This window comes from Argopecten irradians, chromosome 4, assembly GCF_041381155.1.
Source record: "Argopecten irradians isolate NY chromosome 4, Ai_NY, whole genome shotgun sequence".
In the NCBI taxonomy this organism is placed as follows: domain Eukaryota; kingdom Metazoa; phylum Mollusca; class Bivalvia; order Pectinida; family Pectinidae; genus Argopecten; species Argopecten irradians.
The window spans coordinates 19,510,120-19,582,208 of NC_091137.1; the positions used below are offsets into that span (position 1 = coordinate 19,510,120).

At 34.7% G+C, this 72,089-nt stretch overlaps 6 protein-coding genes across 11 annotated transcripts in view; 3 read left to right on the top strand and 3 right to left on the bottom strand.

The window, feature by feature from the left end:
• Positions 1 to 5,403: 5,403 nt before the first annotated feature.
• LOC138320860 (uncharacterized) lies at positions 5,404 to 17,749 on the top strand. 4 transcript variants are annotated; one of them, XM_069264131.1, is made up of 15 exons: positions 5,411 to 5,474; positions 7,442 to 7,497; positions 8,045 to 8,145; positions 8,509 to 8,735; positions 9,329 to 9,437; positions 9,699 to 9,794; positions 10,307 to 10,524; positions 11,125 to 11,317; positions 11,691 to 11,746; positions 12,136 to 12,346; positions 12,611 to 12,967; positions 13,995 to 14,102; positions 14,473 to 14,696; positions 15,487 to 15,679; positions 16,200 to 17,749. In XM_069264131.1, exons 3-15 carry the CDS (start codon positions 8,052 to 8,054, stop codon positions 16,340 to 16,342), a joined length of 2,229 nt encoding a protein of 742 aa, XP_069120232.1. In that variant the 5' UTR covers positions 5,411 to 5,474; positions 7,442 to 7,497; positions 8,045 to 8,051; the 3' UTR covers positions 16,343 to 17,749. The 4 variants fall into 4 exon arrangements, with proteins under 4 accessions (XP_069120231.1, XP_069120232.1, XP_069120235.1 ...); XM_069264132.1 differs by lacking the exon at positions 5,411 to 5,474 and adding an exon at positions 5,750 to 6,135; XM_069264130.1 differs by lacking the exon at positions 7,442 to 7,497 and having other exon boundaries at positions 5,404 to 5,474.
• On the top strand, positions 17,314 to 27,198 carry LOC138320862 (failed axon connections homolog). Of its 2 annotated transcripts, none has more exons than XM_069264136.1 (7): positions 17,314 to 17,451; positions 18,305 to 18,448; positions 20,561 to 20,684; positions 21,006 to 21,202; positions 23,090 to 23,286; positions 24,007 to 24,123; positions 26,692 to 27,198. In XM_069264136.1, the coding sequence occupies exons 2-7, from the start codon at positions 18,399 to 18,401 to the stop codon at positions 26,793 to 26,795; spliced, it is 789 nt and encodes a 262-aa protein (XP_069120237.1). In that variant the 5' UTR covers positions 17,314 to 17,451; positions 18,305 to 18,398; the 3' UTR covers positions 26,796 to 27,198. The 2 variants fall into 2 exon arrangements, with proteins under 2 accessions (XP_069120237.1, XP_069120238.1); XM_069264137.1 differs by lacking the exon at positions 17,314 to 17,451 and adding an exon at positions 19,568 to 19,768 and having other exon boundaries at positions 18,318 to 18,448.
• A 586-nt stretch (positions 27,199 to 27,784) lies between these two features.
• LOC138320861 (L-proline trans-4-hydroxylase-like) lies at positions 27,785 to 35,952 on the bottom strand. The gene is made up of 10 exons (XM_069264135.1): positions 35,744 to 35,952; positions 34,258 to 34,302; positions 33,351 to 33,432; positions 32,328 to 32,409; positions 32,080 to 32,190; positions 31,133 to 31,227; positions 30,828 to 30,918; positions 30,175 to 30,304; positions 29,480 to 29,631; positions 27,785 to 28,773 (listed from the first exon to the last, which is right to left on the bottom strand). The coding sequence occupies exons 2-10, from the start codon at positions 34,274 to 34,276 to the stop codon at positions 28,663 to 28,665; spliced, it is 873 nt and encodes a 290-aa protein (XP_069120236.1). The 5' UTR covers positions 34,277 to 34,302; positions 35,744 to 35,952; the 3' UTR covers positions 27,785 to 28,662.
• A 925-nt stretch (positions 35,953 to 36,877) lies between these two features.
• Positions 36,878 to 45,162, bottom strand: LOC138320863 (uncharacterized). Of its 2 annotated transcripts, none has more exons than XM_069264139.1 (10): positions 45,109 to 45,162; positions 43,472 to 43,519; positions 43,025 to 43,110; positions 42,694 to 42,801; positions 42,363 to 42,489; positions 41,897 to 41,994; positions 41,174 to 41,236; positions 40,814 to 40,934; positions 37,463 to 38,518; positions 36,878 to 37,026 (listed from the first exon to the last, which is right to left on the bottom strand). In XM_069264139.1, exons 1-10 carry the CDS (start codon positions 45,134 to 45,136, stop codon positions 36,896 to 36,898), a joined length of 1,866 nt encoding a protein of 621 aa, XP_069120240.1. In that variant the 5' UTR covers positions 45,137 to 45,162; the 3' UTR covers positions 36,878 to 36,895. The 2 variants fall into 2 exon arrangements, with proteins under 2 accessions (XP_069120240.1, XP_069120239.1); XM_069264138.1 differs by having other exon boundaries at positions 37,463 to 38,536.
• A 2,658-nt stretch (positions 45,163 to 47,820) lies between these two features.
• Positions 47,821 to 53,604, top strand: LOC138322426 (uncharacterized). The gene is made up of 7 exons (XM_069266455.1): positions 47,821 to 47,945; positions 48,067 to 48,109; positions 48,539 to 48,731; positions 49,887 to 50,040; positions 50,292 to 50,500; positions 51,541 to 51,689; positions 53,402 to 53,604. The coding sequence occupies exons 1-7, from the start codon at positions 47,891 to 47,893 to the stop codon at positions 53,544 to 53,546; spliced, it is 948 nt and encodes a 315-aa protein (XP_069122556.1). The 5' UTR covers positions 47,821 to 47,890; the 3' UTR covers positions 53,547 to 53,604.
• A 10,487-nt stretch (positions 53,605 to 64,091) lies between these two features.
• LOC138320864 (uridine-cytidine kinase 2-like) overlaps positions 64,092 to 72,089 on the bottom strand; it is a 9,062-nt gene continuing 1,064 nt past the window's right edge. Inside the window, exons 2-7 of the mRNA XM_069264140.1 lie at positions 70,291 to 70,450; positions 69,317 to 69,413; positions 68,268 to 68,410; positions 67,421 to 67,518; positions 67,083 to 67,131; positions 64,092 to 65,103 (exon numbers count right to left, since the gene is read on the bottom strand). Coding sequence (XP_069120241.1) covers positions 64,994 to 65,103; positions 67,083 to 67,131; positions 67,421 to 67,518; positions 68,268 to 68,410; positions 69,317 to 69,413; positions 70,291 to 70,450 — 657 coding nt within the window. The 3' untranslated portion in view covers positions 64,092 to 64,993. The remainder of the gene's footprint in view (positions 65,104 to 67,082; positions 67,132 to 67,420; positions 67,519 to 68,267; positions 68,411 to 69,316; positions 69,414 to 70,290; positions 70,451 to 72,089) is intronic.

A 72,089-nucleotide genomic window follows, 5' to 3' on the forward strand; every position in this document is an offset into this window, starting at 1 on the left:
GTAACAAGGAAGTTTACTGTACACAGACATTACCAACAGTTCAGTATTGGTGTACTTGTCTGTATGAAATGATATATGACATGTTTTCCATACTACCCTGACATCTCATCTGATTAGAGTGACGAACGATTTCTATCTTGATTGTATTATTTCCCTCTGACTCGAAAACCTATAATTGCCTGCTGAAGTGTATGCTCCCATTAAATGTTAAACTTTTCACGATTTATGCGAAATAATAGTAGTCATTTAATTATTTAGTTAAGCATTTGTCGCACGATAGAATGTGTTAGACAATGTTTAAAAATGCACCATATAAGCTTCAAATAAGTTTTGGATACGTATCATATCATTTGTCTTAATAAAACCTAATAATAATACAATGTATACATGTTGTATTTATTTCTACCACCATACGTCATGTCTAGCTACCTCGGTATAAATGTGCTGGATAAATATTTTAATTGAACGAACATGGTTACAGTGGTTTGATGATTATTTGGGCGGGGAGTGAAGTGTAAACGCTTGTCCATAGTTCTTCTTAGAGTAATAAATATAATACTGTTCAACAAAACAACTAGATAAAAAAGACGACCTGCAAGTGTTCATATATCGTTGATTTATTCATGATAAAAATATTTTATCAAAACTTTTGTTAATACATAACCGACTTGTCCATAAAGATTGAAAGACAAACGTGAAAAATATCGTGAGACAACAGGTAATAATGAGTTCATGATCAAAATATGATAATTATCTCGGTTGACAAAAACGTGCATTTAGACATGAAATTGATGATTTCATCTATATTGCCATAAATACAAGTTATGCGTTACACTCGTGGCTACGTATTATGATATATATTTAACTCGTTAATGTGATATGCCGATCGTTGGAACTCTTTTAATACATTTTGCACAGTATTGCATTACCACTCATATAAGATCCTCTTTTGCGATTAAGTGTTTTTTTAGTACAAATTGGTGTTTTTCTTTACTTATGGAGATACCCAGTACTTGTGTAAATAGGCTGTACAGTTTGTGTTTTTAATGCTATGCGCAACCGGAAGTGAAGTGACAGTTGAAACTGTAACCAGTAATTAAATGACCACGATGGATCTTCACAAGCTAGAACTAGCTTACAGCGATCCGACCACAGCGATTCAGCGATACCACAACACTTATCTTTATATCACTTATCTTCACGAACCTGCTGTTAGATACTTGAGTATCGATGTTAGTGGCATCCTCGATACCCCAGGGGTTCCGATCACCTACGATCTCTACACCCTTGGACTATCTCATTGTAAGACTGATGGCAGTTCAGAGGAGAAAGATCTTAATCTAGCACAGGCCTGCAAACATTTCCTTTGAAGACTACAGTGATAGCTGACGCCCAACTTCAAAGCCACATAGTCAACAACAGTTTACGGTTTTTTGGTGTACATCAAATAGGCCATGGGCTAGGAGGGTCCCACATGCAACCCCCACCGCCAAACCTTCGAACCAACATTTTTCTGAACCCTTATGGCCCACTGATCACAAATCAATGCGTTAACATTGCATAAGTTGGGATGAACTTCCGGTTATGACGTCATCAAGATAGCCGCAATCTCGAATATCACTAAAAATTGAAAAATGTCGATGTTATGACTATATTTTCACTTTTCAGTGAAATTCGAGATGGCGAGATGAGGTAAAATAATAGATTAGAAATCATAATTTACTGCTTGGAAACATTTGTGCTGCTTAAAGCAAAATATGAAAAATTTGCTAAAACATTACCATTTTTGAGCTTAAAAACCTATTTTTTTCATTTCCTGCGTCGAAACCACTAAATATATTGGATTATTTGGTCCTGATATGTATTTGCTGTTCTACTGTGGTCATTTTAATACCTCATTTGTCTACTTCGGTTGAAAAATGTCAATGTTATGACTCAATTTTTAGTAAAATTTGAGATGGCGGCCATCTTAACGACGTAATAACCGGAATTTCATCCCATCTTATGCAATGTTAACATATTGATTTATGATCAGTGGGTCATAAGGGTTCAGAAAAAGATTGGTTCGGAGGTTGGGGGGGAGGGGGCGGTGCATGTGGGACCCTCCTAGCCCATGGCCTAAAAGGCCTAATTTACCTGGTCTGTTCTGTTGCTTTCAGTTTTGCTATAAGATGGTCCAGGGTTGTAGAGATCGTAAATTATCGGAACCCCTGGAGTATCGAGGATATGTTAGTGGACATGGAATTGATAACTCGTAAGTTAATTGTAACAAGACAAGATTTTGTAAGTAAAAAAATATATAAAAAATTAACACAATCATTTGAAAAAAAATCAAATAACCAACAACTACTCGTTGTGTGACCTCTTTCCATTCTACTACAGTAACTACGATGACACATTTGAGCCTGTCAAATTATAAGTACTTTATTGATATTGAATAAGTTTTACTGTAACATTTATAAATTGACAAAATTTACATGACCATTTACTCTTAAGTAATTTGATATAGAGACAATTATACTTGCTGAAGTCATGCTCTTAAGACAACATGTAAGTTTAATTTGTGTGTTTGGAAATACAATTTGAATACCACATACTATATGAATGATTGCATTTACATGGAATGTCGAACTGATGATAGCCTGCGTTCAATTGTTTGTCACATTATCGCTTCAATATCAATCAAAGCTGAACCAAATGTCACGATTGGAATCTAACATTCCTCATTCAACAGTCTCCCAATATTAACTAACGTCGATACCTTGCCCTGACGACCGTAAATGGTCATGCATGCATTGTTAATTTATAAATGTACATCTTGGTAGTCTTGTACACTTTGTCAATTGATAAATGTGCAACTTATTCAATCAGGTAGTTGTTATTTGAAATGCTCAAAGGGGCCATCGTAAATAACAAATTGTTGGATATTTTCTCAAGCTAGTCCAAACACCTTTTAAATATATATAGAGAAAATATACCATAAATACTAAGCAAAAGAAAGAACATATGAAAAGATGTTCAATGAATTAAAATAAGATCTTTGCTCTGGAATATGACATATGTGGATACAATGATGTGAAGGACGTGTATCTACAGCCTACTTATTATCAGATAATGGCCAATGATAAATAACGTTATACATCTATATTCCAAGTTGTAAATAAGGCATCTGGGCAAGATCCATTATAATGCAAAAACATTTACAATGTTTATTTCAATCTATTAACATATTCCGTGTATTATATACCAAAATGTATTTCGATGTATGTAAGTGAGCATGTATTAAAACATACTCAGATCATCACAGAAGCTGTAATAAATCACAGTTATTGCGTTCAGTTGGTGTATTACAGTCAAATTAGTTCATCTCCAGGTTTCTGATCAGTCAATGTTTTCGAAATGAAAGGACCACGTTGTATGTGTGGTTTAGGCCCTTTTTGCCCCAAAATCCGTTCAATTTTAGATCTGAAGTTTTTGAATGGTTGGATTTAATCCATTTAGTACTAATCTAATTGTAATGAAAGTTTTATCATTTTGCATATTCAATTGCCATGATAACCATTCAAAATATGTATAAATTATGAAAATGTGGAATGACAATTTTGGCCTAAGCTAACGTAAAGCATATTCTTGAACAAACTTTACATTATATTGAGTTTGTTCAAGGATACGCTCTAGGTGTCATGGACAAAAACTTATTAAAAAATAGTCAAAATTGTCCAAATTTGCACATTTTCATAATTTATGCATAGTTTAGGTGGTAACTACAGCTACACAATTAGACAACAACCATTACAGTTGAATCAGGAATGTACAAAATATGTAAATATAACAATTTAATCACTAAAAAAGAGTTTTGAAAGTGATGGATTAGATAAAAAAAGGGCTCAAACCATACAGAGTCTTTTAAAGGTATAGTTCACAGTTGGCAGTTCAGTTTAACAAATTGATATCTAGGGTACATTAACGAGTTATGTCCCTTACCGTTTAGACGGTTGTTAATGTTTACAATCAATGTAAGAGTTAGTTTTCTTGACATACCGTAGTAAATGTGGTCATACACGGTATAGTCTGCACTAACACTAACCATTTAACTACCATCAAAACCGTTATCATTTGTTTGGTATGCAAGGTTATCCGAATCCTTTAACCACGCTTTAAACAATAGTACAAGGCTGTGATTTTTCAAAACAAATGTGCAGACTTCAGTCAAATTTGAAGTTTTCTCCTTAAGTAACTTAAGTGAAAAATATGACTTAAGTCAGTTCTTCACTTGAGTTTGTTTCGAGAAATCGGAGCCTAGCATTACAGCTGCCAACCCTTTACGGGATATGGCTACATGTTGCTGCAGTTAAAGATTCATTTAAATTTCTGTATAATTTATACATGGAGTTCTGCTATACACTGTTTGAATTATTTCAGAGAAGCCATTCTCATAATCGCATTGAACCGAAATACATTGTTCAACATAAGGGCACTACTAACCCAAGAAATGTTATGGATGTTTTGTTAAACCTACCTCAACTATATTCCAGCTCCATGGTTGTCGTTAGGGAGAGCTACCGTTACAGCCAATAGGCATTTATATACTTTCAAAGTACATGTACATGTATAAGCAAATGATGTTTGCTGAAACTAAACTCGGCACCAAGGCTGACATATTATCAATTGTAAATGGGAGTTTTCGTGAGCAGGAAATTACAAGAAGTGGCTACAAAAGTGATGCTGTTGTACACTACCAGACATATAGAGAAGTCTCAGAAAACAGGGAAATCGGAATCGGCTCAAGCAACAAAAGCTCATGAAAATGTTTCACCATCGGAAGATGATGATGCTATGAAAGTGAGACGTAATATTCTGTAAAGAAAAGGAAATAAAAAATCACAGTTACTGTGTAAAGCAGTTTAATGTATGCCATGAACTTGTTCTATTTGTTGACGTCGTGGAATCTATTGTTATTAGAAGATTATGATGCCAATGCACTCTTATTGTTTTGCTACAGATGTACCACACTTTTCTGTACTCCTCTGTCCTCATTGGCCATTGGAGGATAAGGTGCGCAGTGGCCTGTGGTAGCAAGTTATTTATTTCCCAAGGTTTTTCCTGAGAGAGGTTATAAGTACGAGTAGTTTTAAACGCTCTAGTTCACAGACTGTATGCTTTATACAATGTACATATACAATTATCAAAAATCGACAATTATTTCAAAATTTTGATTTAACACATCATGCATCTAATAACGAATAAAGTATGCAAACATTACAAATGTAACATTTTAATTACTTAAAACTGGGCAATCTGATATGTAAATACACTAATACCGGGTGCCCTATTTTCGGAAATGCTAATTATAACTGGTAGTTCCCGGAAGTCCGCTGTGTACTAAAAAATACACATTACAATGATTTAAAAATAGACATGGATAGGCCGGTAGCTGTACACGGTTTGCTGTGCAAACGGAAAAGGTCAATTTGGTAAGTATTTATGCAATTCTTTTACTCTACAAAAGAAGTTTATTTCGCAGTCTCAATCTGCGCTTAGTTTTCTATCTCTGCTATACAAATACATGTCCATAGTACGACACGAAGACAAGATATGTAATGAAACAGACCGCATAAATCTGCAAGTTGATAAGAAATTGATAAAACACATGCAGACAAATACTCCACAGCACTTATCTCAAAGTTGTGATTTTTATTATTATTTAGCATAGGCACTGATAGCATTGTTAGATAACGACTGTTACTGTGTCTAGTTTGATATTATGCATGTAAAATATATAGTTGGTGATCTATAGGTCTCTGTGTTGAGTGTTTGGGATTAAGTTCACTCATCCAGGGTAAACTCCAGATCAACCTGACCTTCATTTGTATATGTGTGTACTGAGTGTGGTCAGAGACGATGTAAATCGATAAGTACAAAGATTGATGCAAACATTAGGCTCAAAAAGCAATGCAACACTTATTGTCTGGTCCTGACAGTGAATCTGGCATTGTTTAGCCAATTCTGATATGTTCTATTTTCGGAAATGCTGCTCAGTTCATGGAAATTCCATCTGCTAAAAATAACGTATTGCGCATGCGTTTTATTTATAAAAGACTGGCTCAATGGGATTTAGACCGTTTTGGAATACTGGTAAGTAACCTTTTCTACTCGTATATCGCGTCTACGTACCTATTCATATGTGGTGTATCGTCTTTCATAACTCCCCAATCCATTCGGTTTGTACAGTCGAGCTGTGTTTATGTTATAGTTTAAAGGTAGGTATCATATCCGTGTCTTTTGTACAATGTTCTGGTTGACATTTTGCATAGTTAATATATCAGCAATCTAGGATATCCATTTATATTTACATGCACAACAGGGACGACGTACTTCCGTTACAGCAAGATAAAGATACACTAAGCAGCACGTTGGGCGCAGACCTAGCCTCTGTCATTGCACCCAGATTAACGCAGCACCTTTATAGCATCGCACCAAAAACAAAACAAAATAACCACGATTAAATATTACTAAATCACTATTCAAAATACGCCTAGCCAAGCAAATACTTAGGCATCACACTTCAACTTAATCTCTGCTGGACAAACACATAAAAATAACACTTGCAATGCAAACAAATCACTAGATGTTCTCAAACTCAATTCAAAATTAACTCACAACATATAAAAAAGCATGCATACAAAGTACTTACACGACCTTAACTGGAATACTGCTCTTCTGTATGCGACCCCTAACACGTAAACCAAATCACATAGAATGTAAAATTACAACGCAGAACAGCATGATACATTTATAACCAGGTACCACAACACAAGGTCAGTCACAGACATGATACAAGATCTCAAACTACCATCACTACATATATGCAGAATACAGTCCAGACTAACACTTTTTTACAAACCAAACACAAACAAGTCCTAGTCAAAACCCCAATACTCATCAGAACAGAGTGAAGAGCTAGACACACACGCCCACATACATACAGACACTGAAGCTGATACCAAAGACACATACAAATACTCTTTAATTCGCACACACGATCACCCAATGGAACCTCATGCCAGTAGCAGCAGTACAAAGTACAACCCTCGAAGACTTCAAAGCACACATCCCATACATTATCCTTAAATGTATATAAGCTATATGTTTTACAAGAATAATAAAACGGCATAGTATATACAATACCGTACCAATTGCACGTCACGTGCAATGCCCAGGTAGTCGCCTGAATTATTAAATAATGTTTTACGCTTACTTTTATTTAGAGTTCCCGTAAATGTAGTATTAGGTTCATTCATCCGCGAATAAATTCACGGTTAGATCACGCCACGTTGACATTGTGTAAGAATGTCAGATGTCCTATTTTTGGAAAATTTAATGTTGTTTAGTTCCTGGAATTTCCGTATGTTAAATATAAGATGTTGCAATGTATTTGTAGTTGTCTGAGTATCGGAAAGGAACGGGATGCAATGTAAAGAGTTGATAGAAAAATTGGTAAGTTTTGATATTGAAACGTGCAATTAACTACAGATTTTAGATGTTTGTGATATGCTCCTTGTTTGACCATATATAGACTGGGCACTGGCTTGATTTTTTAGCCTCTGAGACATGAGACAATCTAGTATAAGAATTCTGCTGAGGAAATCAATAACTTACTAGTAGGGTGTGGTAACTAGTCAAACCATATACTGTAAACCAACGTACTAAATTTGCGATTTTAGTATCAAATCAAGTACCTTTCAATAAGATCGCAATTTATTTTAATTCGCAGAGACCAACTTCCGCAAATTAAAATAGATTGATTTGCGAATGTAAATAGCATGCGAAACAAAGTTGGTATATAGTAAGAGCAACTTTTGTACCAATGTGACTAAAGCTTTCTATAGTTAAAATGGTATGTGTTGGTAAGTCAAAGGCATATACCATGATGTTAAAACAAAACTTGTTTTTATTACAAATTCATTAGAGGTGTGAATATTTGTTTTTGTCTGCGTTTGCTGCTCATCTCTTTCCATAACGCAATCGATATTTCTATTTACAGCTTTAAAATGTTTGAGCCAGAAAATGATAAAGTCTTCATTTCATACAGCAGTGAAGATATAGACTTGGTCCGAACAATACGAGCAGGATTCAAGAATCACGGTAGTTGTCAAAGCTAAGTAACTTCTTTAGAAATAAATATAGTTTTTATCTATGATAATTTCATACAATGTCTCGTAAATTGTCTATAAAATACATTATTGCTTGCTGCCATTTAACCATGGCCGTTTAGTTATGGACTTTATATATGAGTATTAGGTAGAAATCTTTAGAATGGTATCATTAGATATGTTCTAAGAATTCATTAAAACGTCCTTAGAATATGCATGTGTATAACATATAATGAGATTTCCATATTGTAATGATATTTTACTCTGGGAGTGTTTTTACAATTACGAGACTGAAAATGTCCTCCTTACAGTGGAAAATCTGTATAATTACTTCTGTCTCCACATTTTTTTTCAGCGAATCTGGACTGTTTTGTTGCACATGATGCAATCCAACCTGGTACTCACCCACTAGACGCCATAACATACGCCCTGGCAAACAGTCGGGCATGTCTGTTTCTGGTCACCCCCGACGCCTTGGACAGTTCCTGGTTCGCCTTCGAGACCATCCTCACCTTGGAGAGATCTCAACAGAGGGGCCTGCTCAACTGTGTGATGTTACTACACGGCGTGAGTGAGGAACAGGTATATAGTACTCACTTATATCATAAACAGGTGTAGCTAACAATGAAGAATGTTGGTAGCATTGTCACAAAATATTACAAATTAAAACAAAATTACATTGAGATAACATCTTTTTTAAACATTTGGATTTGAATTATATCATAATAAAAGACACTGCTCATGGAATCAATAATCCTTATTTTCCTATATTCTTTGTTTAATGTCTTATATCTAAGATAGTCAATTATTATGATCGTTAACGAAACACGAATATCCATCAATGTCTTTACTTTAGAAAGTGAATAATGGCAATGATTTAGTAAATTACAGTTATTTTTGTGACAAATGATAGACTTCAACGTATATCTTTGCATAAGACAGTGTATACTGAGAACATCATCAATGCTTATCTTAAAACGGAAACAAAACACACTATACCAAACGTAGAGCATTAGCAATATCAAATCAATGAACAAATCAATTAATAGTTGTGGAGCCAAGAGAACACTGCTATATAACATACTTTGTATACACATTTAAATATGAAAACATTTTACCGATCATTCGATGAAATTAAAATAGAAATGACATTCTCCTTAAATGATTCCTTTCAGCTTCCTAAATTTGCACTGTTCCACGTGATCGATAAATACGTACTGTGCTTAGATGAATCAGGAATGTGGCAGCGAGAGCAGATAGACCTGGTGTTGAAAACTATCCAAGGTAACATAAATTATAATACTGTCATATCTGGATTTTACAACAACTTTAATCTCGACACTTTTATTTTAAGTAATACTGAAGTAAAAATATTCTCCATTTCCACAAAAAGTGCAACAAAAGATAAAATATAAATGCCGAGCATTATTCATTCCTGCTGGTCAAAATATAAGTTATAAATATATAAAATACCTAATGTCCTAATTGCCACGAGTTTGATAAAATAAATTTAAAGTGATTTATGGATTTGATTTGTACTTTCAGATTCAAAGAGAATCGACAATATGCTACCGGTGGGAAATGTTGCGCATGCCCAGGCTTGGTCCCATTATTTTGGATATCACCATGTGATACATCCATGTATGTATACCGATGTATATGTTCAATCTAATCTACCAGAATGTACAGGTGAAGTGAAACAAAGGGAAGTAACTCTGACTGTTACAGTCTTTTGATATAATCTTTGACTTCTTAAGTTATCGCTCAATTATTATAAAGAATTTTATTTGTTCGAATTTGTTTGAAGGATTACAGATTTCAGACTACAGAAACTAAACAAATAAGTGTTAACATACCACAAGGGAAAATATAAGGTTGGCAAGATTATGATGCTTTTGACTTTAAATAGTTTTTTCTTTTGATTTATTAAAAATACAAATATTCGGTCACGCAAAGAAAAAACAAAACATAAATAGATAAAGATGTAAACTAAACATTTTTTGAAACTGAAAAATAATAACGAAAGAGAGAGGGGATCAAATTTTATTGTATACTTATTGCATCCTATCTTCTCTAAACCTTTTTTTCTAAATATGAAAATTTATAGTGCATATAAATTCCTTCAATCAGTCATTTGGTTTTTCTATTTATAGATCTCGCTGAGAAAATAAGAAAATGTTGCTGGTATAAGGATAGTCGAATGCCTATAGCAGTCTATGAAATTGTTCCAAAAAACTGCGTCATACCTTCAGTTATCAAAGGAGATAAAATAAGGAAAGTTGGGGCGCTTGAACCGTTCGAAGTAAAGATGGCCGGCAATATCAGGCGAAAATTTGAATTAAATGTATACTGTATTGAAGATAACGGGGAGGTATGAAATATCAAATATATTTATTCTTAATATTATCTTAATTAACACTTAAAGATGTTCCACCGCCGACAGAGCATACATGATTTTCATCATTTGAAAAATAATTGGTGTTTCATCGTGTATATATATGCTTAAAAACACAAAAAAATAATATGAAATAATTTATTTGGCCTTTGGTGCATGTTTAATCAGTACTTCATTCCGTATAGGATATAGTGCCACGGATGTTTTTCGGGATGCATATTTTTAACTTGAAGTATAATAAGAAGGTCGACCTTTTCAATGGTGATACTGGTGTAAAGTAAGTAACTTTTGTAACTGATGAACAAATTCTAAATCGCCTGCTCCTGTTTCTGATAGTGAAAAAATACCATTTGTCGGCGGTGGAGCTTCTTTAAGATAGCATGTGGGGTTACACCTGAGGTACGGCAATATGTTTTTGACCGAAAACGGTAGTCTAATATAATTAAAAATTGAAAAACTCTATTAGCTCTTATATAATGTAAGTATCAGTGAATATTCGCCAATTTATCATCAATATCTAAAATTTGATTGAATACCGTTTATTTATTTGTATTGTTTTATTTTCTATCGTTATAGAAATACTACTGCGTTGTACAGTATCCAAACGTATTAAGCGCCATTCAGAAGATGGCGGCGTCTACAAGTATAGACATGGATGAGGCTCATAAGCGCCTACAGGTGGCGAGGCTATATTACACTCTCCATGCCATACTCCAACATTCCAACGTTACGGGGTGTCGTCAGCAGGCGAGGCTACTGTGGTGCGATGGTAACTACACTAACACTACACAACAAAATTATAATGTGAAGTTACGGTCAAAAAAAACTTAATTTGATTTTTGAAACACTTATTTTTATCACCCTAAGCACGCATTTACTTGAACGGTATCCAAATAGTTCAATAATTTTAAGCCTGATTTATGTATAGCCGATGGCTTCATATCTCATAACCTTTAGCAAACCGCGTTACTTAACAGAAATATCGGGCTTTCCATTTCAAGATCATTATGTTATAGACCGCAAATCATACATGTTCATCTACATGTAATTGGGCAAAAAGAAACATATAGATAAAATCAAACATTAAAACAACCGAGATTATTTTAAGATGTTTGTTTATAACAAGATATTAATCTTTTCAGACTCTGTTGAAGATGCGACCGATGTGTTATTGAAGGCAGTAAAGAGGGACATCGAGGTTTGATTTGTTCATTCTGACGTTTACTTGTGAATCAAAGTTGGTACATCTATAAATATTATTGTTCCAGATTGCCTTTCATGGCCCAACCATAAAGTATTGTAATTAAAACAATGACCATGACACAAACTGTATAAAATACATTGAAAAACTTATCCAAAATTCAAAATTATTAAAAAATGAATTAAAATGTTTTTATCTTATCATGATAGTATCACGCTCTTATATAACTTCATGATAAACGTACCGCTACCAAATAATTTACGATAAACATTTTTTTCCCGTTTGAATTATGAAAGCCGTGTGTTTGAGTGTGAGATGCATCATTTGTAATTTGATATAGTAACAAACCTACCGTGTTAGTTTATCAACTTTCCATCTTGTTTCAGTTTTCATCTTTCGACACTACTGCCGACGAAATGGGAAAAGTTTTAAGATCTCTAGAAGCAGACAACTTTCAAGAGAAGCAGTACGATGCCAGTATCGTCCACGACAGCGGGGATACAGAATCTAACGCCATATATTTACAGATAGAAAATTACCTTGAGAGCAGAGATGTCCACCTTTACTCAAATACGGCTGGAGCAAAAGAATTAGGCGGTATGATGATTTTTTTTTATAGTCCTGTATATATTTAAACCTGCCTTAGCCGTCACTTTATATAAAGACCACCTGCTTAATAAGATTGTTTTGTCGGGGTCCGAAATGGTCGAATTCAACACAATTTTGGCCTGTGTAGAAAGACAATCTGGCTATAAAGACCATTTCGTCTTTGTTCCTTGGTGATCTTTATACTTAATTAATGACTTATGCATGTCATGTATAACAATTACCTGATTTAGATATATACGTTTCTGTTTATAGCGATAGACGAGACATTAAAGGTGGTGCGGTGGCTGATCCTGATAATCAATCAAGATAGATCGTCTAAAAGCTCACCTTTCAAGATGCAGACATTGAGCATTCTAGCGAATTGTGTCAACAACAGACAGGTTAGAATCATCCCGGTTATCCAAAATTCTGCGAAAAACTGCAACAACGTAAATGATGATGGCCACGGTAACAGCAATTCAGATGAGGTAACCAATGACAACGGGGAATGTTCTATGATTAGCGGAAGCATGCATGATGATGGCATTATACCCTATTTGTTTAAATGGGTAACATACATAGAGACTCGCACAGCAGGCTACGAACAGCGAGTTTATCAAGCTTTAAAAGGCAGGTAATCCTGTGATTCTAATTTGTCTACGGTAAAAGCGAAGCTGTACTATAGTATTAGCACCGCCGATACACAGAGGCTAATATTACTCTCTTGCAGATGTACCATTAATATATTGCCAACATAGATAGTCATTATACTCACTTAGTAGGACATTATACGAAAGTGTCAATATATACATTAAACGTAGTCAAAAACAATGAAATATCTAAATTAAATTATCAATGAATAAAATTTTCTTCTACTTATATTGCACTCGATGAAACCATTTTTGTTAATGATTTATATCATGATTCAGAACACTGAACAATCTGTATCAACACACGGTTAAAGGGGGATAACTCCAGCACAATTATTTATTTCGATGTGAACAGATTAACTAATTCAATAGATTTTAAACTGAAAACTTGAATGAGTCCTTAATTATTATATTTTGTTATAAACGCGATACATACTATGTTTAAAGCCCTCAAATGAATTCATTAACATGCTTCAAAAACAACTCAATGCGTCACTGATATCGACCAAACGCAAGAATAAATCATCAAGTAAACAACGCAAATGTGTAACAACAAAAGTGAAAAAATAGGAAAAGTCATACACATGAAATATTTGGCTAATGTCGAAAATAATCTGCTTCAATTAAGGATTAACTTGAATAGATTGTTTATATCATGGAGATATAACACAAAAATCTGAGTGTACTCTAAATAAACCGCGAAGCGCTTTATGATGAGAGTACACTCATATTTTTGTGTTATATCTCCATGACATAAAAATTCTATTCAAATTAATCCTTATAATTTAATGTACAAAGATAATCTTCTCAATACTCAAAATTCATTTTGGGACTCTTTTGTCTATGAAATCATTACACCGTCATCTCAGCCAATCAGAAGCAACATCACAAACGGCGACGCCGTTTTTTCCTTTATGGGCTGATAAAGTAAATTTTTAAGCCAATGAAAATGCTCGTAACAAGCAAAATTGAATTATATTACCATAACGCTGATGTTTTGTTATCAGGTGGCGGCATCCCTCTGACATTGGAGGCGGGACATATTCCAGCTGGAAACATTGGTTATGGCTTCGCCTGGGGCTACGTCGTTAATTACCTAACGACTGTTCTACGGCGTAGGTTATTGAAAAAAGTCCGTTTAAGGACATTCCTAGACGAAAAACATAACGAAGATTACTGTAAACAATTTATTTTTGCGTACTAATAAATTCCATGTGTTTTGCGGACAAGCAAAACTCACGAACATTTACGAAAAGTTGAAAATGTAAAATGGACCCATACTACTTTAAATCGCGAAATTAAATATCCCAAAAAAAGAAGCTGGGCATTAAAACTCAAAGTAAAATATCAGCGAAAATAAGTTGGTCTAAAATATCTCACATTTGTTATGAATGAAAAAAGATTTTTTTTTTTTTTTTGTAAATTCACTAGACATACACCCAAAATAGGTTACAAAGGTAATTTTGTGAATGTATTTGTTACCAGTGATCGGAGAACCCTTTCAAACATTCCTGAGGGCGAACAATGTATCATGTCCTGCCAAACTGTATCTGTTGATACCGCAGACATGTGACTGCCCAGGAAAAATTACAAATACGCATGTCAGCCATGTCAAGTCAACGGAAGCGAAAGACGACCAGTGCGGTGGCGCCAATATCCCAAAAGGTCTGGATATGTACTGTCTCGCCGATGTTGCTGATGAATCAAAGGTTGGTTTGTACCTTAATCCGAAGGGTTAAGTAATAAGGGCGCAGCCCCTTCGGGCACCAAGTTCGAAGCACTTCTAAGGTAACACATACACGAAAATATAGGAAAAATTCAATCTTCAAAATTTATTCCTACACACTGACAGCTTCAGTTTGCGGCCGCCCTTTTTTTACCCACTGTAAAAAATCCCATCAGCGTGAATGCGATGCTTTGAAGTCAGCTCATTATGTAATCAAGCGGTTCAAACGCTTTTATAATCCGAAGTACGTAATCTTCATCCGGCAGAAGCTCAGTGATATTGCTCTTTATTTGCAAGCGTTCAGACAGACCACCTTCCAATATAATCAGTTTACCAAAAACGGAATATCTGTTACGGAAATAAAAATTTCTTCCTTCTCTCATGTGGATTTCCTTTTCCATGTAGGTTTTGGGACAAGAATAGAGTGTGAATATATGAATAAAAACTAAACAGAACATTCTCAAGAACAGAGTGTGAATATATGAATAAAAACTAAACAGCAAATTCGGCTCCGTTATTTCCATTAATTGAACTTTTCAACAGTGCATGATTAATTGTTACTGAAACATCTGGCTGCGCCCTTTAAGACCTTGCCTTCAGTCATATTATTTTCTGATACATGCCGATCTCAAGGAATGTGTTATTTGACAACTTGAAGAATGTCAAACATTGTTGTTACTATAGAAACTATAGCTTATAAATTATCCTGAACACAAGGTTACGTATCACTATATACCGAAACGCCATTTTATTGTGTTTTTATTTGATAACAGGTGCACAATTTCATAGGACAATACCCTGCCCCATTACGGACCCTTCATCTGATGAATGAGTGTAGAATAGCCGGTATCAACCCAGAGTCAATGAAAAGGGAACAACAGAGGTTATGTGACACTCTCCAGGATATCCTGTGGTCTCCAGTTGGAGAAGGACTTCACACTAAATGTGAACTTGTCTTCTATGATGGTATGTAAGATTTTCGGGCTTCAGGTTTGGTTTTCAAAATGAGAATAGCAACTGTCATTATTGCCAATAAATTTCGACATCTAAACGAAATTTCATGTCATATACTATTTGAATGATCAAAACCATTGTGGTGCATGGACTACCTCGCCATTTTCAACAGCTGACATTTAAACAGATGAAATCATTATGAACAAAAAATGTCCTAGGGCGATCTGGATTTTTCCAATATTCTTAATGGCATTAGATATTTCTATTTGTCCACAATTATTTATTTTAGACGACTAACGTCTTTAATCATCCAAGGGAGTTTTAAGAGTCCTGAATAGAACTCCGTGTCATTTATTCATTCTTAATAAATGATACATTGTATCACCGTTATTCCATCAGTGACTAGGCATTCTATTCAAATTTTCGAGTACGCATCTGTATCCACAGTATGGATGTTGTAAATTTGCTAATTTTACTATCTATCTTTTTATAATTTGATCAAGCAATGTTATGATTACTCTTTTCCGTTTAGACACAGATAATGGCGACCTCCAACGACAGCTACTGCCTAAAATACAAAGTGAATTGAGACTGGAGAATTCATATAAAAAACGTCCTCTAGGGACAGCAGTCCAGAGTGACGTGACTTCCGTAAAGCAACCACGATTTCAATGAAGCACTTATTACACTCAAAGATGCCTTATAAGATATTCCGACATTTTTTCTGACTAAATCAAAATGCACCTTTAAAGTATTTTTCAATATGCATTCCTATTTTTTCATCTTAATTAATAAGAAATATTGTTTGCTAAAACTATGTGCCTAAAACTTTGTCAAACATAGTTTTGTCACTGATGTCCATTGTGTTACATAGTTTTGTCACTGATGCCCATTGTGTTATACAGTTTTGTCACTGATGTCCATTGTGTTACACATAGTTTTGTCACTGATGTCCATTGTGTTACATAGTTTTGTCACTGATGCCCATTGTGTTATACAGTTTTGTCACTGATGCCCATTGTGTTACACAGTTTTGTCACTGATGTCCATTGTGTTACATAGTTTTGTCACTGATGTCCGTTGTGTTACGACTTTGTCACTGATGTCCGTTGTGTTACTATTTCTAAATATTGATTTGGTGCTGTGTTACATACTTTTGTATTGTTTTGATACTTTAGCGTCTATTTATTAGGTACACACTTTGTTAGTGATATTCGTTTTGTCAGATATTTTGTTATTAATATCCATTGTGCTGCATTATGTCATCAGGGTGTCATCAATAACACTCAATGTCGTTTCTTTATTGATCATGATTAAAGAAGATCATAATGCTCACCGTATATTTAATTCATTATCCTCATAGTTGCATTTCTGTGTTTTGAAATCTTAAAAGTTGATATTTTTTACAATATTTTGTGTTTGCTGAAACCATGACAATGCACTATTTTTGCAGATATACATGTATATCATGACATGTTTCCATGTTTTTATCCTGGCCCTGCTGGTATACACCGTCGCAAGTTTGTCATCACTTTCGTTATGTTGTCAAGTTTTAATACTCAGCAAAACATTGATCTATGTTCAGTTCTTGTTATGCTTCGTTAGAGAAAAAAATCCTCGGATTGGAAGTCTTGATTAAAGAATGTCAGACATATCTAACACTGGACCACAACAGCCTCCACATTAAATAACAGGATCGCGATGTCTTATGTGGATGTGAAAAGCCTTCATGGTTATTATCGAGGTTTTCAACAATTTTATATTGTTGTGACAGTTCATAACAGGTAATCTATTCTTTTTCCGCCTTTTAAGATTTTAATATCTTTATTTGCTATTTGCCATATTTGATATTGATATTTATTATTTCAAAGTATTTCTGTGATAAGCATAATTGAAATATTGAAAGCCTTATTTAAGTGATCTTCCAGTAACGATACATTTTTCTTTACTTCTGTTAATGTATATGATTATGAGCTTGTTTTTTAAACCCGTGTGTTTCTAAAGTAGAAACTCACCCTAATCACTATCTTTATCTATTCATGTTACTAGGACGTTTATAAATAAAACACAAAATCCATTCAACTTTTTGTTGTTGTTTTTATCACAGTGTATTGCATCCTTGAAAATTTAAATAAATGTCATTGCAAAATTGACTCAGTAATTAGTTCTTAAAATAAGTACATAGTTTTAGGAATGGAGAAAAGTCGTCGGTGTAAAGATACAACTTGAAGTTTAAAAGTTGAGGAAAACGAAAAATCCCGGAAAGTGCCTTGAAAACACTAGATTTAGATATGACCTTGCGACGTCGTAGATTTGTAGGAGAGTAGTAGAATACAAACAAAGCATTCGTTGTCTGCAGATGTTTTATACTATTATTATATATCTCTTCGCTACATCATAAGATTCTTAAAGATCAGATTAAAATGTTAGAAGATATGAAAATATTATACATCGTTTAGAATATAAGAAAATGATTGAGACATGACTAACAGGTGTTGATTTTATTGAACATCGTAACACATATTGACTGTGGCCATGATTTGAATTTTTTCCTAAATCTTATCCCAAATACCAGTATTATATATTTTTCTTTGTTAATTTTCGACACAGATTTTTCTTTGTTAATTTTCGACACAGATCCTGAGTGAAGTGTCTGCATGACACATGCTCCCAGGGAGGATCCGACTGAGTGTTCGTGTGATCATCGGGGTGAGATTTCTTATCCTGTCAAATGGTTTGGAATACGATACTACACTTGTCGTCTGCTTCTCACAAGCCTTTGTAAGTTCAAATATACCATCTGATTCTTATTGGAAATATGACCTACCTAATACGACCTCAATGGATATCGCGGATCTTTATCAATGAGGGGTATAATACGTGTTAATTTCTGTCAAACGATTACCCTAGTGTATTCCTTGTTGTAGGATCAATAGAGGTGACTTACTGGGTCTGAAGTATACCGCGGTAAGGTGACACAACACATTCGGCTATAGTCACCTCTACAGGAAGGCAAATACAATAATTTCACCTTCTCCTAAAATACTAATGTTTCACATTTTACAACATCATTTATTTGAACAAACTATCCATAAAATATTATATAAAGAACCTAAAGAATTCACAATGCATTCCAATGCCTTACAATTCTATATAGAATTCCACTGATTGTTAGTCCACGCTGAATTAAATACTCCACGCTGAATTAAATACTCTGTTTTATGACACGTATTTGTGTCTCTGTGTACTCACAATATCCATTAACGAAGTCACGATTCCTTTGTTTTCAGAATCTTCAAACGGTTTCATGTATTAAAACCTAAAGACTTGTTGTGATATTGTTTTCAGAAGTACTGAAACGTGTTTTTTTCAAATTGAATATTGCCTGAAGAACCCTCAGAAGGGTAAACGCTCTTCAACGATTTTGCATGTTTTTGCTTCATCTACTAACATATACATATTTTGTGTAGTAGATTTACTGACTGTAGTACGGGTGAAAATACATGCTATTCTAAGGAATGAATTATCCAGTTTGTATACGACTCACATAGTAACATCACGATTATAACCAAATAATTATTATAATTTGCATGGACCTTATATTTACTTCGACCGTGTTTTATGACCTGGAAAACGTCATGCAATATAATAACATAAAAACGTCATTCGAGCAAATTTTGATATGATTAAAATCCATGGGAAAAAAGTGTGCATTACAAATTATCGAAATATCATATACACGGATAGATATAACATCTCTTCCGCACGTATTTAAAAAAAAATAATAAGATCCGACCCGGTGACATTGCTGTTCTTTAAAAATGTACCCGGTACAGAAAGAGATTATAAAGTTAAACACTAAAGAATATAATTACAGATTTAATCATCGTCCTATTAAAGGCTCTGCCTTACGTAAAAAGCCCGTTAAAGGTATAGTTAACTATGTCGGACGCAGCACAGATTTTCACCCCACATACATCAGAGGGAGCTAGTATTGCCAGATAGCAGAACAAAACACGAACATCGATCGTTGTATAAAATTCACAACATTTTTCACGAGCTATGTAAATCATCCACGATGGTCGGACGTTTACAAGTAGGGTAAGCATTGTCTTGATGATAGAATTGCTTTATCTGGATAATGCTTAGTGTATTATGTAGTCATACAATTCTGTTATGGATATTTTAAAAAATGCATGTATTTATTAACGCAATTATTAATGTACCAATGCTGCACGTGATTTGCACGTGGCAAACAAAATATTTATATTTTAGGTATACACGTGGCAAACAAAATATTTATATTTTAGGTATATTGGTTTCTCTTTTTAATGTGATATCTGATTTGTTCAATACACCTTAATATACGTTTGATTGTGACCGTTTCATTCTCATTTGAGGTAGTTGGTTGGATTTCCATAGTGGATGCTGTCGGTAAAATAATACACTGGGGACAGATCAGACTATTGTGTTATTTTGCTTTGTCTGAAATAAAACGCGATTATTAGGTTTTCATATAGGAAAGATAATGCACAAGCTAGAGTGTATTGACATGAAATATTACACAGAACTAAGTTGGTACGCTCTTCAAATATTCTTGTCCTGGTCGAAATGAAACACAGGGAAATTTTAATTTAAGAAGTAAGTACATCAATAAATAGACACGAGATAATCTTTATTAAAACCATATCTCTTGATGACAAGTAACTCTTACTCTACTTGGAAGTTTCTGTACTATTCAATAGCACACTATGGGATTATTCTATCCCCTGCCAAGGACAAGTTGGTGACCATACATGTGCTTCCCGCACAGATAGAACAGTGAAATCAAGATCATACTAAACTTAATTCCAATCATGAATGTTCTAATTTTCTTTTGTATGTTGTTACTAGTGAAGGCAACGAAGAGGCTTTGGTCACCCTGTACCAGATAGGCCGGGCGCCTAACTCGCCTAGTCTGACGCCATTTGCAATCAAACTCGAGACCTACCTCAGAGCAGCTAACATTCCATATAAGGTGAGAACCTAAACAGATAGCGTACGAAACTCCTATTTTGTATTCATTGTTCATAGTATAAATGAAATATATAGAAATAAAAAATAATTATAGCTAAAAAGATCAGCATTTGTACAAACGATTATGTTTTGTTTTCTTTTGCTAGAAATAGATAAGATATGATCACTACCCTGAATAACCATACCTAATTAAACGACGACAATGTCTTCAAGTTAGGAAAACAAAAATGAAAACTGACAGAATGTAAGTATTATAAGGAATGTGCTTTTTGTTTATGCTACAAAGACATTTGTTTTCCAATTCGTAACAAAATTGTTTTAGAATGACCACAGCGGTAAGAAAAGTTCAAAAGGCAAGTTTCCTTGGATCTCCTACAAGGGGAAGCCTGTTGCTGACTCAGAATTTTGTATAGAGTTCCTAAACAAGGAGAGGAATATTGACCTAAACAGTCATCTCAGCGAGGAACAGAAAGGAGTGGGGCGAGCACTTCAGAAAATGGTAGAGGAAAACACATACTGGTAGGCTGATTTGCCCACATAGTGGTAGGCCGATTTAAACACATACTTGTAGGCTGATTTAAACACATACTGGTAGGCTGATTTAAACACATATTGGTAGGCTGATTTAAAATACCTACTGGTAGGCTGATTTAAACACAAACTGGTAGGCTGATTTAAAATACATACTGGTAGGCTGATTTAAAATACATACTGGTAGGATACTGGTAGGCTGATTTAAACACATAGTGGTAGGCTGATTTTAAAATACATACTGGTAGGCTGATATAAAACACATACTGGTAGGCTGATTTAAAATACATACTGGTAGGCTGATTTAAAATACATACTGGTAGGCTGATTTAAATACATACTGGTAGGCTGATATAAAACACATACTGGTAGGCTGATTTAAACACATACTGGTAGGCTGATTTAAAATACATACTGGTAGGCTGATTTAAAATACATAGTGGTAGGCTGATTTAAAAATACATACTGGTAGGCTGATTTAAAACACATACTGGTAGGCTGATTTAACTACTGGTAGCTGATTTAAATACACTGGTAGGCTGATTTAAACAAATACTGGTAGGCTGATTTAAACACAATATTGGTAGGCTGATATAAAACACATACTGGTAAGCTGATTTAAACACAAACTGGTAGGCTGATTTAAAACATACTGGTAGGCTGATTTAAAATACATACTGGTAGGCTGATTTAAAATACATACTGGTAGGCTAATTTAAAATAACTATTGGTAGGCTGATTTAAACACATATTGGTAGGCTGATATAAAACACATACTGGTAAGCTGATTTAAACACAAACTGGTAGGCTGATTTAAAATACCTACTGGTAGACTGATATTAAATACATACTGGTAGGCTGATTTAAAACACATACTGGTAGGCTAATTTAAAATACATACTGGTAGGCTGATTTAAAATACATACTGGTAGGCTGATTTAAAACATTGGTAGGCTGATTAAATACATACTGGTAGGCTGATTTAAAACACATACTGGTAGGCTGATTTAAACACATAGGCTGATTTAAACACATACTGGTAGGGTATGGTAGGCTGATTATAAAACACATACTGGTAGGCTGATTTAAACACAAACTGGTAGGCTGATTTAAAATACATACTGGTAGGCTGATTTAAAATACATACTGGTAGGCTGATTTAAAATACATACTGGTAGGCTAATTTAAAATAACTATGGTAGGCTGATATTAAATACATACTGGTAGGCTGATATAAACACATACTGGTAGGCTGATTTAAACACATACTGGTAGGCTGATTTAAACACATACTGGTAGGCTGATTTAAAACACATACTGGTAGGCTGATTTAAAATACATACTGGTAGGCTGATTTAAAAAACTGGTAGGCTATTTAAAAATACTGGTAGGCTGATTTAAAACACATACTGGTAGGCTGATTAAAAAACACATACTGGTAGGCTGATTTAAAACACATACTGGTAGCTAATTTAAACACATACTGGTAAGCTAATTTAAAACACATATTGGTAAGCTGATTTAAACACATACTGGTAGGCCGATTTTAAAACACATACTGGTAGGCTGATATAAAAAAAACATACTGGTAGGCCGATTAAAAACACATACTGGTAGGCCGATTTAAAACACATACTTAGTTAAAACATATGAGGCTGATTTAAACACATACTGGTAGGCTAATTTAAACACATATTGGTAGTTTTATTAAAACTTAAAGTTATAGGCCGATTTAAACACATATTGGTAGGATGATTTAAAAAATCAATTTGAGCTATTAAACACATACATATACTGCTGCTTGTTTACATTACGAAAAATACGTGTGGGCATCTCTATAAAAACAATAAGCCTTTATACTATTTTTCTGTTTAGGGTTCTGGTTCTAGATCGGTGGTTATATGACAAAACGAATGGCGTTTGCATCGCCTTTAAGATCCCGAGTATAATGAGATGGCTTCCGCGGAGGAAGTTCGTAGGCTTCGCCAAAAAACAAGGAATTGGGCTTCACAGCAAAGCAGAAGTCGAACAGATCCTTCGTAAGGACGTTAAAGCTATTTCCGGCTATCTCGGTATGTAAATGTGTTTTGTTGAAAGATCAGAGGTTAAATGGTCGTTTAGCTTGATACCTTTTGTTGTTAAAACACATGCAACCGTTTGCTTCTTTTAAAAAGTATATCTTATACTCAGAGATCACGGGTACTAAATAAATGTTTACGTTAGTTATATTCAAAACAAAAAAACCACAATTTGATAGCAATCTATCTTGTAATTCTCAAAATGTATGAAAATTACGGAACATATAATTTTGTTTCTAATTTTGCTCCAAAACCTTGCTCAAACAAATAATAATAATAAAACGGGATTGTCTAGTCATACAGTGATAAGATAGACCAGTGTTTGTCGTGGACACATTAGAAATTTAAAAAACGGTGAACTGGGTAATTGTTTGATAAAACGCGCACCGCTTATTATTTTTATAAATGGATGTACTTTAAAAGTGGGTATATTTACTTCTGATCGTTACTACGAGAACGACATCATACTTTTTGTCCCCTTTAATTGAAGCACTTCAAGCTATACCCTGACCTTGTCAGGCGGAGTAGTGTAAATGAACGATGAAGTGTCTAATATTAGTAAATATTAAAATGTCTTTGTTTTTACTTTCGATAACAATTCTAAAGTGCATTTAATGGGAACATGATACTTGTCATAGTGCTGCACGTATTTATGTTCTGATATATATTGTACTGGTATTCGTTCTAAATACCTCAACTATTGTCTATGCACAGGCTCAAAGAAGTTGCTGTTTGGTGACAAGATATCTCAATATGACACTGCTGTGTTTGGCCAGTTGGCCGCAATGAAATATGAACCCTTTGGAGGAATGGCCGGTGGAGTTATCGATGGTAATGACTTAAAGTTGTATTGCTGCTAATTTCACTGTAACGATATGTAACTTAAACATTTGATATTTAAACATTGACATGTATCTTGATGATTTAGCTCCCCAAAAGCATATGTCGGCCTATAAGAGAGCCGAAATCTAGGAATCATATATTCCTGGTTTTGAATAAAGCGCCTTCAATCACCGCCATGTTCAGTGACTTCGGGTTTTGTCGGAGTCCTAATCGTATCACGTGACTGACGTTCGACACGACCTGCACGTGGTGAGCCAGGTAACAAGCGTAAGCACACATGTGTTTGTTTACGTTTTCCTTCTGGCATATATGAGCAAATCATGCTAGTATATGTCCACAGATTGAGTATTTGAAACATCCAATTTACACATTACCGTAAAATGTTGTGTGTATCAAATATTGTAATGTGCGAGCATTATTTTCTTTGTAGATAGAGTCTGATGAGGTCGACCACATATTTTGTGTATGAAAAATTGTTGATATTTTCTCTTGGTTTCTCAACTCTCGTTTTACTTCGAGATTGTCGCGACGATGTTCGGAAGAGTTCGGAATGATTCGGCATCTTTCGAGCCTATTTTTCACGTGTACATGTTAAAAAGATTTTTTACTTTTATAATTAAAGATACTTCCAGTGCTGCCTTTTTTTATAAAAAGTGGTAAAATTAGAAAGTTTAAACCTCAGGCAGACGGAGAAAAATATGTATATCACTTATACAGTTTTCACTATGACAAAAAGAGCGAAAGTTCTAGACCATACAACTTTAAACCATGGTATCTTAGGCCGTTGGTGTATGTAATAATACTGATCAGCATTTGTTTTAGGTACACTTAAAACTTACAATAGAAATATTGCAACGTGCATAGTTACATGTGCAAGCTATTGCAAACTTATTTGCCGATGTTTAAGATAGATGTATAAATATGGCAAGTTATTTCTTTAGAAATGATTAAAGTAACACTGGATACTGATTGCTGCAAGTAGCATTTTAAGCTGAGTATGTATTAGTATACATTTAAAGTATGATATTGAGGGATTAGCAAGTTCTCATCTCCCGAGATGACTTACTTTTAAAGTTGTATTGCTGCTAATTTCACTGTAACGATATGTAACTTAAACATTTGATTATATTTAAACATTGACATGTATCTTGATGATTTAGCTCCCCAAAAGCATATGTCGGCCTATAAGAGAGCCGAAATCTAGGAATCATATATTCCTGGTTTTGAATAAAGCGCCTTCAATCACCGCCATGTTCAGTGACTTCGGGTTTTGTCGGAGTCCTAATCGTATCACGTGACTGACGTTCGACACGACCTGCACGTGGTGAGCCAGGTAACAAGCGTAAGCACACATGTGTTTGTTTACGTTTTCCTTCTGGCATATATGAGCAAATCATGCTAGTATATGTCCACAGATTGAGTATTTGAAACATCCAATTTACACATTACCGTAAAATGTTGTGTGTATCAAATATTGTAATGTGCGAGCATTATTTTCTTTGTAGATAGAGTCTGATGAGGTCGATCACATATTTTGTTTATGAAAAATTGTTGATATTTTCTCTTGGTTTCTCAACTCTCGTTTTACTTCGAGATTGTCGCGACGATGTTCGGAAGAGTTCGGAATGATTCGGCATCTTTCGAGCCTATTTTTCACGTGTACATGTTAAAAAGATTTTTTACTTTTATAATTAAAGATACTTCCAGTGCTGCCTTTTTTTATAAAAAGTGGTAAAATTAGAAAGTTTAAACCTCAGGCAGACGGAGAAAAATATGTATATCACTTATACAGTTTTCACTATGACAAAAAGAGCGAAAGTTCTAGACCATACAACTTTAAACCATGGTATCTTAGGCCGTTGGTGTATGTAATAATACTGATCAGCATTTGTTTTAGGTACACTTAAAACTTACAATAGAAATATTGCAACGTGCATAGTTACATGTGCAAGCTATTGCAAACTTATTTGCCGATGTTTAAGATAGATGTATAAATATGGCAAGTTATTTCTTTAGAAATGATTAAAGTAACACTGGATACTGATTGCTGCAAGTAGCATTTTAAGCTGAGTATGTATTAGTGTACATTTAAAGTATGATATTGAGGGATTAGCAAGTTCTCATCTCCCGAGACTTGTCTTTTCAAGAGGTGAAGCCCGGGAAAAATGGATTAGTCCGAAGGAAACTAGAGACTTGCTTGCTATCTACCCCAATCCAATAATTTAACTGTTTTAACATACAGATACTGTAATAATTAAAGGCAATGATTTTACCAGAAGATTAATTTGTCTCATACACTATATTCATGTTCTACAAATTCAATGATCAATATAATAAGAAATTGAAAAAAAAAGAATTTTAATATAAAATGTCCTTTTTATGTCTTTTTTGGTTTGCTTCTATTTGATCTGATATGATTTCCCAATAATTCAACATTTTTATCACTAACAATTAAAGTTAGGCATTATTCTGGAAAAATAGTGTTGTATAACGAACTACGTTTATAGCGAATTGATTCTTTTGTCACCTCACCATTGATTCTGTCTCTTTACGTAGAGTTTCCAGTTGTGTGTGCCTACCTTGACCGCATTAAGACTGAGTTATGGCCTGATTGGGAAGAGTGTAATACAGGTGGAGGTACTAGACAGGCAACCAAGTAGCGTCACTGAACTGTGACATTGCGTGAAAGTGTTAACAGGAACTTAACTGTATTGTGGTTTTGTTCCGCTCAATATTTTGATCCGGGCATTACTAAAACTATCGAAAATTAAATCAATTCTAATTTTCGATAAATAAACAAAACATTTTACAAATACCATATGCCAGTACATGATATGTAGCAATATCGTTACTCTTGATTTCATTTTTGTTTGTTGGGTATCTTATCGTTGCCGTTAAAGTATTTTAGACGGTAACATCTGGAAGACCGCACACAATCGCTTGGCAGTATCGATATGGAGCTACCGGTTTAGGAACAAAATCTAGTAAAGGATTGGCCAACATATGACGGATCTGTTGGTGGACAATAGGCTTTTAAATACTTATAAGTAGTATGTGACATTCCACTCAACATGATTCTGCATAATTTTAAACCATGTTTTAACTCATTTTATATCTTTAAAATAAAAGCAAATGTAAGATCCTTGTAAGGTCTGACAACAGACAAAAATGAAATATGTGTGATCATCTGAAACATATCTACCGATATGTTTCGATTGGGTCACCCTTTTTGATTGTGAACACTTCTTTACCACAAGAAAATATTTAGCGAACTTCTTCGTTTCCAATGTAACATTTTGATATTATTTCTGTGATATATTTGTATATTATATATTTGATCATATATACCAAGTGCTATTGAACAAACATTGTGATACATGTTTATGTCAAAATAAATCATTTTATTTTCATTCTGTTTCTTAATTTTGATGTTCGTATATTGTCATATTTTATATCAATCTTAATGATACAGTTCCATACAACGCACTGTTTATGTCAAATTGACTTCAAGTATGATAATATGGACTTATCGAATATGGAGGTCAAAGAAGTAATATCATCAGGATTTTCCAGATGAGACGGGATCAGTCTGTTGGATACGAATTAATTCAAATCGTAAATATGGGACAAGGAAGTAATTCCAACTGTGTGGATAAAAACATGTCAAATTTTCGAGGCGATCTGTCCCTTTATTAAGACATATAGAACGAACACAATTACTTAATAGGATACGAACAGTAATACGGGACAAAGTAGACAATTTTTTTACTATACAGCCCAATGGAGCACAGTTTACCATTCGGCAAGTGGCAGCCGAAGGCCGGATCTACCAAAATGTATCCATGATGAACGCTAAAACATGAGCGATGACTGGAAAGCGAACCACGTGTGACGTCAAATGTGTGGCGAAATTTATACATGATATACAAATTAAAATACCACTCTGATAATTATGATATACGTCTGAAACGGCATGCATTATAAGTATTTTATCGATTTTACCCTTTACACATTTATCACAAATTTCACGGGACACCCTATTGTTTCAAATAATGCAAATAAATTAAGAGTATATTTGTACATGATGTACTTTAATTTGTGCACAGAAAATCTCAATGTCACCCAGTCAACCTAGTATAGTCACAAAGGTATTGATTGTGACTCATATTTTTGCAAGCATGACGTCATACTATTCAGAGAAAACGACGTGACTTTCGCTCCCAAAATGATGACGTCATTGGATACCTTCCTGCAAGTAAAGTAACTCTGTAATATGGAAAGTCGAATAACTCTTTGTCTTATTCATTTTGTTTTATTTTGGGTCCTATGTATATTGCAATAAAACTGTTTTATGTTTTTTTGTAATTTTTAACAATTTCTTCATGCAAGGAGACACATTTGATTTAACAAACTGTACAGTTTGGTTAACAATGCGATCATCATCTCCTCCTCATTATGCACTCTTTTTTGTATCCACGTAATCTGGAAAAGCGTCAGATTCATAGCCAACTCACTACCGTACAAATTCTAGTACTCGGGTTTGTGTGCCTTCACGGTCTTGTCTATATCAGGGTCCAGGAAATCCTTACCGGACAAGTCGAAATAGTTAGTACACTCTTTAATGGCCGAGTTAGGTACCTGTGGTAGACACAATAAGTGTAAGGTTTGTTTTATAATTTCAATATCAAAAATTAGATGATGCGAGTGTCATAAATAGGTACACTGAAATAACGATAAAAGAAGATATTCTGATAATAAGAAGTTTAATATGAAATCTATAGACGATATAGATACCAGAGCTTTGAAGGCATTCTTCATAATGTGCGATGCAAAGTAGTGCATTATGAATTGATAGTCTGCAAATGTCAGGCTAATAGTTTCCAAGTCAACATTAGTGACGGTACATTTGGATGTTTGTAATGTCACTGTAGACTTCTGCGTGGTCAGTTTACATTACAATTGAAACAAGATAATTTATCAGTGCAAACGAGTAATGTAGAGGCGAGGATCATTGCTTTGCGGGTAGAACATGGGTTCATATTCTCATTGCTACCTATTTCTGTTTTCCCGATGGAACGTTTAACCTTATCTTTGACTATTTGTAATGATTTAACAAAAATGTAGAATGTTACGTAAAGCCAGTAATCTTAATCAAATTCACATCAAAGTTAACTGAAACGTTAAGACCTGAATGATAATTTGAAATCAATTGGGGGAAAAATAATTTATATACTTTCATTTGATACATTTCCCAACACATGTACCCTGTTGTCATTTAAAAGTGTTAATTACAATATTCATAACTCTCTGACACCAGTTACAATACAGTGATGAATATAAGTACCTTCTCTATCGGCGTGTACTGGGGGTGATGGTGCTCACGTAAGGAGTTGTTAGATTTAAGATTGTATGAGAACAGGAGAACCCAGCGTCGGGTATCACTGTTGTTAACGTCACTGGTATGGAGCAAATTACAGCTGAAGAAAATAGCGTCTCCTGTAACAGGTTGGAATATTGGAATAAATATAAAAAAATCGATGATAATGCAAAACATCATGACAAAATAGTATTTGGTGAAAAAACAGTGAGTATGTGTTGAACATATTCATTAATTCACGTCATTTCACGTAAATTTACGTAAATTCAAGTACGAGCTGCCAAATACAAACAGGTATAAAGTAGGACGTTTATGGAATATATATTCATTTTTTATAACCATTCCCAAACTTTTCAGAAAATACATTCACACACATATATTTAGATTGGCGTGCTCTTACTTAAAATATTACAATTTAAACCAATCAATTTCAGCCAATTAGTAAGCGCTCTGTGTTTTTTCCGCTTCAAAAAATCCAAGTAAAATCATGTTTGATTCCGATGTCTGGTTAAAGCATGATGTTGATCACGAATTATCTTGGCATATTAAGAATTATAGAATGTGTTTGACATGGAAACAGATAAACTTCTCTATAAGGATACTGACTGAAGGACTTATTCAAGCACACATCTTATCTCTGAGATCCGTCAGTAGGTCCTTACCGGGGTTCATTTCAACGAACTCTAGGGGACAGATCTTCTTGATTTCCTCTACTCTCTCCAGGTCAGCCTGATGTTGTCCACTCTGCGGACGGTGGTCAATACGACCGCACTTGTGTGAACCACGGAGAATCTTGTCACACAATCAGTAAGTATTAAACATGGATAAAGACGACATATCTGTATGGTGAAGACTACAGTAAAACATAGTATTAACGAACGTTTGGGGACTAACACAATCACTTCGTTATAAACGTAGTTCGTAATAGAATACACATATTACATACATTTTGTGGCTACGTTATAACCATGAGTTCGTTGTAAGTGCGTTCGTTATAAACGTGTTTTACAGTACAGTACATACCAAGTTAATTCAATCTTATGACTTCTTGAAAAGTAATGACCTGTCGTGTACTTTTTTGATTGGAAAAAATGTCAGATAAAACGTCTTAGGTGTAGCACAATATTTAAAACCCCACAAGACTATTCTAAGAATTGTTTTTATTGAATGTCATCAAATTTTATTATATCATTCGAAAAATTATTTCTGACATTGCGCGTTATACAGCAAGCAATACATACTAAACGTGGACTACTCTGACGGGATCAAACATAATGCTAACAATTTACAGGACAATACACGTAGTATAGCTTACCTGCAGACATCCGTTAGCCTTTTCACACTTATCAATAGCGATAAAAGCCGTCAGTAGATCAGGGAACAAAATACTGTTCTGGTACCAGTATCTGAAATTACTTACATCTATTAGACATATACAGTAGGAATTTTATAATGCTTACATATCAAAAATTGTTCTAAAGATTTTAGTAGTGGTCTCTATAAGCAAAAGTATCAGCTGTATATTATATTTGTCAATTTAGAAATGATAGTGGTAATTTCAAATTATTTACAAATCAATTAGCATCCTAATGAAAATGTTTAAAATGTCATTTAAGGTACCCATAGTCTTGATGCCACAGTAGTCCCCCTCCAGTGCGTGCATCTTTCTGTACAAACTTGGCGTGGTAGTGGTAGATTTCCCCGCCCCCTAATAACTAACAAAAAATATATGGTTTTAATATTGCTCAAATAGTGGGTTTTGAATATGGTGATTGTCATAATTGCAAGAAAAAAATATTTTTAACCAATAAAGTATTAACATCTATTGCCATTACATAAATGAAGTTATTCAAGAAAGACCGTCTATTTGATTTCCCTTGAACATAAGTTTGTAAATTGTTTAACATGGGAATCGTCTTCGAATTTGTTCGTCTTTGCTTTTTATTTCACAGAATTTGTTCTCTTGATAATTAACCAACATAAACAGAATTTGATCAAATTCTAACTAGTTCAGTAAGGACTGTGTTTTAGCTACAGGGGTGCTTTGGGTAGCTATTCCTGTTCAAATATGCATTAATAGTATATAATAGTAAGTTGCAAAATTTTAATGAAAATATTTAAACGAAATGTTGAGGAATTTTCTTTAAAAAAACTGCTCAACTGTAATATTGCGTATGTTTTGATTGACAAGAAATATTTTGAAAGTTTTGATGGCTTAGATTGAATTTTGGATTCATTATCATTGATTGTACATTGTCCCGGGCTATGTGTGTTGTGTTACCCATATCATATATTAGTATTGGCGTGTTTTTAATTGGTAACACAGCTTTAGTAATCAATGATCGCATCCTTTCTTTTCATATAGACCATTACAGCATAGATCATTGTTAGTATTTTATTTTCAATAACTTACACTTCTTACAACAATACTATGCATGTGAGAGTTAATCGTATAGGAAATTATGAAAAACACATTATTTCATTGAATATGTTTTTCCTCCTCTTACTATATCTTATATCAATCTCGTCAGTGTAAACATAACATACATCTTTATACGTTATTGTACCTTTTCGCTAGTATTTACCACCTTCTCACTCCTCGCTACCATTCCTGTCACGTCGTTTCCAGGATGACCCCAGATCACAAATTTAGGTTCCTTTCCGGTTCCATCAGGAAGCTATGAATGATTTATTTTGTTTGATTACATCATGGAAAACCTTTTTGAATAATATATGAATTAAATGAATATAACCCATATTTATGATTTAGACACATATTCACAATGTTAGTAACGATTGAGATATAAACATTTACCCCATAGCCATATTTACTCCTCATTTCAGATTCTTCTAGAACTTTCTTTACGCCTGTCATTTCTTCTTTGTCAAGGAGACCACTGTAAATGAAAAATGACATTAAAATATCCTAATGCAAAGCGTTCATATGCAAATGTAAATACTATAAATACTGCAGACAGCACGAACAAACGAATTAGTAATGAACCACTGACGAGCTTTAAGTAATCCTATATACAAATTTGTGGGACATTATATTTTGAACTAGAAAAAAATTGCCTATGCGGATATATCCCTTTACAGATTATAATATATAAAATGTACATCTTGTATGAGTCGAAACAAGGTACACTTTCCATATCAAATACACTTGTGTCGCTGGAAGTCTCTTCGAAGTTTTAAAAATGAAGCCAAATTACATTTCTATCTTATTTTAGTCTCAGACTAATTCCTTCATACTGCTTAACGTGTGCCATGTGTTGAAGCAACCGTCATTGAGAGAGATGCATTGAGCTCTCTCTTCCGAGACTCAACACTATGTGGCATAGCGCATGGGATAGACTCGAGTACATATATATATGAAAAGTTAGTGTGCTTTAGCAAAAGTTCCAATTTTTAATGATACAGTTTTTGTACATAATTCGAACGCGCATTAATGGGATTGCAAGATTGACTGTAAGAGCCATTGTTTGCGAATTAATGTATTAGCAAACATGCTGAAAATAATGACGGTGCGAAATATAGTATACACGAACAGAAAATGGCATATATATACGGTACATCGTATATACACAATTCAATACGTCTTATAAACAACCGGAATCATTAAAGGACATGCCAAGTTTGATTGATGGGAAAACCGGTGACCCCAGGGAAAAACAGCAACCTGCGGTCAGCATCTTACTCACTGCCTCACTCGCAATAAAGTGGTAAACAACTACAATGTATTATGATTATATGAATAAGACATGAATAGATACGATAATGCCAGTAGGTTGGTCTTGTTTATAACTATAATGTTTATCTTTATTTTACTACTCACCGTATCATGATATATCCATAGTTGTTATAATCTGCAATCATCTCCTCTGTCACTTTAAAGTTATCAGGGTCATACTGATATTCTGAAAATGTCAAGGTCATTATAGCTAGATTAGAACAAACCTTAATATGTAAATCAATGTACATGTGTCTTTTATAACGTAACTGTTCGAAGATGCTGCACGACTACAAAATAAACTCCGTAGTAAACCTATGACATGACCGATTTATGTTTAATCGTTACAGCTCAAACCGCCCTCGGTTATTAATGCAGGAATATGTATCGCTGTAATCATAGTTCATAGTATTAAACCTATTTTGATAAAACATGACTTGTTGTACATATGTGGCAGGTAGTTGTGAAGGGGAGAGAGATTGGAAGATACCATATTACGTAAATACTAACACGATTGTAAAAATCACAACAAAGATACCAAAACTTATTTATGATGTAAATTTCTCTAACAAAAGCGGATCACAATTGGTTATTCTATGTTGTTTTTGAATACATTAAAGAAATTCGGATCGGGTATGGGTACAGCGTACACAATGTACAATGTTCATCCTTGATCGTATTGATATATACGATCAGGACATTTCACGATATAAATCAAAACTGATTACAATATCATTAGATCTGTCAATATTTGTTTCGTTTTATTTTTCTTTACGAATATACATTTTGTAGAAAAAATCGTTTATGTAATATTTTGCTTTATGTGGTTAATGATACCAATGTTCATAGGGGACGGTCAAAATAACTCGGGATGGTGCAACTTTACTTAACTCTGAAGCGCTATCAAATATATTCCATAACTCAATATAATATGTAATAACAACTCTTTAAAAATGATATAAATGATTTCTTATTCTCACTTTGACCAATTCAATCATATCATAATGGTTACCTGCGCTAGTCAGCTCCATGACTTATTGGAAGAGGACACCTTCAACTGAAAAAAACATGGTTAAACGTTTGATGTAATGCATAAAGTGAGCAGAATCGGCTAGGTCACAATTCGAAATACTGTTTCCACAATGAAGTCAACATTCAGTTTATAAAATGGAAATGTGTGTCCATCTTCGTGATAATTCTATGCTTTTTATAAACTAGCACTACAGTGTACATACCTTATATATTCGTCTTTTGATGTATAACCACATGATCTATTTGATGTATAACCACATGATCTATTTGATGTATAACCACATGATCTATTTGATGTATAACCACATGATCTATTTGATGTATAACCACATGATCTATTTGATGTATAACCACATATGTATAACCACATGATCTATTTGATGTATAACCACATGATCATGATCTATTTGATGTATTACCACATGATATATTTGATGTATAACCACATGATCTATTTGATGTATAACCACATGATCTATTTGATGTATAACCACATGATCTATTTGATGTATAACCACATGATCTATTTGATGTATAACCACATGATCTATTTGATGTATAACCACATGATCTATTTGATGTATAACCACATGATCTATTTGATGCATAACCACATGATCTATTTGATGTATAACCACATGATCTATTTGATGTATAACCAAATGATCTATTTGATGTATAACCACATGATCTATTTGATGTATAACCACATGATCTATTTGATGCAGATACATGCATTACGATAAGATAATGTTATTTGCTTGCTATACGGTCAAAAAAGTATGATATTGATAAAGTCTTCATATTATTGTACAAAACTCTCGACATATTATCAATGGCTCTTTTTTCTTTACATGTACTTAAATTTTGACTCACTCCGATCTTCGGGACGATCAATTATACCATTACCATATAGAATCTCTCCAAAGACTTAGATATTTTCTTTCAAATTAGAACTTCTACCATAATCATATTTTTAAAAAATCTTTGAACATCAAAAGTCATTTATTTAGCTATAAACGGAATAGATATCCTTGTTTTGAATTCTTACTTTTATTTCATCGTAAACAAGGAGGACATGTTCATGAAATCTTTAATACCATCACCAAATCAAATCTTTGCCGTGTCATATATATCCATATCTAACTACGTTTGTATCTATGCATTCCAATAGAATATTTTGGTTACTTTATTTCGCATTCAACATTTATTTTGTACTCAAAATCCACTGATAAATTACACAGTCTGCGATGTGTCATTGCAGATGAAAACATTGCAGATGAGTTTTGCAGGTACTTTGGGGTTATACTTTGAAAAGAAGTCCGTAAAATATCAAATTCGCTATGCATTTTTATTAAGACTGATGCTTTACAAATACCGACATCATTGTAAATGTAAAAACTACTTAATTTTGTATTAATAATTCTCAGTCATAACCTAAAAGGATTTAAATATAAGATATTTACCGCTATATTGATGTACAGAAGTACGGCTTCCAAATCCAGTCAGCTAATTTACCATAAGAATGAAATCTCGGCCACAAGGTCTTTGGGGGTGTTTGTCTCACCAATCCGCCTGTCTTGATTTCATCGCTTTGTTCTATTGAACTCTGACCAAGCACGGACGATATCTCAGCCTTTAGGCAGTGTAATACACAATAGCTCTATGTGTATATACAAGACGGCTACTTGACTCTGCACGAGCTATAATCTAAATGCTAGCAATTTTATCTATTTCAAATTAACATGTAGGCTGAACTTGACCCACTTTACAATTGTTTAAGCCCTAGATGTAAACGATATGTAGTAAACATGATGTGGAGTTTCTTCTGCAGGCTTATCAATATGTAATAGCAAAGCTGCTTGTTCACTTTGTTTTTATATAAAGAAGAAAGAAGATATTTTGTTGATTAGAATTATTTTCACCTAACATCGAAATCGGCAACAAAGGAATAATTGCTGCAGCTAAGGAGCAGATATGTAATCGTTGTATTTGATAATAAATTGTTTTGTTGATCACGGATAACCAAGGATTTTATTAACCTGAATACACGTATCATATATTATGGATACAAATGTCAGCATGGAATATTCCATAGATGATATAATGTTAACGACAGTAAAAGTAACCGTTGGAACATGATGAAATCAATCTCAATCCGAGATTTTGATGAAGTGTATATTCTCAAAGAAAACATTGCGCAGATGACGGTCAAACATCGGCATATGTTTACATTGTGAGATGATCGTATAATGTTCAGCTAATGAACGTTTTCGTCGCAAGTAAGAATAAACTATAATATGAAAACAGAAAATGTAAAATTTCAAAAAAATCTACGCCATATATATGTAAGTGTTTCCCCATGTGTGAGAATTATGTAATCGAAATATAATTAGGAGAGAGTAGACCTGATATTAAAGATAAAAAAGAATTGTTTGCTGTGATTTGGTACCATAGATATCCTTATTAGAATGCTACTTAGTTACCTAGTTAAAGATATTCGCCAGTATTCATCACTAGATGTGGGTCCAGATTAATTTTGTAAATTATTGTCCACAGCGTGATGTGACTAAAAGACATTTGAAGAAAAACCTAATACATTTCCAAAGGTTGGTTATTTATTTTATTGTGCATAAACCACAGAATTTCTGGCAGTAGGTCATTGCTAGATTGTAGACAGAACAAATGTTGATTTCAGCCATAAACTCACAGCGGATTCCAGGCTTGTCTGCGCATGTCTGTCCAACAGCTTAAAGAGAACGACATATACTTTCAACAGATGTAATCAAATAAATAATGTAACGTTTTCGGGGGTCTGGCGATCACATTTCGATACAAAAAAAAGACAAAAAAAATGTTTTATAACAGATACTAAGATATCACTGTAAAACAACATAAAGGAAGACAAAATACATATATTACAAATTTCTATAGTACCACCATTTATGTTCTCCTCCTAACTGTCCTAAACCATATGATTGTATCAATGGATGATTGAATTCTTGCTTGGACAACCATGGATCTTAAGAGACATCCAAATTATTTTACGAGTCTAATACTGGAAGACACACTGCATGTTTACTTTAATCGATTAAGATATATCTCTCAAACACTTTACTTCAAGATTATATCCCGCGTGCATTTTACGGGTGAATGGCGAAAATAAGATAATTATCACAGCTTACCAAACGTCGTAGCAGCAGGTTTAGAAGTGGTAATGATGACCGGGACTTGCGTGGTAGGATTTGGTTTAGGAGTGGTTTTAATCGGTAGGGGTGGACTTGGTGGACTTGGTTTAGGAGTGGTATTTAGGACCGGAACTTGAGTGGGCGGAGTTGGTTTCAGAGTGGTTTTAATCGGTAGGGGCGGAGTTGGTGGACTCGGCTTGGGAGTGGTATTTAGGAACGGAACTTGAGTGGGCGGAGTTGGTTTCAGAGTGGTTTTAATCGGTAGGGGTGGAGTTGGTGGACTTGGTCCGGGAGTCGTGCTGATAAATGGAGCTGGAGTTGGCGGACTTGGTCTAGGAGTTGTGCCGATAAATGGAGCTGGAGTTGGCGGACTTGGTCTGGGAGTTGTGCCAATAAATGGAGCTGGAGTTGGTGGACTTGGTCGAGGAGTTGTGCCGATAAATGGAGCTGGAGTTGGTGGACTTGGTCTAGGAGTTGTGCCGATAAATGGAGCTGGAGTTGGTGGACTTGGTCGAGGAGTTGTGCCGATAAATGGAGCTGGAGTTGGCGGACTTGGTCTAGGAGTTGTGCCGATAAATGGAGCTGGAGTTGGTGGACTCGGTCGTGGAGTTGTGCCGATAAATGGAGCTGGAGTTGGTGGACTTGGTGTAGAAGTTTTGCTGATAAATGGAGCTGGCGTTGGCGGACTTTGTCGAGGAGTTGTGTTGGGGACTTGAGTCGGCATTGGAGGAGTTAGTCTTGGAGTTGTGATGATAATTGGAGCTGGAGTTGGCGAATTTGGTCTAGGCGTTGAGCCGATAAATGGAGCTGGAGTAGGCGGACTTGGTCTGGGAGTGGTTGTTATTCCCGGAGGTGGCGCTGGTGTAGGTTGCTGGGTCGATACAGATAGCGGGGCTGGTGATGGTGGTGTAGGTACAGGGCTACTATCAAGTCCCAACCCTGGCGTGGGCGTCTGAGGTGGAGGTGGAGCACGTGTTTTCATAGTCGTTACCGTCGGGCTTGTTGATGTGGGAAGGCCAACCATGTCTGCCATGGAACACAGTTGTGGTGATGCTGACGAGGTAGTTACAACTAAAATATTAGTAATGTACAATGATATAAACTAATAATTTTATATAAGGTAAGTTCCAATACCATTTACATCGAATAATGTATTTACCAGATAGACACTATTTCCCTTCCCTTTATCCAACTTGGGACTACATGTATATACCGATACCTGTCGGGATTTCATTGTCGTATAATTAACTGATTAAACGTTTCTCGATTACGTTCGTGTGATTAGAAAAGGATCATCATATATTTCATCAGAGTATGCGTGTATATACATCAAGTATTGATTATCAGGTGCAAATGTCTTAATTATCGTATGGACATTTTTAATATAGACCTACAATTGTATGTGCACTGAGCGAATTAAACTAAAGACTCACATTTATATTAGTACCAATGTCAGTATTAGAGTGACTACAAGGGGATATAAATATTTAAGGATTAACTTTAAATAAACCACTAAGCGGTTTATGATGAGAGTACACTCTCTTCATAACATCAAAAATCTATTCAAATTAATCCTTATAATTCAATTTACTAAAGATAATCTCTTCAAATTCAAAATTAGTTTTGGGACTCTTTTGTCTATGCAATCATTACGCTGTCATCTCAGCCAATCAGAAGCAACGTTACAAACGGCGACGCCATTTTTTCCTTTAAGGGCTGATAAAGTAAATTTTTAAGCCAATGAAAATGCTCGTAACAAGCAAAATTGAATTATTGTCAGACTACTTGAGTTCATCATTAAAAAAACACAACATATATTATTTTGACCCTTGATGCTACCTGGTGGACTATCATTCGCCGTCAGTATTCTTAGTACCGTATACATGTACGCAGTAAAAAAGAAAAGGAAATTGCAACCGAAATTTCTCTAATTTCATTAGTGTGCATTCCATTTTACGCTGAACGTGAATTATGTTTAGTATTCAGCCCATTTGTTTTCATAGAAAAAGTTCGATTTATGGAGCAAGTCTAAAAGTTTATGGGCTAAATAAAATATGTAAGAAAAAATAAGTTTGTGATGCCTGCTAGGACTTTACCAGTCATGTTAAAATGGATATTTTCCCCCATTTTCTCTTCTTTTAATGAAGGTCTCATAAAGATTTTCCTTAGCTTTTTTGGTATACTTTCTGTATATAAATCGTTAACGGACTGTTTCTATGCTCCATTTCTTAGTACTATTCAAGCCAACCAAACTATTCTACATTTTTACATGCATTCCTTTTCCTGTCCCGTGCATGCAATGAATTATGAGATAATATGAATCACATAGACCTACATGTGGTTCATGTATCTTTACATGTAGAATAAACATATATTATGTATGTATATGTTTCTGCATATAGTAATTACAAACTTCATAATAATATTATGCTACAATGTAGATAGTAGTCAGTTAGTATTTCATTATCATGATCACTTGTCATGGATATTATAATCCGATAATTCCGATATCGTCGTTGACCCTGTTGTCTCAAACACTGGTCTAAGTTCATGTCGGCTTACCAGACTTAGCATGTATGTATACATCGCTGTATCATTATAAAAAGAAACAAAGTGTAATATCTAGCAGGTAACGACATGGCGTGTTTGTGTTTACTTTCATTTGTTTACGAGTTTTGTCGAGCCACCCCGTAGGAGGCCTCATCAGGTAACACAAACGCGTGTTCGGTTTCGATGTACATTTCAATTAAATTTAAGCTAGATTAGGTCTTATAGGCATCTAATCATCTTTATTACAAAATACCTAAGATTAGCAAATACCATTGTAATTATAAATTTGCTAAATGATTGCTTTCCATTCATGAAAAAAACAAACTTTGAATAGTTTAAGCCTAGTTTTATATAGCATCTAAATACATACATGTACATAATGTACAACCTGTGTTTGTAGCTAGGTCCACGCGTTGAATGCGTATCGTCGTTGTTTGGAGACAACGGACCCATGTGTGTTCGCTGACACGTATTTGGTGAGTCGTCAGTGTGTTCGCCATGATGTTGAAGTTTGTTAGGGAAATTCCACTTTTTATGTGCATACGCATGCGTAATAGATCTAGATTGTTTTGGCTCTGGGGCGGAACTACGGATTCCCCCATCTCCGCAGAGGGGTTTTCTATTGTTTTTGAAAACCATGGAAATGTTGGGTATTCTTTGTTAGCGGATATTTTCATAAGGAGCAAAGTTTGGTACTTTATGGCGATATTTTTTCACCCAAAAACATAATGGGACTTTAAAGCTCTAACAGATACACCGTAGATAAAACTGATACGCCGTAGATAATTTAGTGATTACCTGTAGACGATGTACCACCAATCATTCGGTTATTACACAGGGGCCCGTCACAACATCGTGTGGTAAGGACATCACCACTGTGGAGTCGCTTTCCTCGAGGTCCAGCCATGACGTCACATACCTGTGCATTCCACACAAATACCGTCAACATATATACAGTTGTTTTGGTATTCCTTACCCGCCATTACATCAGTAATCAAATATATCTAATTGTCACATAATTATCGTTAACCATTTTAGACCTTGGTGATAATTATTGACTCTAAAATTCTTCCACTTCACTAAATTTAAAGAAAATAAGCCTTTATCTTGAATGTACGAATGTTAAATGTGTTAAATGATAAAATAATGTAGTCTCACTTGCTTTGGAAGACACTCCAACTTCAGACTGGCATCAGGGTATAGCAGCGATGTGGCACACATCTGAAACGACACAATGGACTTTAGTGAGTGAGACAAAAACAAAGTATGACAGGAGAGTGTCAAACATACTTCTACAGCACGCAGACGTTAAGTAGTCTAAAGGTCATCCATTATACCAGGAATGGTATGTAAGTATCTACATAAGGTTTAAAATGTGTGTCGGTTTAAAATTTTAACAAATGAAATGTGTTTTAATGTATGAATATAAAAGTAGTATTTGTATCGGCATACCAATTCAGTGTTAGTGTCCACAGGCTTCTGGATCTTGTTAATTTTAGGGTTAATGAATCTATTGTGGTTTGATTTTGATAAATATATACAAATTATACAAACATTAGTACAATTAATAGAAAATCGTTCAACGGAGTTATTTTCCCACATTTTCTTTATAACCAAAAATGGGATATTTATTTTTAACTACTGCGTAATTTCGCCTTTGAGGATGAAATTAAAAGTATATTCTGGATGATATGAAAACTAACACCATTGTTTTTTAATTAAGATTTGTATATTCATTTGATCTGTAAATCAGAAGTTTTTTCTACAAAAGGTGACGTCATAACTGTTTCGTTATTTCATTCTGCCATTCCAAGTCATATGCAATGGACACAGGATGAAATATTCTTTAATTAAAACGACGAACTGTGTTACACTAATTACCTCGTCCAGTCCACATTGCTTTATAGTTGTACAATCCTCCACTGTAGCTGCATTGCGACAGGATAAACAGAAATTGTTTGTCGAGTCAGGCACCAAGCCTAAAAATTAACAAACGTTTGACTGCATTTAATTATTAGAATATGGGTTCTAAAGACGCGATTAAAAGTGCGTTACTCTCTTATCAATGTCATACTATTGCATTATCATAATGCAATTTAACATATTTTCATAAAACGAAAATATTTTGACATATCAATAAACAATTGTAAGTCATCCAAAAGACGTTTTATATTAACCACTTGACACGAACTCTCTGCAGTTAAGACATGTGTGGAGCAGAACTCCCTTACTCCCTGACAATGTTCATTATATTGCAATGTTAACACAATTTAATTCTTTTTTAATCAAACAAAAATATTTTGACATATCAAGACACAGAGTCAACTAAAAGACGTATTGTACTCACCACTTGACCGGAAACCCTGAGCATTACAGACATGCGTGGAGCAGCAGTGATGATACGTGCGGGCGCCATAGTAACCATTGGCTGTCACTTGTTTGCCATCAGCAACACAATTTACCTCCTTACAGTCCTATATCAACGGGTTACATAGAAATAACCACATTCATCAATAAACCTTAGTAAACTGAGTGACCTACAAATATTAGGATTTTAGCATGCTACAAAAAATAAAAAATAAATAATTAAGGTAGAAGAATTTTACGTTTTCGGAAATTGCCATTTTTATATATTGTAATAATATCAAAGGTATCATAAGGTGTATATCAACGTTTACCCCTTGTTCTTTGCATCCAGCATTATGGAGAATGATCTGGGACTGCTGCTGCGAGGAAGAGTTTGGATCTGTCCCGGTAAAAACGGTCATTCGTTCAGCAAAACACACCTACAAAATTAAGTAACATAATCTAAATATACTATTTTCACACTTTTAATACAGAAAATATAGTTGTGACACTCCAAGATTCCTCTTACCAGTCCAAATATGTTAAACAAAAATTATCGAAGTGCGTTTTAACCGAAGAGACCATAACCTCCCAATTCCGTTGTATCATCGAATCATTTATTTGTCGTGTATCAAATGAAGAAAGTGCGAAACTGTGTCTTACCTGGTTAGGCTGGCAGGTGACCGTTGTATTACAGTCTTTCAGTGACGTCACTCCATGACACTTGAGACACCTAACAGGGTCAGCAGCTAGCCAATCAGATAAAACCGACTGATGTGATCAAAAACTATATTTTGACATGAATTGTAACTGTTTTAAATATTTCTTGAAATATGTATCGATATCTGTGAAATGTTTTTGTGTGTCTTGATAAAGGGACTGATCGCCTCAAAAATTTGACTTTTTTTGTCCAGACGATCGGAATTACTTCTTTGTCCCATTTTCCATTTGAAGTAATTCTTATCCTACATATTTTTACGTTTGATAGGATACGGTACCCTATCAAACGTAAATCTGTAGGATAGGTCATTTATAAAATCTATTGAAATTACGTCTTTAACCCAAATAATTCAACATACTTTGCATGATTGACATTTATATGAAACCTACCTTGCAGCGATCGTATATAGAAACAGACAACAAGGGCGATCAGTGCAACTACAATACAAATGGGAATACAGAAAGTAGTCAATATTAAACACAATTAATTTCATATATTAAAAAAGAATATATTAAAGCACTCTGTCTTGGACAGGAAACCCATTTGATTTCATAAATCAATTAGAAAAAATAATAGTGAGGTATCACTGTGTCCACGCTCCAACATCATGAAACGGTCTTTAAAAGTAAAAATTAGTCTTAAGTTAAGATATAGCCAGTCACTGATGATGTTACAAAAATACGTCATTTTCATTGGGTAAGCAAACACTACTTCATGATCGTGGGGCCTTGAAAGAAAACAACATAAGAAATCAACTACGGATGGCGTTCACTTACAAATGTATTCAAAATAGCAATGGCCAGATCTTGAGTTTGGAAACTTTTTTTTCAATAATGTAAAGTCGTCAAATTGTAAATGGTGTCGGTAAACGAACAAAAATTACATTGATCATGAGAGCAATAAAATAAGCTTACTTCATTCATTTGTGGTTCATTTTATTATACGAAAGGTTAAATTCATATCACGATTAGTTTACAATTCACCTTCACCAAACCGGAAGTACTTAACAGATAAGACAAAAATTTACATCCGACATTACATAAATCATATTATCCACAAAGGATACATTTATTATTTATCTATAATCATGTTTACCTGAGGAACTTATTTTATGCTATTATACAACTGTTTCGTGATATCCATATGGAGAGAAATTAACCGTTTGTGATACGGATGAAATAAAATAGTGGAGCTAGATGACTTACTCCTACTTGTACCAAATATACACGGCAGTATGAACACTCAGTAACAGAAAAAAAAACCGCAATTATCAAAGATGCTCCACCGCCGACAGAGCATAAATGATATTTATCATTTGAACAATAATTGGTGTTGAATCGTGTCTATTTATGCCTAATTAACACAAAAAAAAAATAATATAAAATAATTTATTTCGCCTTTGATGAATGCACAATCAGTACATCATTCCATATAGGATATAGTGCCACGGAATTTTTTCGGGATGCAATTAATTATTTTTCATAACTTGAAGTATACTTCAAGAAGAAGCTCAAACTTTTCAATGGTGGTAATGGTGTAAAGTAAGTAACTTTTGTTACTGAAGAAAAATACTAAATCGTCTGCTTCTGTTTTTTGATAGTGAAAAAATACCATTTGTCAGCGGTGGGACATCTTTAACCGTTACAATGACGTATACGCGTTAAGTAAGGCAAATAACTAGAACTGTTCAATCTCGATATAAGATCTGGATAGTGTTTGTATGGTCAGATTAAAAGACAGATGGCCAAAGAAATTGTAAAACTACAAGATTTCGCATATATAATCTTAAAATAAAAGCAAATGCATAATTCATAAATGATAACATAGTGTGTGAATGCATTTCCTTTATTTGTAGACTTAATATATATGAATTCATGTGGTAAAAAATCAAAAGCCATGTTCCACTTATACACAGATGGTTATTAGGATCTCTTTCTCACATTACATAATACGAGTCTAAATAAAGTCTGGATAAATAACGGCGATATCAAAACATCGAGATGATTTAATATACAACAATACTCACATTTTACGTTTGCACCGATTCCTTCCATATTCTTCGGAAGCACACGACACCATTCCAAACTAATCGAAGGTCAAACTTAGGTCAGGCACTAACGTCACTCCACTTATCTATACTTATGTATGGCAGAAAAATTAGACCTCGAGGCGTTATTGATTTGAATAATGAAAACAAATGAAATAATACAGTAGGATCCTAAATGATATCGAAACCACAGGTAAACCTAGATTTTATAAATATTTTGAAACAAGCATAGACACTAGAAAAACTACTGAATTCTGCCTGATTTCTGTGTATACCTACCTGATTGAACTAGCAAAATAAAGTATGCAATAGTTTAATGTAAATAAGGTAGATGTTTCATACATGTACCTCGGAGTCAGAAATTACACGTACATCTTGCAATTCGATCATTCATACGCGTGGTGCATTTTGAATTGATAATGATTTAAAAACATAAATACAAAAAAAACCAGATATCGTTATTTTTAAATTTTGGAGGTATTTTAACAACAGTTGTAAGTGCATATGCATTTTTACGCTGCATTAACATGATTTAAATAATGTTTTAAAATAGAGTAGAGCAACATGTAAGATCTCTGGATAGTGATTCTAAGAGCAAAATTCCACAATCAAATAACCTTAAATAACGAACCAAAAAAAAAGGGGGGGATAGCTTTCTCTTTTAGTTAATAGTAGTTTTGCAGAAAGATTTTATTCAGTTATCACTGATAATCATCATACATATATACCATTTACATACTTTTATCTAGAGTTGATTGACCTCATTTCTTTTTACGGAAAATTCCTATCACTTCAAACCTGTGTCTTACCTTTCCTTTATACAACTAGGTCATAAACGTTTCGTGCGATAGATATGCTTTATGAAGAAGATAAAATTTATATGAAGACTATATAATATGGATTTCTTTATGTAGCTTTTCTATACAATTCATCAAATTCGTTAAATATTTTTTTTTATTAATTGCTTTTTAGAAAGCACCTATAAACATAGATTTGTACGGCGGCGTATTAGGGCCACTACATATTTTTTTTATCTTGTACGTGTTAGTATCTTGTACGTACAAGTTAATATCTTGTACGTACAACTTAGTATCTTGTACGTACAAGTTAGTATCTTGTATGTACAACTTAGTATCTTGTACGTACAAGTTAACTTAGTATCTTGTACGTACAAGTTAATATCTTGTACGTACAAGTTAGTATCTTGTACGTACACGTTAGTATTAAGTTGTACGTACAAGATATTAACTTGTTCGTACAAGATACTAAGTTGTACGTACAAGTTAATAACTTGTGCGTACAAGAAACTATCTTGTACGTACAAGATACTAAGCTGTACGTACAAGATATTAACTTGTACGTACAAGATACTAAGTTGTACGTACAAGTTAATTGTACGTACAAGTTAATATCTTGTACGTACAAGACACTAACTTGTACGTACAAGATATCAACTTGTACGTACAAGATACTAAGTTGTACGTACAAGATATTAACTTGTACGTACAAGATACTAACTTGTACGTACAAGATACTAACTTGTACGTACAAGATACTAACTTGTACGTACAAGATAAAAAAATATGTAGTGGCCCTAATACGCCGCCGTAGATTTGTCTGCAAATAGCATGCGAGGGATGAAAGTTTGTTTAGGAGGCTGTGAAATGGTGTAATGGTGCAGAAATAATATAGTGTAGAGTCAAACGAATATATCATTGACGACCCATAACGATATACGATTCCAGGTCACTTCCACTGACATTCTTCCAATTTTCAAATTAATCTAAATGTGGGGCATTTCAAGACGGCGTGATGATCGATGGTTGTTTAAGCTCATTCGAACGGCTCTACTGATGACATCTACTTATAATTATTTTTCTTTGTTTCAGGCTTTTTTTTGGCCTATTTATTTTTTTGCATTCCACGATGAAAAAGAAATGCGGGAATGACACGGAAATCCGACGTTATCGTGACGTCATAATAGAAATATTTACGTAGCGTATTGATTTGGTCAAAATAATCCCGTGGAAAAATCAATGCAATCGTACGTGTAAACGTATTTCATTTTATAAAGTAGCCTGGAAAATTAATTATAAGCATTGAGGTGCTTAATCATAAAAAAGACAGATATGATTTAAAAATTTTACCAGGCGTAAGTTTTAGGTAGGAAAGCAAATTTGGAATAGATGGTTATTCTGATTCAAAAGATATAGAGGTTATGCCGTACTGAATCCAAGTTGTTAAAAACTAGCAAAAGGAAAAAACATAAGCATTGCTGGCTGACTCCCATTCCTGGGTGGGGCGGGCTGAGATATATAATAGGCTAACATGTTGTAGTGAAACATAAAGGATCAGAACAAGGTTTTAAAGTAATTCTTCTTCCAATTAAATAATCACTTCACAAAAGGAGAATCATATGATTAAGCTTTATTCTTTTATCTTTGCCTGAGATCATTTATTTGTGGTTTGTAGTAGGCTGTGATCTGTCGGTATTTCTTCTTCGTGTCAGAATGGCACAGTCCAGTTTATAGTGCTATCTCACAGGCCCACCCTGCCAAAGACACCGAGAAGCACCCTACACCTTGCCCCAGTATACTGATTGAACCTGATGTCCCTAAAACCCAAGTGACTGTTGATCTGATAAAACCGTACGTAGACCAAAGAGGTCAAAATATGTAAGACTAAAACTGTTCTGAGATAACAAACGAACCTACCAGCTGCTTGATTTCAGTATCTTCACTTAGACAAATCAACCGTAAGTATGGCTACCAATGCTGTATTGAGGTGTCTACTGATTATAGCCAGCCTTTTAGTAGGTTTGTATTAAATTCATACTCTGTTCAAATAAACACATTTACACTTTAAATTGACAACTGTTAGAATCAAACGGTATGTTATATATTGTCATAATATTGCGAGTTTTATTTTGTTTTTCAGCCGTTCTTGGCCTTTCACCTCCCTTATCCGAGAAAGCACTAAAGTGAGTTTTTCGCAGAGCACAACCAATGCAATAAATATTATGTATCATAAAAATGTTTTATACATAGAATATTAAATACAGTACACGTAATATACTGTACATAGGTAACATATGCGTCACATACTGTAACATACTTCTTATTCATGGCTCTCTTTTTTCTTCAGTTTTTGAAAATATGTGTTTGTGCTTTATTCACCTTGCTATACGAATATGTTCAATTATGATTCTATTATATAATTACAATTAGTTTAGCAATTCTATGAAAATCACATGAATATTGCCACGCATGATTTACATGTGTGTCACTTTTGCCTGTGTACTTTACCATTTTCAATCACCATTTCTCCTAACTGAATGTTGCTTAAACAAAATATAGAAAGAAAACATGTGACATTTCTCTACAAATATTGCATTTGCTTACCCTTTAAGTTCGTTGGATAAAGACGTTCGCTATGCTATACTCCATTCGAAAGTCCACCACCAACATCAACACTCAACAAAGACGTCGTTTAAGAGTATGTACGTCGGCTTAGGTGGAAGAATATACTCCACACCACAGATATTCTCTCAGACCATCAACGTAGATGCCACACAGGGCGTTTCTTACGCCATTTTACAAAAGGTACGGATAACATAGTAATTAGTCATTGATCTACATATCTACATATTTACCAAATATGATATAAAATACAGTATTTAAGTACACACATATGTACGAATTATTGTGGTTTTTTTTTTACAAGATCGTTTCAATTGCACTATTCGCTGGAGGATTCACATCATTCTTATGTCATTAGGCAGCTGAAATGATTGGTATTGGCGTTGCCTGTTTTTCAACCCATTATTATTACATCGATTCGTCTATTTGATGTGATACATAAGCGTTGGCACTAAAACACCCTTAGGATATATAGATATATGAATGTCCCTCGTTGTTGTTTTATACCAATGACGAATATCAGCTTTCACCAAGGACGTATATCACTTATAAATCCTTGGCTTTCACATACCAAAATTTACACTTTATTTTGTTTTAGAAATTATTCGGATAGTAGAACCAATTAGTAAGGAGTAAGCATTTACTATTTTATCATTGACATTCGTCACATAAATTAATGATAATCAATGGAGTCGACATTTACTCAAATGAAAAATTGACAAGTGATCACAAGATGAATTCAGACCGAAAATCGAAATTCAAACCTTTCTATATCGCAATATGGACCGTGGAATACAATTGTATCGCGATCTGCATTTCTACTTTGTTAAAAAAAATGCCGAAGACTGAAGAAGTTATGTTACTATCCAGAAGCGGAAATACATTTTACAGAAATAGAAAATTTTTGTTAAAATTGTTGTTATATTTAGCTCATTAAAAGAAGGGCATCCTCGATAGGGGTTCCAGGGGTTCCTATCACATACGATCTCCACACCCCTGGACTGCCTTCAGTTTTACAATGAGATTGCCAAGGGGTTTAGAGATGGTATGTGATTGTAACCTCCAGAGTATCGAGGATGCAATAAGGGTAATGTTTAATTATACTTGACTTTCACCAGTGTCTATACGTTTAATCATGTCTTTTACTCTAAGTATAAACAAATCCTACTTCTTTAGATATTATGTTAACGAATCTACATAAGTAATTTAAATAATGATACCCGTAATTGTTTTATCATTTACGTAGTCTAGAAAAGTGCAAGTGAAATATTTCAGAATTGTAGTTCGACCGTTATTCAACTAAACGTTTAAATAATGATATTCTGTTGTTTCATTCAGGCAGCCACTATTGTTTCTAAGATGGTGCAGTACATGCCTTCGGATGTATTCTCTAGAATAGCAAACAGTCATGGCGTAGGAATATTCTCAGCTGCTGAGGGCGCCACTGCATTTCCGGAGAATGCAAATCTAGCTGACACTCCTCAGTGCCATGGTAATTTTACTAATGTTATTATATTTTTAGTTACATCATTGGAAGACCCAAATGTTAGTTACACTGTAGTACTGAAATGTCAAATATCTGTTTTGCCATCTCTTTTATAGTGAGGTTTGCGTTTTCGCGCTTCATTGAATTTGCCTTTGTCCACTTGCCATTCATATTGGCTATGAATTTCAACTGAAAGACGTTCAATACGTTAAAAATATACACCAGTATTTTTGTGTCGTGATATTTCTACATGATAGGCATATGCAGCGGATCTTGCGCTCACACGTGCACTACCGACGGACGTAAATATTCTACCATCGCCGGGATTACCAACTCTCGATCCGTGGCCCTTTCTACAAATGTCGGTTGTCAGCCTGGTGACCCTCAGGCCGGACAGGAAAACATCCTTGTGCACGAGTTTGGACACCTGGTTCTAATCTATGCGCCAACATCCTACAGAAATCAGGTAAACCTAGCTGACTAAAGGAACCATACATAGCTTTGTTAGGTGGACAGGGATATATCCACCTGAGTTTTGCCTCCTGTTGTCGTGTTGACAAAGAAAAAATCAGGTGGAGATATCTCCGTCCACTTGACAGACGCAGGTTTGATTTTTCTCTCCTATATTGTTATTCCAACTGGTTCGAAATAACAGAATCACGTTGGTAAAGCTTAATGTACCGATACTTTGAAGCACATTTTAGTGATATTTACATCATATTTTAACGTCTTAATCGCTGGAAGATGGTACTAATCGCATTCTACCCAAGCCGTGTTGGTATCTCTAAACGTCCACGCTGTGTCATCATCACTGGAGCAACCTAATGCGTAAAAACCTTTTACGTCGTCGATATTTTGCACCCCATGTATTGATATTGTCACGTCATTATTCAGCCCGTATGGACTGTCTTTTATCCCACCATTCACTGATTTGTCACCGGATTTAGCCGTGGGAGATTTCTCTGTCAACTTTAGGGTATACAGATTGCGCGCTCCAACCTTTTGAACCTGAAGACAATTACGTGACGTTATGATTTCACGCGGTTTGACCGTGGCGTGCATTGTGCATACTTCTGTTAAGGCTATGGTACATTATATCTTCGTTTTCTTTTGTGTGTGGTTCGTTTTCTTTTGTATGTGGGAGAAAAAGAAATAGTCCCTACCTATGAAAGTGTAACAACAAAATCACAACCTTCATGAACGTCCAACCCGAGGCGGGGAATTCTTGAATGCCCAACCCTCGGTAAGCCTCTGATTGGACGTTCATGAAGGGTTTTGATTTTGTTGTCACACCCTCTATGTAGGGAAAGATTCTACTAGTCCCTCGCCCAAGTAAAGATAGAGTTAAACTTTCGATAGACACTGTATGATAACCCTGGATAGCATAAGAATCGTTCGTATTATGTATATATGTTAAGAATATTATGAAATTCAAAGCAACGAATTTCCATCATTCTTCATCATATTACATATGCCTTGTCAACATCGTCACCATTCTATCACCAGCTCATCACTGCTTATAACTACGCATCCACGCACAGTGTATGGTACCCTGGATACGAGCTTAGCAACAAGGACGAGTACTGGGCTGAGGCTACTGCTTCTTTCTTCAATGTCATCACAAGGGATGATGGGCCAGCAGGAGGGATGAACAAGTAAGTGTTGGGCATCTTCATTTCAAGAAAAAGACAAGCATAAGGGATGAACAAGTAAGTGTTCGGCATCTTCATTTCAAGAAAAGGACAGGCATGAGGGATGAACAAGTAAGTGTTAGGCATCTCCATTTCAAGAAATAGACAGGCATGAGGGATGAACAAGTAAGTGTTTGGCATCTTCATTTCAAGAAAAAGAGAGGCATGAGGAATGAACAAGTAAAGTGTTGGGCATCTTCATTTCAAGAAATAGACAGACATGAGGAATAAACAATTAAGTGTTTGGCGTCTTCGTTACAAAGGATTGACCGACAGGAGAAATGAACAAGTAAGTGTTTGGCATCTTCATTTCAAGAAATAGACAGACATGAGGGATGAACAAGTAAGTGTTTGGCATTTTCATTTCAGGAAATAGACAGGCATGAGGAATGAACAAGTAAAGTGTTTGGCATCTTCATTTCAAGATATAGACAGACATGAGGAATAAACAATCAAGTGTTTGGCGTCTTCGTTACAAAGGATCGACCGACAGGAGAAATGAACAAGTAAGTGTTTGGCATCTTCATTTCAAGAAAAGGACAGGCATGAGGGATGAACAAGTAAGTGTTAGGCATCTTCATTTCAAGAAATAGACAGACATGAGGAATGAACAAGTAAGTGTTGGGCATCTTCATTTCAAGAAATAAACAGAAATGAGGGATGAACAAGTAAGTGTTAGGCATCTTCATTTCAAGAAATAAACAGAAATGAGGGATGAACAAGTAAGTGTTTGGCATCTTCATTTCAAGAAAAGGACAGGCATGAGGGATGAACAAGTAAGTGTTAGGCATCTTCATTTCAAGAAAAGGACAGGCATGAGGGATTAACAAGTAAGTGTTAGGCATCTTCATTTCAAGAAATAGACAGACATGAGGAATGAACAAGTAAATGTTGGGCATCTTCATTTCAAGAAATAAACAGAAATGAGGGATGAACAAGTAAGTGTTAGGCATCTTCATTTCAAGAAATAAACAGAAATGAGGGATGAACAAGTAAGTGTTTGGCATTTTCATTTCAAGAAATAGACAGGCATGAGGAATGAACAAGTAAAGTGTTTGGCATCTTCATTTCAAGAAATAGACAGACATGAGGAATGAACAAGTAAGTGTTAGGCGTCTTCATTTCAAGAAATAGACAGACATGAGGGATGAACAAGTAAGTGTTTGGCATTTTCATTTCAAGAAATAGACAGGCATGAGGGATGAACAAGTAAGTGTTCGGCATCTTCATTTCAAGAAATAGACAGGCATGAGGAATGAACAAGTAAGTGTTGGGCATCTTCATTTCAAGAAATAGACAGACATGAGGAATAAACAATCAAGTGGTGGGCATCTTCATTTCAAGAAATAGACAGACATGAGGAATAAACAATCAAGTGTTTGGCATCTTCGTTACAAAGGATGGACCGGCAATAGAAATGAACAAGTAAGTGTTTGGCATCTTCATTTCAAGGAATGGACCGGCAGGATGAATTCATAGAAAATGTTTGGCATATTCTACCTTTCTGCATTGAATAATGACGGTTATAGAGAATATATTTTACTTGTTATCAAAATACTTCATTTGAAAGGTATTTGGTTGTCTTTGAAAATTCGTTAGTTAATTAAAAGTGAAGAAGAAATTATACTTCAAAACGACAGATCAAGTATCATTAAGAGTTATTCTTTGAATTGAAGGTGTGAGTTTACCCATATCTGTACTTCGGAGACAGAGAACAGAGCCTGGCTTAAGAAGCATGATCCATGGCTGTTCAACGTTCTTAGTGAAGTCTACACTAATAATCACCCCGAGTACCCCAGTGGACTACGCATATGTATGTAAACATGTGGAGCGTCTGGATTTGTGATATGTCAAAATAAATAAAGAAGAGGAGATCTTATTTTCTTTTTATTCCATTCACTACACTGGGACGTATAAAATGCTGAATTTGACAAATACATACATAGAAAGATAATCCATTAATCACAATTTAAAGTTAGTTACCAAAACAATTTCAGCAGAAACAAAAACTAATATGAAAAAAAAATATAATAAAAAAAAACTACCTAAAAGTGGCAAATATTTTGACTGTATTAAATTTTGTTTCACAGTTGTTTTAACTCTGCTCTGTTCTTTAGAAATAACAAGAATGTAATATGCTAGAATTACCATGTTTTAGGATTTTGGAAGTACTGTGAACAGGGTCGTGCTATACTTATACTGATCCGATCGGTTCGCCCGCCTGTTACAGCAATCGAAGTAAAATGAAATATCGCATTTGGTATTTGCTTGCTTATTCTATGTTTCATGTGTTATGCATTATATTTTGCATCTTTTATTTCCAGTTTTCGAAGGAGATATTATCTACAAATATATCATTCCGTATGTCAATTCGTAGTGCTATAAATTGGTGGAGAGTTACACCAGTACACCTGTCCATAAACAGTGTGACCTTCGTTATCTATCATTGTAACTACTTACAGTGTAAATATTACGATACTTTGACCAGACAATCAATTTATTATATTCGTGTGTGGTCAAAATGTCTCCCCTTCATTTACATTTAAGATTTTTATTTGTCTGGGAAGCTGCTACTGTTACTTGAAATTTGCTGAAAGGGATCTTATCCTGGAAACTATTGTCAATATTTTTTCATATTCATGACTATTTTTACGAAATTGATCAGAACAAATTTATCCTCGGAAGATGACCACAAGATATGGATCTAGCGTACAAAAGTTGGTTATAAATGGTGAAATACATCTCAAACTTGATACCAAAAATGTATGCAAAACAATGAACCATTATAAGTGACGGTAACAAATATAAGAACCAACTAAAATATGAGCAATCAGTAAATGAGATATAACGTAACAACGTTGCTTCTATGTGTAAATATCAATGTCAAAATATTTCACCTGATTAACTTTCTGCACCACATTTTCTATTTTTTTTTATTTTTAAGGAAATAAAGAATATATTTCTATCAATCTATTCTAAGGAGCATCAATTGTTTGAACCATTGTATACAAATATATCCCAAAACATTGTTTCTAATGAATAGACATCGATGATCGATTTCATTTAATTATGTCAATTGAACATTGATTCATTCCGCCGATGTATCTTTATCCAATTTGATATTGTATGAATAGGACGAATATTCGTTGTTCATGTCCGTTTTCGATTATACGGTTTGACTGGTTAAACATAATTGTTCGTATATGAAGTAAAGACGGATCTAATATCGATAATTTTATATTGTTTTCAGACGAGACTTGATAAAGTCATAGGCATGTAACAAGAAATGCAGGTCCATCAGAAAAAGTTATTTTACCAAACGGTCGAACGGTGTTTCGCTAAACAATTGTTACACAAATTCATCACTTGTTATACATATGATGCATATCCGATCATAATCCAGCTGATATTTAAAAGAAACCAACATGTATTCAATAAATCATGTAAGTAACAATATATTTTTCCCTTTCGCAAAAGGGCTCTCACATCATTTTCCATATCTAGTTATTTTAATTTGAAACAAACTTACATCATTCTCTGTATCTTATAATGTTAACTTTGATATAATTGGTATAACGCAAATTGTTTGACATTTCAAATGTTGCAGAATAAACAAAAACTAAACCGATAAAAACATTGTCCGATATTTCATCAAGATACTATACTGAATCAGACAAATAACACCATCTCATAAGATAACTACATGTTGATTGCTTGTTTATAAGGATATTATAATAGCCATTACATCGTGATTGTAACCTAGTATTTTACAATATATAAACAACCACTTCACCTTCATGAAGCATTTTGTACAGTTATGACTTTTATAATGATAACGCTATAATAACGAAATATTACTGAATGTATTATAAATTATGCGCATTAAACAGCGTAACAAGCGATTTTATAGCAAAGATTGAGATAACGAACAGATACATATATAACAAATAACAGCAGTTCCTGCCACGTTTAAACAAGTATTCAGATTGTCTTTCTTGTTTCAACAACTCAAAAGCCTTTAACTATGTTTATTAACGGTGAGTGTTTTCCTTTTTTCCGTTGGGACTATTGGTAAGAGTGGAGTTGCTAAATAAGGAGAACATTGAATGAAAATGCCTTAAAAATGACTACTTGTTAAAACGACGTTTTATTCTACTTTGGATAAAGCATCCTTGGAGAATGGCAATTTAACCATTTTACGATCGTCTGAATTATGTGATACGTATGCATGCAATGAGTGTTTTGACTGTTTATTTATGTTTTCGAAGGCGGATATACCTTTGTGTTGCCTAATTGTGCATTATGCTTACTGAATAGCGTGTTGAGATGTCTCGAGGTTATGATGGAACTAGAACTATAAATACAAACCTAACTTGTTTAAATATGCTATACTCCATTCGAAAGTCCACCACCAACATCAGCGCGCAACAAAGACGTCATTTAAGAGTATGTACGTCGGCTTAGGTGGCAGAATATACTCCACACCACAGGTATTCTCTCAGACCATCAACATGGATGCTACAAATGGCGTCTCTCACACTATTTAACAAAAGGTAGGGACCGTTGGTAGGTTTTTTCGAGTTTACCAGTCATGTTATCTTCAAAATGTAACGTTTTTAATGGTAAGCTACATTTTCTTTATAAGCATTTGCTGAAATATGTGCATAGTGCCCCCCTAGGCATGTAAAATAGATACTTAGGTCTCTATCATCTTTTATGCTCACCAATTAAACGAGGAAATTGTCAAATACCTTGTAAGGAACAACCAACTTAATGAAAAATAGACCTTCGAGTGGATTGTGCTCAAGATAGAATTTTGACCCGGTCACTGATTGGCTGTTTAATTATATATTTCAAAAGTAAAAATGTTTTCTGACATACATGTATCATTATTTTGGGGAAACAATGCTGTGAATTTGGAAATCCAGATTGAAATTTAGGTTCAAAATATCATTTTAAATAAAGAATAGGTAAAAACGTTAGAATTGTAGGATTTGTCATTGCAAAATGCATCATAATTCAAAATGGCTACATTGTACCTGGATTGAGTTTCAGCTGAACTACCAAATTTGTTTTCTATCTAGTGTATATGGGAACCTAGACTTTAATTATATAATACAATAGCAAACTAATAGTCAGCTGTTTTAATAATACATTAAGTCCTTATTGGTTACAAGCCGTTTAATATTGTTCACAAGCAAAGCTCCTTTTCTATCACGACTGCTATCGCTACAACTTAATAATAAGATAGTAATTGTTTTCAAGGGTGGAGCATATATCAAAATCCTTGGTACTACAGGGGTTACTACCACTCATTACATGTATACCTTCCCTTTTAGAGCAAAACTGAAAGCAATTCGATCAAAAGAAACAAACTGACCAATCACACGCCTTATTTTGAAGATTACAGATACAGCGACGCCCAAATTCAAAACCACACTGGTAATGTCAACTACAGTGTACTGTTTTTAAATACTTTGGGTGTACATCAAAGGAACGAACTATCTGATGTCGCACACAGAACCTTCGGTTTTACTTAGATACTGTTGTGGCGGACTTCAGCCAGAAGGTGATATCTTTTTCGCTACAACTCTAGCTAGGTTTTACTATGCTATAATCAATTGGTGTATATATAGCAATAGTGATAGTAACTCCGGTCCTGGAATATCGAGGATACATCAATGATATAATTAAGTGTTTGTTTTTGTATGAAGGTGTGAGTTTACACATATCTGTACATCAGAGACAGAGAATAGAGCCTGACTTGAAAAACATGATTCGTGGCTGTTTAACGTTCTCAGCAAAGTCTACACCAACAATCACCCAGAATACCACAGTGGACTCCGGATATGTATGGAAAGGTGCGAAGCGTCTGGTTTTTGTTGTATGTTAAAATAAATACGGAAGGCAAGCAACTTGATAGTTTTTTATCTGTTTACATTGGCACAAAATGCCGAATTAGACATACATGGGACTGTTTAAATTAGAAGCAGCTATCCAAATATAACAGAATCCAACTTTTCATGTTTATTCCATTGGTATACTGTATCTTTTCTTCAATAAGTATTGTTTTAACCAAAGATAACGTTCATTAACCAGCTACAACAGAAATTATTTCAACCAAATAAAGTTAGTCAATATAACAGAACAACCGAAACAATTAAATTTGAGAGACAGCGACAATGAAAACAAGCAATTTGACTGAAATTATAGAGATATGCCTTCATACTCTACATCCATGGGTAGCGATGAGCTTGTTTTACATCTCCGTCGTTTCCAAGTACTATCGATCTGTAACGTTACTCGACCATGCACATGTATAATTAGATGATAGAATTCTACCTGCTTTCCCCATTGCAAGTTTCGTGAAAAGTCGACTAAACCTGGAGTCAAATATTTTCTGTTGCCAGTTTACGTTTTTCTTTCTTACGGCTCCCTTGACACCGTTTCACTTTTGGCCTTGACTTGAGCGTTCGCTCCCGTAATGAAGGCTCTGGATCTTGTCCCCTATCTGATATGCATTAGATTAAAAGGTTGTAATTAGGTTGTTCTACCCTGCTAAGCGTTCAGCATAAAAGGAGTGGGGCGACTGGGTAGAGTGTGCTGCTTGGTATCTTCGGTAATGTAAGAGGCCCAATAGGCCTATATTGCTCACCTGGTTTGTAATGCTCTGTTCATGTTCTGAATACAAGTTCATTGCTCCTTTTCTGAAGGAATTTAAATATTTAGCTCTAATTTCCCTATTGGGATCCATTCATCCTCTCCAGGGGGTCAGAGCTAAAATGAATACAAATTCTGTTCCCCTTACCAAGAGGATGTTTCACGCCTTTAGTTACAATCCATGCAGAACTCTATGACTAGTAGCGATTTAAAGGATTTACCTTGGTTTCCCCAATTGGGCCCCACCTCTCCTGCCCCGAGGGCTCAGAGCCAAACTTTATACAAACTCTGTTCCCCTTCCCAAGAGGAGGTTTCTGGCCAAATATGGTCACAATCCATGCAGAACTCTATGACTAGTAGCGATTTAAAGGATTTACCTCTATTTCCCCGATTGTGCCCCGCCTTAAAATGACTTTAACTGTTAATATGGTAATCCCACCAATCAACCAACTTTATGAGCTGGTTTTCGAAATACATCAGGAGCAATAACAATCTTTATCGTTTATTTTCCATTTTCAATTAATGATGTACTCCGAAGTCAATGTACGTTTCCATCAAACAAGAGGCCCATGGCCTTAAACGGTCCATCTTACCCCTCATGGTCACAAAACATACAAAGTCCACTGCGTATAAAGTATTGTGATACCGATTAAAATATAACAATACAATGAGACATAACCTTAGATTTAATATGGTAAGTTTTCTGAAAAAAGGTAAAAGTCGATTTGTTGAACAAACTGTGGTGAGCCTATCATCCAAATATGGTCGAAACCCATTCAAGGAATTGCCAAATTCAAGCCAAAGCATCCAATATTTTGGACCACGTTCAATACCTATCCCCATGGGTCTTACCATCGGTCCCTTTATAAGATGATATGTCCTGACCTAAAGTTTCCCCTTTTTTGATACCGCAATTTACAAAACCACTAACATCATGCGACGCACCAATTGATATTTCATTAAGATCAGAGAGAAACCTTAAAACAAAATAACCATACAAAGCTAAGGATGTGCGCCAGCGGACTTCATTCTTGGAATAGTCAAAATCTTTAATAAGAAATATATTTTGCATATGTTGTTCGCATCAATTAAAACCCCTAGTAGACCAATTTTCAATGAGATCGGAGTAGACTGAGAGACCATTAATAACAGGAAGATCGTGTGGCCAGCGAGCCAATCCTTGGAATAACCAAAATCTTTACGAAAATGTCTTTATGCGATGTTGGTTCGGGGCATCAAATTAAAACCCGTATAGAGACCAATTTTCATCATTGACATTCTGAGACTGCTGACACCTTAAAACTGGTAGAGTGAGCCAGCTAAAATTCAGTAATTTATGCCCTTTTGGGGCCCCACACCCTCAGTTCCTAGGTGTCCGACCAGACTCATTTTATAAAAGAATATAATGTACGTTTCCGCCAAGCAATTTCTTACGACTCCAAATATGGATAGAAGAATCATTCGCAAGGATGGCGGATGAGATAGGATTTTAAAAAGCTAAAAATAAGAGAGAATAATCCCCATTTGGGGCCCCACCCCTCAGCCCCTAGGGTCGGACCAGGCTCATTTGTAATATGATTGTCCTTCCCCAATGATGTTTCACACCAAATATGGGATAAAATTCATCCAAGGATGGAGGATGAGTAGGATTTTAAAGCTAAAATTAAGAAAATTTCCCCATTTGGGGCCCCAACTCTCTCAGCCCCTAGTGGTCGGACCAGGCCTCATTTATATCAAATATGATTGTCCGTCCCAAATAATGTTTTCACACCAAATATGGATGAAATCCATCCAAGGATGAAGGAGAAGTAGGATTTTAAAGCTAAAATTAAGAAAATTTTGCCCATTTGGGGCCCCACCCCTCAGCCCCTAGGGGTTGGACCACGCTCATTTACATCAAATATGATTATCCTTCCCCAATAATGTTTTACACTAAATATAGATGTGAAATCCATCCAAGGAAGGAGGAGTAGGATTTTAAAGCTAAAATTAATAAAATTTACCCTTTGGGGGTCCCCACCCCTCAGCCCCTAGGGGTTGGACCACGCTCATTTATATAAAATATGATTGTCCGTCCCAAATAATGTTTCACACCAAATATGGATGAAAATCCATCCAAGGATGAAGGAGAAGTAGGATTTTAAAGCTAAAATTAAGAAAATTTGCCTTTTTTGGGGCCTACACCCCTCAGCCCCTAGGAATCGGACCAGGCTCATTTATATAAAATATGATTGTCCATCCCAAATGATGTTTCACACCAAATATGGATGAAATCCATCCAAGGATGAAGGAGGAGTAGGTTTTTAAAGCTAAAATTAAGAAAATTTGCCCTTTTGGGGCCCCACCATTCAGCCCCTAGGAGTCGGACCAAGCTCATTTATATAAAATATGATTGTCCTTCATCAATAATGTTTCACACCAAATATGGGATGAAATCCATCCAAGGATAAAGGAGGAGTAGGATTTTAAAGCTAAAATAAGAAAATTCGCCCTTTTGGGGCCCCACCCCTCAGCCCCTAGGGGTCGGACCAGGCTCATTTATATAAAATATGATTGTCCTTCCCCAATGATGTTTCAAACCAAATATGGATGAAATCCATCCAAGATGATGAAGGAGGAGTAGGATTTTAAAAGCTAAAATTAAGAAAATTTTGCCCTTTTGTGGCCCCGCCCCTCTGACCCTAGGGTCGGACCAGGCTCATTTTATATAAAATATGATTGTCCTTCCCCTAATGAAGTTTCACACCAAATATGGATGAAAATCCATCCAAGGATGAAGGAGGAGTAGGATTTTAAAGCTAAAATTAAGAAAATTTTGCCCTTTTGAGGCCCTGCCCCTCTGATCACCCTAAGGGTCGGACCAAGCTCATTTATATAAAATATGATTGTCCTTCCCCAATGAAGTGTTTCACACCAAATATGGATGAAATCCATCCAAGGATGAAGGAGGAGTAGGATTTTAAAGCTTAAAATAAGAAAATTTGCCCTTTTGGTGCCCCACATCCCCCTCAGCCCCTAGGGGTCGGACCAGGCTCATTTATATAAAAATATGATTGTCCTTCCCTAATGATGCTTCAAACCAAATATGGATGAAATCCATCAAAGGATGAAGGAGGAGTAGCTTTTGTATAAATAGTCTTACGCACGACGCACGCGACGGCGCACGGGGACACGGAGGCGACGCGCAAACGGAAAATAGGTCATCCTGACCTTCGGTCAGATGACCTAAAAACACAAACAAAATCAATACTATCTATCTGGTTGTATTTATATTGATCAACAATCATTAAAAATATTAAAAAGTAATACCACTTCTTCACACAAATGAAAATAACTATACACACAAATTGTTGATTACATATCAATTAAGGTCAATGAAAATATATACAATTAGTGACAGAAAATGAAACCAATATCTTTTATGAAATGGAGAAAGAAAAGAATGAGAATGCTTCATTGTACACCAGTACTAGATTTTGTTACGGTATTTTTGCCCAGTACAAAACACGAAGTTAGTCCAGCTCTCAAATATATATATAAATATATATAAATGCCCTTTAATTTTGATATACACATCGTATCATACAGTATATTGCACATTTGTAACCATTAACAACAAAAGCTAGTACAATACACTTATCAAAACCACACACACTTTTTTTCTAGAAAGGGTTAATCCTATATATCATCTATCAAATGTTATTTCATTCTAAATGGGCGCAATGAACATGTTAATGGAATAGTAAATGATTACACAGGAAATGGATTATCCTTTAATGGTTATAAGAATTTGGTTATCATACATGTAACAGTTTTCAGCTACTTATCTGAGAATAGTTGTCACAATTAATGCAACACACCTTACAATGAATAAATATATATATATTTTTTTTTCTTGATGGACAATTCCTTCCATTGATAGAGTATCTACTGTCCAAAACAATCTGATTAGGATCACCCATTTATAACTTCGTTTGTTAACTCTGTTGTTCAGGAAAAGTACCTTGAAAACGAAGCCATGAACAAATGATTTCATCAAAGCCTAAAACAGGTGAAGCCAGTGAAATGATTTTAATCAAATTGTTGTCAAAACCCAATTGCTCTAAAATTGCATGAACATCAATAATCACCTGCTTCCAAATCTTTACTTCAAATTGGTGTAAATTTTTAATACATTTGATCCTTGGACACTCTCTTATTAAGCATATTTGATTTGGCATAAAACACTGACTAGGTGATTAGCATGTGTTGTGTTGGAGGTACATACATTAAATCAACAATCACAACAATCAGTAATAATACAGTCACATTACAAATGCAGATTGGGGAAAAACATCTGCTTACTTTAAAGATAGCCTAGATATGTTTCTAATGAGATTTACTGGCATCTATTAAGAAAGTATGTACATGTAGCACCAGAGAACAGGAAAGAATGATGTTGATGCTTGTCTTGAGTTATGTTAACTCTTTACAAAAGTCTGATCAACTCTTGAATATAATGCTTAAACAAAAATTCAACATTTGGATTCGCAAAAAACATGAAAGTCTTGATAACGTCATAAAGCCAAAATCAGATCATTAAACTCCTTTCGGATTTATCAGCAAAGCTAATAATGGAAATTTCAAATTTATAACAACTGTTATTTTACAGCAATACGAACATAGAACATTAGTAGTACAGCAGAGTCATCATAAGGTATGTCTATCAAAATGAACTATATATTCATGGGTCTGAAAGCATACAACTATCTCAGACGGATTTTTCGCTCAAGTCTATGTAAAATCACATACTTGAGTAAAAAATCTGTCTGAGAATAGTTTGATGGTGCCAGGTCCGGATTCTGACAGATTTAATGACAAGACACAATCTTAAACAAACAAGGATCAAATTTAATATGTATAATTATTTTCTTTTGCATAAATAATGATTTGACATTGATCTTGAAACATTCTATGAAATGACAAGATTTAACTGATATAATCATGTATTAAAAACAATCCTTTGGGTTCTATAGGGTAAAAGCAGTATAACCCGTATCTAAAGTACAATATATATGACAAAGTCCATTGAAATCAGATCAAACATTATATAGAAAAATCAACATGATTTATCAGCTTTTCACAGATTTTCATCTACAATCAACAATGACATTGCTTCACAAAATCTTAATCTAACCCTAGAAATGTTTAAATTTGAATTAACATAATTAGACAAACAATATTAGAGTTAATAATTCTATCAGACAATCTCAATAATATGTATTTGGCAATAGAGTTATCTGCCCTTGAACACATGTTGACATTGTTCCATCTGTTGTTTGAGAATGTATGGGGATATCAATGTGTGAGAAATTATTATTATCACCAAAACAACAAATGCTTTACAAGAACATCCTGATTTCTAATAACTCACATTCAGATATGTTTTATTGTTTAGAAATAACTAAAAAAAAATATGGGTAAAATAAAAATAAAACAAAACAATATCTAATTCATGATTTTTTTCCCTTCAAATTAATGATCTTTTAAGTTTAGAAATATGTAGATTTACAGGAAACTATATCATTTCTGCCATTTCACATTCAAATTTGATGCTGTATTGCAGAAATGCATATAAGAAATTTCTAATTTTCAAATAAATCTCTTAAGTATTTTTTGTCACTCTTTACTATCAGGTGCAGGTACATTTTTGTACTTAATAAGAAAGTACTTAATAAGAAATCCCAACATTCCTGTCTCTTTGAATACACAACGAAGTTGTTAGGTAAAGTTGATCAGAATACACATAAAAATATATTACAACACAGTAACAAGTAAGATGAACAACATCCAAAATAAAAAATAAACTGACAAATAATACAGAAGATCTGGCTGGTGTTTCTCTAAGAGAAAGTGACCCGACTTGGTAAATCACAACATTAGGTCACATGTAACTTGCACAACAACTATAATGTTAAATGTTGTTTCATCATGCGACTTAAAGGCCCACTACCTTTCCGGAGCAAAATTAAAAGGTTTCTTAAAAACATTAATAACAAAAGAAAATATATATCGATGGCTTAAGATGAGGTTACAACACCAAACATATGCAAGATTTCCTGTCTAATGTACGATAACAGTGGAGATTCATTTCGCTGTTTTGCCGTCTGGCGCAGTGATAGTCAACTACCGCGCGGCATTTAGGACGACGGCGGGAAACATAAAACGACCCGCGTTATGAAAATTAACATTTTATTTATTCTAATTAAACAGTTCTGAAGGTGATGAAAAGTGTGCTAGTAAACGTATAGTTAATAACTTCTGCGACTCTACAAAATTATTGATCTCGTTTTACATTCCTATTTCAAAAATTAAAAGCCGTTTCGGAAAGGTAGTGGGCCTTTAAACAACAACTTGCTTAACATGTACCACAAGTTGATTAAACAGCAACACATTATTTTCTCCAAACATTTTACACATTACAACAGTTCATTAGAGATTCCATTTATATTTATATCTTATTGACTGCATGATTAACACAAATAAAAAGCAGAAAGTTCCACCAACAGAGTTGACACGTAAGAAAGAACACAATATCTTTGAAGACAAATCACAGTTTTACCAGCTTTTCAGTGAGGCCTGCCCACAAACGAGTCCGAATTATGTCTAAATCTCTTCACAGTCTTATTACTAGGTCGCAGCAGCTCCTGAATGTGTTGTACAATCAAGTCAATCGCCACTAGTAACAGAACAAAAGATTTATTAAAAAACATCATCATGAGTTTAGATTTTATTTTTTCTATTTATTTTTCTTTTGGAAAACAGGATCATTTATCAAGGTATCAGGTTTAGGAGGTGGAAGAAAGCTGGAGTACCTGCAATTAGTACCACACAACTACCCTTTAGTGGGTTCATACTTAAAACCAAGACACAGAAGGCTACTGACAAATTAAAATGTTGGAACACTTTGACCACTTGGTCATTTGCAGCTCAATAGACACCCAGATATATATACCAAAGAAACACTAACTAAATGCAATATGAACAAGATGGCCGCCTGTCGGCCATCTTGTTCACCGATCGGTCCCAAAATGCAATATGCACAACTAGGGTCCTAGGGGATCATACATACAAAATTTGAGAAAGATCCCTTCAGTACTTTTTGAGAAATAGCGATAACAATCTTTAACTATCAAAATCCAATATGGCTGCTTGTCGGCCATCTTGTGCATCCATCGGTCCCAAAATGCAATAAGCACAACAAGGGCCCTAGGGGAACCTGTATATGAAATTTGAGAAAGAACCCTTCAGTACTTTTTGCGAAATAGCGGTAACAAACTTTAACTATCAAAATCCAAGATGGCCGCCTGTCAGCCATCTTGTTGACCGATCGGTCCCAAAATGCAATATGCACAACTAGGGTTCTAGGGGAACCTGTATATGAAATTTGAGAAAGATCCCTTCAGTACGTTTTGGGAAATAGCGATAACAAACTTTAACTATCAAAATCCAATATGGCTGCTTGTCGGCCATCTTGTGCACCGATCGGTCCCAAAATGCAATAAGCACAACAAGGGCCCTAGGGGAACCTGTATATGAAATTTGAGAAAGAACCCTTCAGTACTTTTTGCAAAATAGCGGTAACAAACTTTAACTATCAAAATCCAAGATCGCCGCCTGTCGGCCATCTTGTTCACTGATTGGTCTCAAAATGCAATATGCACAACTAGGGTCCTAGGGGAACCTGTATATGAAATTTGAGAAAGAACCCTTCAGTACTTTTTGCGAAATAGCGGTAACAAACTTTAACTATCAAAATCCAAGATGGCCGCCTGTCAGCCATCTTGTTGACCGATCGGTCCCAAAATGCAATATGCACAACTAGGGTCCTAGGGGAACCTACATATGAAATTTGAGAAAGATCCCTTCAGTACCTCCTGAGAAATAGCAGTAACAAGAATTGTTAACGGACGGACGAACGGACGGACTGACGACGGACTACGGACGAAAGGCGATTTGAATAGCCCACCATCTAATGATGGTGGGCTAAAAATCAAAACCAGGAGTTCTGCAGGGACCAAGTATGTATGTTTTACTGGAAAAGACCTGAAATTGAAGCTCTAGGAACCAATCACAGTAAATGTTTTGATGAACAAGAGATCCCAGAGGGATCATGGAGCCCACCAAAGAATGATCTATATATCACAATTAAAAGAGGGATCATTTCTCTGTTTTTCAAACTTTCAACTATACTATCAAAATCAAAGATGGTGGTCTGTAAGCCATCTTGTTGACCAATTGCTTTAAAAATGTATTATGCAAATCTAAGGCCTATGAGGACCCTATACATATGAAATTTGAGAATGAGACCTTCACTACTTTCTGAAAAATAGCAACCTTCAACTATCAAAATCAAAGATGGTGGCTGGTTGGCCTTCTTGTTAACCGATTGGTCACAAAATACAATATGCTCAATTACGGTCCTAGGGGAACCTACATATGAAATTTGAGAAAGATCCCTTTGGTACTTTCAGAGAAATAGCAGTAACAAACTTTCATTATTAAAATCTAAGATGGCTACCTGACAGACACCATATTGACCAATCGGTCCCAAAATGCAATATGCACAACTACAACAGCATGGCAGTGATTAATTAATATATATTTATACAGTATAAGTGCAGTTTCCATTTATATTATACAAGTCCAGTTTCTTACCTGTATTATCAGCTCCTCGCGGAATTATGACATCAGCATATTTTTTTGTCTGTAAAAAAAAACTTTGGATGTAATTTCATTAATTTTTCTTCTCAGTTGTCAATAATACTGAGTTGCAATTCAATACCGGTTAATTAAAATGAATAAAAAGTATAGACTTAATCAACATGATGATAAATACTTAAGTAAGTATTGTTTTAATCCTGTAACATCCATATGAATTCTGAAACATTAGAAAGAAGATATATATCATAGCAATAAATACTCACATTTAATGAGAAAATTAACTAAAATATCAAATTTCATAAAAATCTTTAGTGTACTTGTAAATGACTTACAGGTAGACAGAACTCCTCAAAAGCAGGTTTAACTAGAGTTGTGTACTGGTGAAGAATTTGTTCTATATCTCTCCCTCTGTCTCTTGTATCTCTTAATACTTTAAAATAAACAAGTTTGATAAAGCATTAATTAAAGCATTATAAAGCACATCAATAGTTTTTGCAGCCATTTATTTTGTGAAATACCCCAAAAATTAATCACATACGGAAATAAGTTGGTTAACATTAATTACATGTAGCAGTCAATCAAAGGTTGAAAACCAGGACAATCTAAACTCCGGATGGAAGCTCTACCAGAATGCTGATAATCAATTATAATGCCAGCTATGATTGAGATCAGTTTTATCTTAAAACTGTGATATCCTAGGATAGGGGTAATCTGGAGTACACTTCTAGTGTTGGCAATTTTTCTGACATTGGACAACACCGGTCAAGAAGTGATTGCTGCCGAACAACTGATACTAAACAGCCGATTATCATATGATGTCCAGGAAATAATCGGCCTATACACCAAACATCATACAAATATCAACCGAGTATAGACAACGAACGATGTTTTTACCAGACAAAACTGAATGTTGGACAGTATGATTGCCGCTCAATTCTCAGCCGGATATTGGACGATACTAAATGATGTGTAAAGGATATGTTGCCAATTGTGAAAATCTACAGGACACAGGAGAGGTTTTAAATTCTGCAGACTCTTCTCCAATGCTGTCTGAGAGCCTCGAGCACCAGCTGGGAACCAGGCCAAAATGGCCAAAAACCATACCTAAGCCTAATCAGAAGGGGGTTTTGACCAAAGCATTAACCACTTGTCCACCACTGCCTACAGCATAAACATTACCTCTCCTGGAAAGTCTGGTGTCTGGATCAGTGTCAACAAAAAGCTTCATGTGGAACATGTCTCTAATGTCTTTCAGGTAAAACACGAGGATGCCCTCAAATAAAACTACATCAGCTGGGTATATCGTTTGAGATTCCTCATCTCTGCAATGAAGATGGAACAGTTTTAGTACAAACCAGTAGACATCATCATAAGGGAAAATATATATGCATATCAAACTTGTATTTCAACCTTAATTTGAAATTGTGTTTTTGTTGTTACAGCTTGAGAAAATTATTTATTCAGATTATTCAAATGCCACATCATTAATTTACTTAGGCAACTGATATAAATATAACCAACATCCATACATCATACAGCCAGAAGGTAACACAAACCAGAGTAACCAAAGAAAAACCAGGGCCCTCTAACCTATAGTCTTTACCAGACAACTGCCTTATATGGCCTTCAAACTCGTAGCCCAGAAATGGAGGAATATAACAAGAGGCCCTTTTCTGATTGAATTTAATTTACCTCTATGACTAGTAGCAATTAAAAGGATTTACCACTATTTACCCTATTGGGACCAAATCCTCCTGCCCTCGGGGGCCAGAGCCAAAATTTATAGAAACTCTATTTCCTTTACTCAGAGGATGATTATGGCCAAATTTGGTTAGAATCCATGCAGAACTCTATACTAGTAGCGATTTAAAGAATTTACCTCTATTTCCCCTATTGGGGCCCGCCCCTCCTGCTCCTGGAGGGACAGAGCCAAAAATTATACAAATTCTAAATCTCTTCCCCTTCCCCCACGCCGTTTATGGCCAAATTTTGTCAGAATCTATGGAGAACTATATGACAAGTAGCGATTTAAAGAAAATGTTGAGGGATCGATGGATGGACGGACGACGGACGCACGACAGACGCTGCGCCATGACATGAACTCAAGACTTTGTATCATCTGTGGTAGTGTATATATACAACTACTTGGCAACCTTACCATACTGATAGGTAAATCACATTGAAATATAGATGATCATGTTAATTTCTTTGTATATATGTATATATACCTGCTATTTCTCACATAGTTGTAATTTGGTACTTGTACTGTCTTTCCTTTTAAAATATCTTTGATGGTTTTCAGCATGAATTCATGATCAAAGGCATCTGAAATCAAAATAAAATATTATATATTAAGGACAGTATTCAGGAAAATGATAAATACATGCACCAGGGCATCCATTAACCCGAGATCTTTCCAGGGAATCAAGTTACTATTTCCTTAAGTTTAGGTCTTACAGAGAATGGGTATTCCAGATCAGTATGGGAACCCATTGGTACCATATTAAATATGAAAGATTAAAAAAAATTTGCAAATAGATACAATCTTTTCGTGAATAAACTTTACATGTTTATTTGCAAATAAATTGTATTTATCCACAAAAGCATTGTGTTTATTCGCAAAAGTATTTATTTCTTTTTATATCATTTATATACCAGGTGTTACAATTTGCACCAATATGGGTAAAATGATACTAAAATCACTAGGTGAAATCTGTGATAGGATATATATAAATTAGTGTTGGACCAATTCTCAATTGTAATCGATGATCGATCATTTATGATTTTCCTAAAGACTATCGATTATGATAGTCAGAAAATGGTTTATAACCGAAATTATCAAAGTGTGAGATAACTTGTGCTTACTTTATACTGCTCAGAACTTTTATCATGTGTATATATTGGTGCCAAACCACATTTCCAAATGCCTTAAACATATTATTTGAACAAATATTTATTTTCTTTTTAAAAGACAACAAAACTTCTATGTACTGTTTAATTTGTTCATAGGAGATCTTTCTAAAATTCTTCTGAGAAGCTGAAAGGTTATTAAATAGATAAATATAGGAGAGATTTCTATAAATGATATCCGATTATAAAATCAGTATTTAGTAGGTATAGCTATTATATATATAGGTTGTCCTAAACCAATCATCGCTTGTGATTTTACAACCGATTCCCAACACTAATTTAAATCTCTTACCTGGATGATCAAAGTTAAATTCTCCTCGGAGAGCCTTCCTCTTCTCATCCTCGTTAAGGCATCTGTAAAATGAATCCTGGCTAATTATAACAACCTGTCTCTGAGTATCATCCACCTCTGTTTGGCCAAGCTGCTGCATTATCTTGGCACAGACCGACGACTGAAACACACAAATAGTACAAAGTCATGGTAACAGCTGTGGGTCAAATGAGAGGCGTCCTCATGATAGACTTAATTACCCAGTATGGTTTTTATTTGTGTATAGTCAATATTGGGGATGTTGATTATTCTGATTATTTGTACAAGGAAGCTATATATATATACCTGGTATATCAATTCAATGATATGCAATTATACATGATGTTATAATATATAGTGTTTAATTCATTTCCTATAGTTATAAAATTTAACTGATGATGATTGATATGAATACATGTATGTATTTTAGGGGAGATAACTCAAAATTAATCCTCGAATGAAATCTGCACAAAATGTAAAACTATGGGTGGAATTTCACATGTGTATACTATAGATCAATCGTCATACAGTATAAATTTCAAGCAAATGTGTGAAATATATAGGCTTATAAATCTACATTTCAGTGTATTTGGGACAGAATATTAGAGATATTGTATTGTACTGTATACATTACTGTAAATGTACATGTATATGTTTCTGAATATACCAGACTCCTTTTTCCACCCAACAAAATTTGTTATTCTGTACTACAGGCAGGTATTTAAGACATGTTGCATTACAGCGAATACATTACATTACATGCACTACATACATGTAGTTTGCAGAGGCAAAGGTTGAATACATCAAAGATTTAAAGTAGGGATAAGAAACTACCTCATAGTCTAACTTAACAACGCCCGCCGCGGAAGCTATCCCAGAGTGCATCGCGTTTCTAACTTACAGTCAAGTACAGTCTAATGGATGCCATATTGAAACTACGCTTCGTCTGAGGAAGCGGTTTAGTATATTTCTATTTCTAGCAACAAATAGGGTAAAGTTTGCTCCTTATTGAAACTAGTATTTATTTTAATATTTCATTCCATTCTCAGAGGTGTTAAACGAAATAAAATGACAAGGTTAACACTGGATCTTCTCATTCCGGCATGATAAATTCCTTTATCTGTACAACCGATTGTGCCGTGAAAAATAAGCATAATAAAAGAACGTACTCTGATTTCAATAACTAACCAATTTCCATTTAGTTTTCAAATATTCGTTGCTTGGTAAATTTTACATGATAGAATTTTAAATTGATTGAGTTTGTACATATATATATACTGAACCTTTTGAATTTCTTGTGATAAATTGTACACAAATCTTCAAAGTTACCCTAAATTTATAATGGCGACAATATTGTCCTGATAGGGTAATGAATGATAGAATAATTAAAATTATGTTATCCGATTTAAATAATTGACTGATTTCCATTTAGTTTTTAAATATTTGTTGCTTGGTTGTTTGAGTCCGTACATATAGAAACTTTTTAATTTGCCCTGGTAAAAGTGTTAACAAATTCTCGAATGTACCAATATATCACGGCGAAGACGAGTCGTGATAGACAACACAATTTGATATCTAATTTAGGGGAAGTGATTTGTAACTGCTATAATCACAGGTGTTATATATATGCATACTCTCCTTAAGTGTACCGTCGGGCAGAACACCTGGCCATCGATTCAATCAACTGGGGGGAGGGGGGGTGGGGGGGGGTCCATTTACCTGTGTCTGTGTCTCGCAGGCTATACAGTAAGTTTGTAAATTAAATACAATGTAGATGATTT

Bases quoted from the DNA above. Each gene is read 5' to 3' on its own strand.
- LOC138322426 (XM_069266455.1), top strand. From the start codon at position 47,891: ATGGCTACCAATGCTGTATTGAGGTGTCTACTGATTATAGCCAGCCTT. The intron at 47,946-48,066 runs GTTTGTATTAAA...TTTGTTTTTCAG, and splicing joins TATAGCCAGCCTTTTAGTAG to CCGTTCTTGGCCTTTCACCT. The intron at 50,041-50,291 runs GTAATTTTACTA...TCTACATGATAG, and splicing joins TGACACTCCTCAGTGCCATG to GCATATGCAGCGGATCTTGC.
- LOC138320861 (XM_069264135.1), bottom strand. The intron at 32,191-32,327 runs GTAAATGTTTAT...AATCATTCATAG, and splicing joins GGAGTAAATATGGCTATGGG to CTTCCTGATGGAACCGGAAA. The intron at 30,919-31,132 runs GTACCTTAAATG...AAGTAATTTCAG, and splicing joins CTGTGGCATCAAGACTATGG to ATACTGGTACCAGAACAGTA.
- LOC138320863 (XM_069264138.1), bottom strand. From the start codon at position 45,136: ATGGAAGGAATCGGTGCAAACGTAAAAT. The intron at 41,237-41,896 runs GTAATTAGTGTA...GTGTCGTTTCAG, and splicing joins AGCAATGTGGACTGGACGAG to ATGTGTGCCACATCGCTGCT. The intron at 37,027-37,462 runs GTAAGCTGTGAT...GTTCTCTTTAAG, and splicing joins ACCTGCTGCTACGACGTTTG to CTGTTGGACAGACATGCGCA.
- LOC138320862 (XM_069264136.1), top strand. From the start codon at position 18,399: ATGGTTTGGAATACGATACTACACTTGTCGTCTGCTTCTCACAAGCCT. The intron at 20,685-21,005 runs GTGAGAACCTAA...AAATTGTTTTAG, and splicing joins CAGCTAACATTCCATATAAG to AATGACCACAGCGGTAAGAA. The intron at 21,203-23,089 runs GTAGGCTGATTT...TTTTCTGTTTAG, and splicing joins GTAGAGGAAAACACATACTG to GGTTCTGGTTCTAGATCGGT.
- LOC138320860 (XM_069264130.1), top strand. From the start codon at position 5,419: ATGGATAGGCCGGTAGCTGTACACGGTTTGCTGTGCAAACGGAAAAGG. The intron at 5,475-8,044 runs GTAAGTATTTAT...TTCTATTTACAG, and splicing joins AAACGGAAAAGGTCAATTTG to CTTTAAAATGTTTGAGCCAG. The intron at 14,103-14,472 runs GTAGGTTATTGA...ATTTGTTACCAG, and splicing joins CCTAACGACTGTTCTACGGC to TGATCGGAGAACCCTTTCAA.